Raw genomic sequence first — 72,089 nt, 5'->3', positions numbered from 1 at the left:
GGGAGCTTAGTATAATTATGTTAAGCTTGTGGTGCTCGATATATTTTCTTCAAATCTTAAGGGAGGTTAGTGTAATTTTATCCTAAAGGAACATAAGACTTTTTTAAATGTAGATGAAGTGAGGTTTGCAAAGTGCTCCAAGTTCATAGTGGTTTTAATATTCATAATGTAAACAAACAACATGTTGGTACAAATGAATACAAATAAATCATGAAGTTCCTATATAATATTTAATTTACAAGATTATTACAACTCATAGAAAGGAGCATGAGGAAGCCAACAGGAATTTAAGATGCTACATCAGTTAAAGTTCTTCAGAGAACTTTCCTTTCTTTCTCAATCAAGTCAACCCTATTAGGACCCTCCTAAGCAACCCCAAAGTTGCACCAACATCAATAGCAAGAAGTTGAGTGCCTTGCCAAACATCCTGCTTGTTGATAACAAGATCATCAACAGTTCAAGGCATCAATTTCAAAACAGCATCTTCTTTCAACCGAAAGAAAGACTATTTTTCATGAGCAATTGAATCACTTCCTCACTTTTGATTCCACACACCATAGTGCATTCAATAATGATAATTAACATTCAAAATCAACAAAATAATATATATAATTAAAAATAAATAAATAAAAAGTTAACTAAAATTTACCATGAATTGCATTATGCACTCAGTATGCATTTGTATTCAAGTGCAGTATCAAAGGTACACACCTAGCTACCCAAACACACAATTACATGCCTTGCCAGAATTGTGCTCGCGAAGATCAAAGTGTATATGTTAAACTCTCTTCTAAACACAGTTCCATTATACATTGCAAACTCATATTATGCCAAACATGTATATGCTCATCATGTCTAACAAATTCACAAGGCGGTATGGAAAATTCTCAACTATGTTGTGTAGTGTTACAAGTGTATGTCATGGTGAAACAATCCAAAATAAAAATCCACATGTGATTCCAAGCAATTCCAAGCAAGTACCCAACCCCTCTAAATCAAATGACATTGCTCTCAATGGTTAACAAACAGACTAAAGCAATAAAGATAAGGAAGCTGATAGAAGTCACCAGATAGCAGAGGTTGTAGAAGTACAAGCGAAAAGCAAACAACGCCCCACAACTTGCACAGTACCACACCAATTGGACAACAATATATACTATACAAACCCACAAAAGCAAAATAGAGAAAAATAAATAAAAAAGCACGCAAAGAATCAACAAAATGACATAACTTGAAGTCATTTCTTGATGTGAGTAAATGTCAAAGTCCAAAGACGACCCTTTTGACAAAGTCGTAAGACTTGGACAGACTAACAAGATGCAAATGCAGTTGGTTAAACTCGAAGGTTGCCTATGAATCCCTTTGCAAAGAATCAAACAAACGTAGTTCAGGAACAAGATGCAAATGATATGCTCCAAATACAAATGAAAACTGGACTTACATGCTTCACGAAGCCATCTTTTTCTTTTTTTTTTGAAAATTCATGCTCTACAATGCAATGCAACAGGTAATACACAATGAGGCAAGCCTTGTGCAAATGATATGAAGCATAACAAGGGATACAATCCAAACACACTCACATAAGAAAATGAAATGTAACCAATGAATACTTTTAACCTACAACCCAAAACAGTAGAGGTATCAACCAAAGATGGTTTGAACCGACAGCCCAAGACAGGGATGACATCGTCATCTCGAAGAGGGGCCAGCATTAACAGATGGAAAAAGTTATAATCAAATGTTGATGTGAATAGATTGTAGTCAAGTAATGCAACAGTGCAATAATTGTAACCATGCAAATGATATGCTAATGTAAGTGAAAGTTGAATTTTTTCTTTTCTTTTTGAAAGTGCATGATTTATGCAATACAATTTGTATGATGCAAAACAAAGGGGTACAATCCAAACACAATCACATGAAAAGATAAAAGAAAGTTTTAATCAGACAGCAGGACCTAGATCGTACCTCGATATGAAATATAGGATTGATTTCAACCGGATAAAAGAGAAATGGGTCTTAACCAATACACAAGACCTAAACCGTACCTCAATATGAAATAGGGCGATAGTTTCAACCGAGTAAAGGACGAAAAGGGTCTTAACCAATATACAAGACCTAGACTGTACCTCAATACGAAATAGGGCGATGGTTTCAACTGGGTAAAGGAAAAAGGGGTCTTAACCAATATACAAGACCTAGACCCTACCTCAATACGAAATAGGGTGATGTGATGGTTTCAACCGGGTAAAAGAGAAATGGGTCTTAACCAATATACAAGACCTATACCGTACCTCAATACGAAATAGGGCGATGGCTTCAACCGGGTAAAGAAGAAATGTTGTAACCAAAAAGTTTAAAGTGATGTGAATGGATTATAACCATACTTGATAGATGTAATAGACGGTGCAAGGGTGATGGTCAATGCAAAAACATGAAGGGATAATGTGAGACATACAATATGCAATGTGATGAATACACAACAATAATATGATGGATGCACAGCAGATGAATACACAAAAGATTTTTTTTTTCCTTCTTCTTCTTCTTTTAATTTTTTTTTTATATTTTTGTTTTGAAATTTTTTTTGACAAATTTATATATATATATACCATATATACATATACAGATACAAATAATATACAAAATACATACTACATACATATACATACACATACAAAATATATACATACAAACTATATACATATACATACAGATACATGCATACATACATATACATGGACACAGACATACGGATACACAGACATACAAATACAGATCCTCAAACATATACATATGAAATATATACAAACATACAGATACATATACGGTATACATATATACAACCCTCCCCTGTTCTCTTTCTTTCTCTCTCTCTCTCTCTCTATCTGCCCCATTCGTCTTCGTCGAGCACCGTGTCTGCTATTTAAATAATCATGGCACACTTGACCAACAGCAGCTGGACTGGCCTTGTTTGTCAAAGATTACCTCGACATTCCCTCTTCTCTTGGCCTCTTCTTCTTCTCCATTTTCTTTTTAAACCGAGGCCTGCGAGAAAGCAAAGCAAAAAGATGCAAACTCTCTCTACTATTACTTTGCAAATCTTCCCTTTAGAGGCATTACTCTCCTCTGATATGGCATCTGCTTGCTGTCTTTTTACTCTCTTCCTTGACCTTAACAACTCCCCAATGGAGAATGTCGACATTAGCTCCTCTGAGCCTCGACAGAGTGCCTCTGCCCTTGTACCTGTTCTCAACTTTCCTGCAATGTCAGTTGAGCAAACAATGGCAGCACAGTCTGACATCGATATCAACCACTTCACATTGAAATCCTATGTGGAGACCATGACCGTGGTCTCCAATTTGTCCCACCGGCTACAGAACAGGGCAAGTGAGGTACAACGATTAAACAACCAACTCTCCTTGCTCCAGTGTATGTACAAGGCTGCTCGAGAAGAGATTAGCGCATTGAAAAGTAGAACAAAGAGCTGAAATGACAGGCCACCTCCGTGGCCTGATTTAGAGTTCCTTCATACTCCTTATTTAATGGCCAGCGGGGAGTAATTTATTTCGAAAACTCTACCAATGTCGAGGTAGAGTCTTCAAAGGCTTCCTGAGACTGACGATATAGTGAGGCAACTGATGGTAGAGTCGAGTGACGAAGCTGCCTACAAATGAGATTGATTTTTAATCTTCACCGCCAGACTGCTGCCGGAATCTGAGAAAAAGTCCCTCTCCCTATTTTTTTGTATTTTCAAATTTTTTTTGTTTTTCTTCTTTTTTGTTTTTCCTTTTTATTTTTTCCAAGAAAGGAGCACCAATGCTTCATAATTTCTTTTTGTTTTCTTTTTTTTTTTTTTGAAATTTTCTCATTTTTTTGCTTTTTTGTAATGATGATCAGGGACTTCACCCTAAATTTTTAATAAAATGAGTTTCGTTGTTTGCACATTATGGTGTGAATGGCACAACATTGAACCTGAAAAAAATTTTGTTTTGAATTTGAATATGAGAATGATTGACTCTTAATGAATTATGAACTAGATGTTGAGCTCTCAACTGACCAGGAATCAAGAAACGACTCAATAAAAGAAAAACAAAGCAAAACCAATCTAAACACACCTATTTATACTTACCAGAATGAACGACACTCAAAACACGACTTGAAAGGACACACCATTGAGTCTACGCAACTTCTGTAGTTTTCCATTCGGGATTCAAAAATTGGTCAGCCGGCTAATTGACTGGCCGGCTGGCTGATTTGTTATCTAATCAACTAAAAAAATTGACCAGCTAGCTAATTCATTAACCGATTAGCTAAATGAATTGATGAACTAGCAGGAAAATTGGCTAGCTAGCCAAACAAGTGGCCTATCGGCTGGCTGAAACAATCAAGAAGTACACCTGGTGTCAAGTCAAAACTTGGATGGCCGACTGAATGGTTAGTCGTGCCATGACCCAAACCTGTCCCTATAGGTTTAGCGTCGTAATCAGCCAATAATATGAGATTACCAAAGGCCTTCTCGTACAAATCAAAATAATCGTGGCTAGAGAAATCTTATAACACAAAGACAACAAATAGTCCATTGAGCTGTGTATCTATATGCACAAATTCATATGTATATAAACGTTAATTTACACACTGTACAATACATGCATAATACCATATACAAAAACATCATTCATGTACATATATACATATAACAAAAGCCCAACAATATGATCACAAACTATACAATAGTCTTCTCAACCTAGCGACCAACTTGGAGGCACCAAAAACTTAGTAAGGCTTCAATGGGTGGCTCAGTTAAAGGAACCCTTCTAGGCTTGATCTCCAGGACGTTCACGTATACATATATATATATACAAACAGTGAGCTATAGCTTAGTGAATAAAATTAAAGTAAAGAGGTTAGTCAATGAATTCCATACATTTCTTAAACATAACACAAATCATATCAGAATCATTCTCATATCAAAACATAATAGTGGTACATCCAACAGAACAGAACATATCGTCTTCCGACTAGAGTAATTGGTTCCGAATATCAATTAAATACATCACTACGTTATTACGTGGCTAACGACATCTCGTAATCACATATATATCATAGACTCGCATTAATATGCTGTCCCTCATGACTGGGGACCATTCTTTGGATGCCACAGTAGATTCAAAACCAGATATTCATTCACATTCACAAATACCATTTCAGAAAAACATAACTTATGAAATAACATTTCAAATATAATTCATATAAACATATCTTTACAGCAATGTTACTCACAGTGGGCTTCCAGAACCGGTTGCTCGGTCTATGAACCTTGACCTACAAACACAAACATTCATAGCACAACAATTCAACACATATTCAATTCATTCGGTCAGTTCTTACACCTATTCGGTTCGGTTCGGCTCATCGTCACTTGTTCATTCATTCAGTTCAATTCATTTTCTCATTTATTTCAAGCTCATGATATGCGAATGCATGTGAAAAACATGTGAAAACCATGCAAATAGAGGCCCAAAAGTCTGAAAAATGGAAAGAAAACAATTCCGAGCCTGCCCTGAAAACCGCACGTACGGGGGCACTGGTTGCACATGCAATTTTCACAGAATGCTTAGTCTTCCATGCTCTGTTTTCCGCACTTGCGGGAACCCCTTCCGCAAGTGCGGTTTTGGTCCAAAACTTGTCCGAAAATTTGCTTCAGTGCTTAAGTTGAGTTTTACAACCAAAAGGTTCAATTTTATGTAAATCATAGCCCAACTCTCATAAAAAATATGTTAAACTAGACATTTTGAACTTCAAACAAATCATCACTTCAAAACGAAACTCAAATTGTCATGCAAAAGATCAAACTCTTGAGTTTAAAGTGTAAAGTTATAAACCATGCAAATGTTAAGTTCTAATCTTATAATCCATAGGGTTTTCCCCTCACATTTGAAGAACCACGCAAGATTTCAAGTGTATAACAAGATTTCCATGAGTCAACTCCATGCTTGTGATGTTATAAGATCACTTCTTACCATTTTCTCATTTTGTTCTTCCATGTATACTACATCATAACACTACCAATCAAGCTTGATTTTATCCTAATCCAACTCAAATTCTAAAGGACTATGAGTATGGCATCTCAATTTCATGGAGTAGGGGAGACATCTTACCTTTGCTAGTTGATTTGTTGAAGATTAAACCCTAATCTCCCTTGCTCTTCTTCTTTCTCTTCTTTTTTTCTTTCCTCCTCTAAGTCACTAGAACTCTTTCAATCTCTCTCTCACCCCAGATGTTTTTTTGTTGAAGCTAAGGTTCAACTAGAGCTTATATAAATATATATATATATATTAATTAAATCCAATTAATTCATTCTAAATCAAATTTTTACAAAACTTCTTAGTAAGTCCTAAAAATCATGCTGATCACAACTATGTGCTCAGTTTTGGTTTCTGGCGCCTATAAGACCTTCAATTTTCAATTTAAAGTTAAAATTTCAATAGGTTTTTCTACAGTCAACAAATATACATTCAAATCCTTCTAATTCACACCATTAGACATGCAATTTCACAACAAACACATAATCAAGTAGCACATAACAATGCAATTAGATGGCTAATTAATCAGATGCATGTCCGGGTCAGTACAAGCCGACTGGCTGAAATATGAACATGAGACTTAAGAGTGCGGGAAGAAGATAGAATTCCTAACTCAACTATGCCCCTAGTTCATTGCTTTGACTTTTTTTTGATTTTTTGCTAAAACTTTTGACAAACATGAGAGTAAATTAACATGCTTGTTCCACTTTTTATTTTGAAATCATGTAAGTTAAATTGTGAGCACTAAAAATTTTTCTTTTTGGGTCCACATAAATGGTCTGGATTTGAAAAAAAAAAGTGGAATAATTTTTTAGAAAATTAGTCAACTTCATTAAAATCATCAAAATTTGTTTTCGCAAATGGTCACTACCTAACCAACATGGAATCAACCTTTGAGATGCACAACCTCAAGTCAAATAACCCAAGCAGGATACAGTGCTTTACCATTGAATCTGTCCTTCAACTGAATCTGTCATGATAAAAGAATATGACAACTGAATCAAATGGGGATGAGCCAATCAAACATGGATAGAACAGCTTAGTCAAGTAAAGATACACCAATCAAACATGGACGGGATGAGTGAATTGAAAATGGTTGGGGCCGACCTTCAAGATGAAGTTGCCTACGTATCCCAAAGATAGGAATCAGGCATTGCATAGTTCTGGGTGTAGACACCCCATTTTTGACCGCCCTTAAGACTTGGGCACTACTGATGGTTTACTTGGTGGAGAAATGTACGCAGGGCAAAAGTTCAGTTTCTTCGACAATGAGAGAGACAAATCTCAACTTCATACCACTTTTGGACCAAAACAATCTTGATCAAAAGATTTTAGACCTTGAAACCCTCTCTTTCGAAATGTTTTGAAAATAAAGTTTCTACGATGTTCCGACACTCGCATTCTGTTAAATGTCGCGCTTTTCGGTAAACCGAGCAAGGACAAAGTGGAAATGAATGAAAGATAGATGAAATCTTTAAAAAATATGTCAAAACACTTTGTTTAGGGGTTTGGAGTTGAAGAAAAGAGGAAAGGAGAGAAGAAAACTAATTTGGGAGAAGTTCGGCATGAATCTGGGTAGGATCAAAACTGCGCGGCTTCACCAAAATACGTATAACATTTCGCACAGTTGGAATTTTGATGCAAGGCTTCCACCATTGGAACGTTTACGTCCGGGGCTTGAATTTTGACACAAGAATGACCTGAAAAGGAGTCCATATGAAGGAGTTATGGCCATTTAAAGTTGGACCTGGAAAGCAGAATTTTCCTGCCGACTAGAAAAACTAGCTGGTTGACCAGAAAAAGTGGCTGGCCGACCACTTTCTCATGAAAAGTGGTCGGTTGACCAGAAAAAGTGATAGGCTGACCACTTTAACTAGTCGGCGGCCTTCCTGCATATTCTACAGGTGTTGTGGATGCCAGCTGTGCCAGCTGGAGTGCACAGATTGCATCCTCCATACACATGTATGGAGGGATTGAATCTAGCTTCAAACTTCTTCAACAAGCTTGGTGCTTGTTTTTCTATAAGAGGAAAGGCTCTCTCTCTTGTCTTAGGTTCTGAAGTTGGCTTAGGGCATATACATACATCTCCCTCTCTATATTCTTCTCTCCCTCTATATTTTGTGCCTTAAAGAGTGTTATTCCTTCACTTTTGCACTACAACCTCTTAGCCAAACACTCTTACCTTGTTGCTAAGTTGTTGGAGGGTCTTGTGGGAGCTCAAAAGTTGGTTTTGGCTCAGGAAATCTGCTGGTTTTGCAGTGTTTCAAGGATAATCCTCTTTTTTCCTTTTTTAAGCTCTATTTTGATTACACTCTTAGCCATATTTGCATGCTTCATATGGATTAACTTTCAACTGAAAAAATCTTTATTTTTGAGTGCTTAACATGTTTGTTTAAGGCGTCTTGGGTGCTGAGGGTCTCCTACCCTCTTGCATGCCTTGTTTAGCCTTGTTTTGAGCCATGCCTTAAGGCCTTTGAGCTAGTCTTTGTTTGGCCTTTTAGCCATTGAAATCTAGTGGATTTTCAATGATAGGCATATGGTTTTGAGGCCTAAAACCAGAGGGGGGTGACCCCCTCTCTTTTGGTTTTGTTTGCTTGCATTTTTGGCCTATCAAAGGAGCATGTATCCCTTTACTTTTGAGGCTTAGTTCAGGAACTTTTTTGTGACTTTTAGGACCTGCCTTAAGTCTATCCATGGCTGGTTTGGTCACCTTGTGCATGCATCTAGTATGTGTAGTGTAATCCCATTTGTGGCCCATCAAAGTAGCATGTCTTGCTAGCTTGTATTGACTCCATTTTAGTGGGTTTTTGACCATCATTTAGCATGTCATAACTCTTTCTAAAGCTGTTTTGGTTGTCTCTTGAGTGGCTCATGTACTTGTAGAATAAATCTTGCTTACTAGCTTTCTATGCATGATGTTTTGGCTCATCATTCTAGCATATTTTGTCTATGCTCTAGCATGATTTTATTCATATTTTAGGCTGTTCTAGGACTGTTTTGGGCTTCCATGGTCATATCACGCATGTTTTGTATAGTTATAGTGCAAATGCTTTGGCTAGTCTTGAGTTTTGAGGTCCCTAACATGCTATATTTATGATGTTTGCATACCTTGGCATCATTTGGCATGAAATTTTAGAGCTTATATCTTTGCCATACTCTCATGTTTATCACTCTTTAATTGTATTTGAGAGTTGAGCCTTGCTTGCGAGCCATCATTTGGGCATGCTTTTTCTTGCTTAGCATGCTATCATTTCAGTCCATTTCAGCCACTGTTTTGACCTGCATTAGGTCTATTTTGAGTGCTTTAGGTCATGTGAGCATTGCTTGGTATGGTTGTAGTGTGAAGCCCTTGACTAGCTTTGTATTTCAAGTCTCTTGGCATGCTTTATTTGAGCTATTTGCATGATATGGCTTCACTTTGCATGTAATTTCAGAGCACATAGACTTGCCATGCTCCCACTTTTGTCACCCCTTGAGTGCCCCTAAGGATTGTGTTCTTGTTGCCTAGCTTGTGGACCAATATGTGTGCATGTGTGTCTTGCCTTTTGATGCCTTAGTCTTGGTGTTATGGCCACTGATTTGGGCATGACTGAGGTCAGTCCATTTTGGTTTAAGTCCATCGAGCATTGTGTATTCCATATGGTTCATTGCGTTGTGTATGCCATGTCCATTCGCATTGTGTATGCTAGTTGTTGTTCACATTGTTGCATGCTTATGTTGTCTTGCATTGAGTATGCATACATTAGCATAATTTGCATGTCATTAACTTTGTTAAGTTAATCATGTCACATTGCATTGAGTGGGCCATGTGGTTCTTAGCATTGTGCATTGTGCATGCCATTGGCGTTGAGTATGCTAAGTTACATTGCATTGCATGTTTGCATGCTTGTCCCTTGCATGTTGTTTGCATGCTTGTTTTGTTGCATTACATGTTTGCATGCTGGAGCCGCATTGTATATGTCATGTTTTGTTGCATTGTGTTTGGAATAGGAGTTAGTCCAAACACGGGAAACGGGGGACGTTTCATACTCGAAGTGATGAAACGTGCCTCAATTCTCGGTCGCCGACACTCTTGACTATACATGATGGAGTTTTAGGCTTTATGTGTTTGTGTGTGCATTCATTTCATATTGAGTTGTACAATTTGGCTCCTTGGCCATCATGCATCGAGATGCGTGATTGGTGGCCCAAGGGTCGAGAACTATACTCCCTTGAGCTGGTGTAATGATAGGGAGGGTGATTGTGCATAGATGTGTTGCAAATACTTTGCCATGCCCCTTTCCTGCCCTCTGTTGCAGAAAATTAGAAACCAGCAGCAAAAACTGGTCGGCCGAACAGATAAAGTGGCAGGCCGATCACTTTTTCTGGTTTTCACCATAAAAGGTGGTCGGCAGGTGGTTGCCAAGGCCAATATCTGGTCGGCAGTCTTCCCACAGGTTCCCTTGGTGGAGTTTCAGCCTTCTGGAGCTTTGTGCAGTGTTTTGAGATCAATTGCAAACAGAGGCAAGTCGAGGCGTCGCGAGGGATTTCTGAACAAGACAACTCGTGCATGCATGCATCCCTTGTCATCCAAAGCAAAGCTGAGGCAGCCTACATCATATAGTTTAATTGCTAACTTAGTTAATTTGTTAATTAGTTAGAGTTGTGTAATAATTAGCTGTAGCTTGGTATTCATCCTGTTGTGTAATAACTAATTTAATTAGAGTAGCTTAGATTAGCTAGTTGGTTCTGTTTTATTCATTCGGACCCTTCGTCGAGAGGGCACAACTGTTGTAAATAAGTGTGTGTGTGTGTGTGATGCATGTCTTCCAACCCCCATTTCTTTCTCCCTTTTATTTACCAGCTTACGATGGTTAGTTTTAGGGCATGTTTCAATTAGCATCCTTATGCTCGCATGTTTGCATCCATTCATTTGTCTTGCATGCACCGGGCTCGGCGCATCATGCTAACTGCATTGTATTTCAATTCCTGTTTGAATACATGTATCAAATTACATTTCACATGACATTTTAGACTAGCCGAGCCTATCTTAGTTGCATTTTGTATGTGTTGCATTAGGCATTCTTGACATAGCTAGGATCATGCATTGATTTCTAACATAGTTTCTGTTTTGGCTTGGAGTACTCGATGAGTGTTTATGCTTTAGCATCCTTGCATGTGTGTGAGTGACTACCATGATAGCATGTTTACCATGAGGCTAACTGCTTATGTGATACAATTGCCTGAATGCCTGTGGGTGAAGGTTGGATCACTTGAATTGGAACAATTCATTGATTGTGAGTTTTTTAAGCCCACTTGAGAGTGGCAAATCACCATATTTTCTAAGCCCACTTGAGGGTGGCAAAATCCGCATTTTAGCCTACTTGCGAGTAGCAAACCGCTTTAAAAAACAAACATGAGATGCTTTGTTCCAACTTAGGCGATCCAGTCTATACTTGTATGTTGTGCGCATTACATAGTAATTCTAAGTTAAATAACCGGAATAAGAGCACATGTGCTTTCAAAAACAATATATCATGTTTAGTAGTGTCTGATCTTTGATCGGACGAGCAGGGGTGCTCATTGCATGACCTTCCCCTCTCGTACCCAAGTTCCCGAGCTGAGACAACTTTGGTGATGACGGACACGTGGCCTTAGGCATGAGTCAGGGTTTCCTAAATTCTCCCAAAATAAAATATTTAGGTGGCGACTCTGTATCTGGAAAAGTAGTCCATGTTTGGCACTTCTTTGCAAAAATCAGTTTTCCAAAACGATTTGCCGGATTTGGACTCTTTGGTGATTTATCGGTCTTGCATTGCACTTTGCGGGATTAGATTCAGAATCGTGACGTTTGAGTTCGAACTGTAGTGAGCCCAAATGAACAAAACGGGATTTTCCCGGGACGTTCGGGCGCGTCTACACTGGGGTAAGGCTTACTCGGGGTATTAGCACGCTACTTTTGTGCCCTAACTTTTGCCAAAATCGCCCTTTTTGGATTTCGGCCTTACGAGCTTTTCTTTAATTTTTTCATTTTTCACTATTTTTTTTCATTTTTCTCTTTCTCTCTCTCTCTTTCTCTTTTGTTTTTGTTTTTGTTTTTCTACTCTAACTTTTTCCTACGTCGCCCTTCCGAGTTTTCAGCCCAGCGAGCCTCTTAAAGGATAGTACCTTGTAGGTTGTCTATGTTGATTGGTTTTGAGATCTGTAGGCCATCTAAATCCATGAGAATGGCCGTTACCCTTGACCAAATAAATTTGATGAGGGACCTCTCCAATTGGATAGGAACTCGATTGTCCTTCAACAATAAATCTTCTTTTCTCAAATTCTAGGATTAGACTTTCTTGATGGTGTCCATTAGCTTGAGAAACGACCCAGTTTGAATCTTCGATCACAATCGACATTTTTGTCCCTAGTTCCAGGGCTACTTCCAATCTGGCTATACAAGCTATCTTTGATCACATTTGACCTTATTGCCCCTAGTTCAAGGGTTGTTTCCAATCCAACTATGCAAGCCTCACACTCTGGTTGATTATTGAACATTTTGAATCAAGGTTTGAAAGCTAAGGGGTCGAGTCTCAAGGTTAAGAGTGATCCTATGTTGTACAATCTCATGATCAATTCCAAGCATGTCTTCGTAGGACCACACAAAAATATTTTTTGAAATCTTTTAATAAAGCGACTAATCACTCGTGCTTTTCTGAAGACAATGTAGAACCAATCTAGACCGAGCCAGGATCCTTTTCCATACCCACATTAACTAAAACAATTTTATCCATTAAGGGCTTAGCACACCTCTCTTCCTCCTAGTCGATCAAATTTTTCAAAGCCCGGGGAATTCCTTCCTCTTCATTTTTTTATCAAATTTTTGGAAAAAGTTTGAAATTTTTGGTCAATGTAATGATTTAAAGGCACAAAGAAGTAGGTGAAAATTACCGCATCTAAACTTTTTGGCTTAATGGTTGAAACAGACTCGAAAGCAAAAGAAAAGACAAACATAGAAAGGACAATGATGTCTAGGTTATTGCCCCAGAAATCACCAAACTTAGACTTGCTAAAATGACTCGAGCCTAATCCTAACTCTACAAACTTGGTGGAATCAAACTTAAAGTCAATACTCAATTCAAAACTCAAAATAAAACCATTCTCAAATTTCTAGTTAAAGTGTGGGCCATCCACAACATTCAAAATAAAGCTCGTGCAATCAATAGATGGTCATTCCCCAATCACAGAAATGATCACAATATCTCCCGAATTTACTTGTTTCGCACTAGTTTCAAAATTTATCACAGATTCAGCCAGTGTTAGACCCAGAACTTCTTTAGTGCTTCTTCGTTGCATGATCAATCCATGGCTCAAGAAAACCATAAGGAAGGAAGTGCATGCCCATGAGAATATCTGCCAATATCTCGTTTTGGCTCCAGATCATATACCACCACAAAGTTTTGGGGTTTTGGTTGGGATCGAGGTGTACCTATCATGAATAGGTCAATGTTCTTTGGAATAAGTACCTCGGGCTTAGGCAAATAGGAAGGTATGATGTATTCACTGGAGTTGAAGGTGGGTAGTAGTGTATGGATAAGGTTCAGATAGGAAGGCGGTGGGATTTAGTCATAGAGCGACAATGGGTTTGTGGTGACATTGGGCTTTCGATGTGGAGCTATTGTTTTGTTGTGAATGAGATCTTGAATCTCATGACGAAGGCGATAGCAATGATCAGTGTCATGTCCGGACGGTTGAGGGAAGACACAGTGTTTGATAGGGTTATGTTTTGCTGGGAGTGGATTGGGAAGTGGTTGAGGGTCAAGAGGTTTGAGATACCCTCTTTTTATCAAGATCCTCATGGCTTTGGTAAGGGACATATAGCGAGAGGTACATGCTCTATTTTGGCAGTGGTGACAATGTTGATCTCTGAGGGTATGGCATCGACAACTATGCTACTACTGGGAATAGTGTTGGAACTGTGAGTGAATATCTTTCTCATGGGCTCATTTCCTTCCATAATGATCTCTTGTCTGATAACATCCTTAATTTCAACCCCAGTCTCATGGAGGTCCTTGAAGTTGAAGAGTGGGAGAACTATTATTTTTTGCAATAATCTTCCATGTAGATTTTTGACTACCATACGGACTTGATCTTTTTCCAAGGGTCAACTTGTCATCATGGCTGCCTTTGCCTTCCACCTGGTGATAATGGCATGAAGCTCTCGTTAAGCTATTGTTAGGCTCTTGTCGGGTTACCTCCAGTTCCCGGATGGTTACCTTAATCTGGGTATTGTAAGAATATTGGGTGATGAAAGCCTCGGCTAACTTCTCTCAACTATGTTTTACTGAGTCTTCTAATTTAGCAAACCATATGGCAGCTACACCAGATAAAATTCTCCCAAAAAAGAAAAGTTTTTGAGGTCAAGTCAGGTCCATGGGTTTTAGAACATTCGAGAAGAGGTGAATGTAGACCATAGGGTCACCAGCTCTATCAAACCTGTCAATGGTGCTGTTTGGTGTAGCTGTTAAAACAGATTATAGATTATAGCTTAACAGATTATAGATTATGACTTTAATCAAAAGCTGTTAATCTGTTTGGTATAGCTGTTGGATTATAGATTTAAGTTGCTGAGTAGTGTTTGTTAAATAAGCTGTGAAGTAGCTTTTTCAATTAATTTTTATTTTTTATTATTCACTATTTGTCTACATTTTTTATAAAAAATAATAATAATATTTAATAGTCCATTTGGGTCTTTTTCTATTTTTAAAAAAAAAAAAAATCTAAGAGTATAACCGTGAATTAACATGTCCACAGCAGAAGCTGATAATCAGAAGTAAGGGGTGAGCAGCTTCTTAGAATCAGCTTTTTTGACTTAAAATAAGTTGTTAGAATCAGAAGCTGTTTGAAATAAGTTTAACCAAAAGTCCAAAATAACTTTTTAAAAGCCAGAAGCCATAAGTTGGCTTAAAAAGCTCCACCAAACACCCCCAATGTGTGGCATGTTAAACTGTTCCGGCAATTTGAAAACAATGTCTGTATACCCATCCTCGATATCTGGAATGGAGTTGATCCCTTGCAATTTTCTGAACACTTTTTCCAATTTGGATATTCTTAGTATGGTCGGGTCAATTTCATCAATATCCTTAGAGAAAAGTCCTCCCATTAGCTATATAGGAACCCTAAGATCTTCCTGCAAATTAGGTTCATGTGGTCCCCTAATTGGTGGAGATGGGTCCAAAATCGAATGAACCACTAGAGGTAGATGAGATGTGGACACCATAGATGGGTGTTGCAATTCGGCGAGAGCCTCCCTATTGGTGGCAACCTTGTTGGTAATAGTATCCATGTTTCGTTGAAGGGCCAAAAGTATGTTTTCTATCTCTACTGGAGGTTGGTCCATTATTGTTGAAGGTTAGTCCGTTACTACTGGAGGTGGGTTCGTCACTATTAGAGGTTGGTCCATCGCCACTATTGGAAGTGGGTCCGTCACTATTGGAAGTGGATCTACCACAGATCCTAGAAAATTCAGCTGGCGAGGTTTTGATAATGTGGTCTTAACCTTACTCTTTGTAATTGGTGGTAGAAAAGCTAACATTGGCTGTCCTTGAATCAAATCTACAGTTATACTAAGTCTACCAGTGCGAGTCGACAAAACTTAGGGGATATTAGACCGTTCTGAAGCTATAGTGCTACGACTACTTAGCAAAAAGAAAATGGAACTCCCAATCAGAAATTTGGCTGCATTTCGACTTAACTGATCATTATGCACACTAAACTCAACCCCTCAAAATGAAATACTTGACTCACAAATCAAATTTGCGAACCCCAGATCCCATACATTGTACATAGTTGGAAAGAGAGCAAACACCCCTATGAAGGGTAGGGTTGCCCTATCCTAGCTTTGGAATGGTCTAGGGTTTCACTATTTACACAAACGGCATCACACATCCTAGCATAGGGGAGCATCCTGTCCTAAGTTGGAAGTTGCTAGAGTTTACTATATGCACTAGGTCAATCTTAGTAAAAAAAGTTACCTCAGCAAGACATCGATATACCTACTCAATCCGACAAATCAAGTGGTACGTGGTGATCCCGATTCCAAGGCTTGTGTTCCCATCATTAAAGCCCATGTCTGTCTATCTGCCCGAAGCCGAATAGCCATCCAAGATAACAGGTGACGAGCATGGGACTTAGGCATACCAATACATGAAATGCAATGAACATATAATTGAAACTAAAAATCATATCATGGAGTTTGGGTCAAGGTTTCTTAATATCCCCAGCAGAGTCGATAGAAACTATAGCACTACCCGGGGGACACCCATGCGCGTTAAACAGTTTAGACCCTTACTCTCTTTGATCTAGTCTCACGAGTGTAATGTGAAACATAGATAAGAGTCCAGATTAAGCAAATTTTATAGAAAATCCATTTTATTACAAAAACCTTTGGGAGAAATAGACTGCGTTATCAGATCTCAAAGTCGCTACCTAATATTTTGAAAAAATTAAGAAACCCGTAACTCGTGCCAAGGCCATTGTTCATCGTAACCAGGGATACTTGGCTTGGAACCTTAGGTATGAAAGGGGAAAGGTCATTAATTGAGCACCCTGCTCACCCGATCAAAAGATCGGCCTCTACTAAGCCATGATATGATTTTTATTGACTTTATATGTTCATATTTCAATTGTTTAATAAATCCTAAAATTTACTATGTAAAGCAAACAAATAAGACTGTGCCGTCCATTTTGGGATAATTTGATTTCATTATCTTAAAAATGTTTTGAATAGTGCAATCATAAAAATCAAGCTTATTCCAAATTAAATAACACAACATTTACCCATCGATATGCATAGAGCTATATCAAATAGACACATAGCCATATGGTAGGATGCTAAACATAGTAAGAAAAATATACACAGGCGGGAAGCTAAAGCACAAAAAATTACATATTTACTGACATTTAGTAAATAGGTATAAAACAGAGTTAGTAAAAACATGCATGATTCTATATACAAGATCCTAACGCAATTCACTCATGAAATGCAACTACAGATCGAACTTCTAATATGTATGACTTGTGAAACATCTCAAAGCATAAGGTAGCGCACAAAATCATATAATAATCGATTAAACTCACAAATGAAAATTTAGCCGGATCTTAAGACATGAAGCATGGATGTAAAGGATGGATATGATGACAAGCATGATATACTACATATTTACAGAATATGGAAAGCAAATGAAAGAACGAGATGGAAAGAAGCGGGGATGATGAATTATTACATCACTTTCAATATTACAAACCTGAATAGGAGGAAGAGGAAAAATATTACAACAAAATTAAATCCTCACACTCTCTAATTAAAAGAAAAACAACAAAAACAGAAGCTGCAGGGGGCCTCGCAGATCGTCGGAGACTGTTCTGCTCGACACTAGGAGGCTGCTGGGTTCTATCCATGAAAAAGTAGTTGGCTAGCCAAAAGATAAGCTAGCCGGCCGGCCGGCCAAAAAGTTGTCTAAAAACTTGGTTTTGCTTCAAACACCAAAAAAATAAATGGAAAATATGCAAGTGGCTCAACTAACCACTTCCAGTTAGCTTACAATAGGTTTATACCACAAAATCAAATCAAGAAAAGCAATAGAAGAAAAAAAATGCAACAAAGTAAAAGAAAATAAAAATTGTGCAAAATTTACATTCCAATGAAGGATTTGATATCTAAACTTCCTTTGGATTACCCTAAAGTTTAGGAAGTATGTTCTTAATTTTAAATTTGAAAATTTGAAATTCTAGCTAGAATGGTGTTTTGGGTGGTTTAACAGTGTATGTGGGGAGAGTTGTTCCAACTCTATGTTTTTCTCAATTTCAACAACACTCACTCTTTTTTTATCAAAGCCCTTAAAATTTGGTTCTAATGGAATTTATGGGCTTGGTTTGATATGCGGAAGATGGTATATCAATGTATGGAAGTGTTTTGGCTCAAAGCTTAAGCTTTTCCTCTTTTTCTCTCTAACTTTCTTTTCTCTTAATTCATTTCTCTCTAATTCCATCCCATCATGATCCTCTCTATCTCTATAAGAAATCAGGGATGGCTGCTAAGTCAAGGAGAAGATGGGAGACAAGGATAATAGGGTGACATAGGTGGTTGAATTGGATGCAACCTTATGGAAGAGGACAAACACGCTTTTTGACAATGGAAGCCATATGATGATAATAGAGGGGGGGTGGGTGTGTACCTCATGCACTGAATGCATTAATAATATCTGAATTGGCATGTCCTATATGTAGTCAACAAGAATTCTGCCGAAACTGTCCTACTTCTGAGAAAATTAGCCAGCTGTCCAGTTTCTTCGCTGGCCGGCCAACCAAAAAGATGTTTGGCCGATCGGCCAAAAAGTTCACCGTGCTGACTGTTTTGCATGAAACATGAGTTTTTGATAGAATTATCATCCTTTCCTCTTATTTTCACACTGTTCTTCGCTCAATTTCCTGTGAAAATGTTTCATTTTGAAGTTTGAAAGTGAGCCTTGGAACACCACAGAAATATTTGGAATGAAGCGCAAAAAAAAAAAAAAAAAAAAAAAGATTTCAAAAGAGAGTTTTGAATGGGATTTAAACTCTTGGCTAAAACAAGTTTAGGGTTGGAAATGAAGCACAAATTCCATATTTCTTACTGAGAATTCTGTAAGAAACACATTCTTTTTTTCATCATTGGGTAATCAAAATAAAGCGCCCAAGTCTTAGGGTCGGTCAAAATGAGGTGTCTACAAGTACAAGAGGTTATCTGGTTGAGGAGATTCCTATAGCGCCTTGGGATCACAGCTCTTGCTGATGAAGCTGTTATGATTTATGTTGATAGTATGGCATCTTTGGCATATTCTAAGGATCCCAAGTATCATGGTTGAACCAAACACATCGACATTCGATTTTACTTTATTCAAAATATGCTTGCACAAAGGGAGATAGTTTTATAGCATATCTGTACTAGTAAGATGGTGGTTAATCCACTTACAAAAGCTACTATTAGAGATGTTCTCCAAACTCATGTTAAGAGTTGAGGACTTCGTAGGATTTGATGTATTTTTTGGATACCTCATTGACTTTGTTGGATATTTGTGTGAGTATCTTATGCATAATTATTTATTCATGTGGTTTTATCGCATAATTGATATTATTAGCACACATTGTATATGATGTCACCAAGCTTAGATCAGCCCTCTCACATTGGCAATCACCCTCGCGCTTGTAGAGCGAATGAGTTGAGATATTAATTATCTTGGCCCTTGGAGAGCAAGTGAGGTAAATGTTTTGTAACTTGAGAAATGAACAAAACTAATTTATTATAAGATGTCACCTTAGCATTGGCTAAGATGAGACTTTAAAAAGTCGAACCAAAGTTATCCATAGCTTCATGAAGGTTGAATATAGCCAAATATGAGATCTTAGATAGGTGATTGATGAACGAATATGCTAAGAAACTCAGGTTAGACGATAGTGACTAGACTAAGATTTGTACAACGTTAGAGAGTGACAAACCCAATTTAGTGGGAGCTCTGCCGTAGCATGCATATCATATTGTATGTGCTACCGTCGACCACTTAAGGGAGAGTGGTTAGATGGATTCCTGCTCTAGCACTGTGGGAGCCCTGTTAGGCCAATAATAGGCCTACTCTATACCGTTGAAGCTGGATCTATGTCTTGAAGTGATGACTTGATGTCATTACTTTAGCATGTCATCTAAGGGCCATGATGAAGACGATCCAGAGAACGTTGTCTAGAAAAGCCGTCTAGTTTGAGTAAATTGACATGAGTTCCTACGGAAGATTGTTGGGAATCACACCCTTGTATTGCAGCTCATTACCCGGGCTATTATGTCAGATTTGATATTACGATATAATCATAAGTAGAGATACAGTGTTGAGATCAAACATGTTTATGAGTTATGACTCGCTAGGGGTTTTAAAATATTCGATTTGATGTGAATCTAGGTTGTAGATGAGATATTTGGAGTGATGCACTATGTTAGTTTATGGTGGCTAAATATAGCACTCTAGCCTTTATGCCTTATTGGCAGGTCGCATGCTCTATTGTTTCCTATAAGGAGTGGATTGAATGAGAGATTGAGAAATGACGGTTGTGAATGTAACCAATGATGTGGACGAGTAGGAGATGTTGGAAATTGGGTCGGATTTGACCCAACCCATAACCCTTGGATAGTCCACATGGATTGTAGATAATTCACTTGATTTATAATATAAGATAATTAAGAGAATTATCTAAAGAGATGTTTGGGTTGTTGTGGGAGACTACAACTCCACCTTTATTAGCAGAGATTCTCTATATATCTGATATAGAGAAAATAATAATACGTATTCTGATGTGGGAGTTTACCTGAAAAATCTTTGCAAAATATTTCTCTCTGTTCTTCTCTCTTAGGTCACTATTGTAGAACAAAAAAGTATACGTATGTATGTAAATACTTCAGATATGAAAAGATATTATTATCTATATATATAACATGAGCATTCATGATTACATATATATGCAAGTTATTATTGATTAGAATCATTGGAGATTCCTACTAAACCTTTGTGATTATCTCTGTTGTTAAATAATTTTTTTAGGTGTAGAGTCAGATGTGTCGTCTAAGAGCCAAGGAGTTACTTTATTCTGGATTTGAAACTGCTGAATTGTAAGAAAAAGTGCCAATGTTTCTAAAAAGAATAAACTCTATTGTAACTATTTTTATCCTGTAATTCCCAATGTAAGTCTAATGGCATGTGTTGTAATTTGTTGTGTGTACATTCTATTACTGCATTTATGCGAGAGATAATTTTAATTATCGCATTTATCTTATTTTGATTCTGCAACAGTAGCTTGGAAATGAACTTAATAAAGGGATTTGGTGATGCATTCTGTTAATAAAATTTGGGGCGTTCAAATGACATCACAATCAACACCATTCAAGCAGAAAATCACAACAAAATCACATAATTAACTAGATAATTTCACTCTCATGATGTGGAAAACTGAGAATGTTCTCACACCACAATCAATCAAACCAAGGGAAGGAAAAAAAATAAAAATAAAAATAAAATAAATACACTAACATGATTAAATAGGTAATTTCACTCTCATGAGCTCTAAATTTGAGAATGTTCCAACAATGATACCACAATCAACATTCAAACCAAAAAAACAAACAACGGAACATGATTAAATAAGTAACACTACAAGAAAACTGGGTATATGAGACGGAACTATTTGCGACGGCACACTTGCCGTCTCAAAAAGCCACTTTTTGTGACGGCAGAAAATGCCGTCTCAAAAAAGCAGAGTATTTGCGACGGCACCATTTGCCGTCTCAAAAAAACAGAGCATTTGCGACGGCACTATTTGCCGTCTCAAAAAATGAGAGTATTAGCGACGGTATTTTCTGCCGTCGCAAATACTCTCATTTTTTGAGACGGCAAGTAGTGCCGTCGCAAATGCTCTGTTTTTTTGAGACGGCAAATGGTGCCGTCGCAAATACTCTGCTTTTTTGAGACGGCATTTTCTGCTGTCACAAAAAGTGGCTTTCGTGTTTTTTTTTAGTGAATATTTTTAAAATTTTAAATATTTTTTTTAGATGTACCTTACTTAGATGTATCTAAAAAATAAAAAATTTATGAAAAAATATTTTTAAAAATTAATAAATACATAAAAATACAAAAAAAAAATGTATTGAATTATGATATTTTTTTTTTGTATTTTTGGTATTTAGTGAATTTTTAAAAGATTTTGGTGATTGTGGTTTTGAGATAGCTTCATATATATACAGTCACAAAATGATTTGAATAAATTCAACGGTATTTTTCTGTCGCAAAAAAAATTAAAAAAAACAATGTCGTCTTCTTTTCATTCATTTTTTCATTTTCCTGTCTCTCTGTCTCTATCTCTCTCTCTTCTCTTTATCTCTTTTCATTCATTTCTCTCTATCTCTATCTCTATCTCTTTCTATGTCTGTCTGTTTCTCTCTCTCTCATTTTCTCTCTGTGTCTCTCGCCTATCTCTCTTCTCTCTATCTCTCTCATCTGTTTTCTCTCTCTGTCTCTCTTGCTCATCTCTCTTATCTCCATCTCTCTCATTTCTTTTTTTTTCTCTCTCTTTCTCTCTCTCTTGTCTGTCTATCTCTCTCGCTCATTTCTCTTCTCCTTCTATCTCTCTCTTTTTCTGTGTCTCTCTCTCGCTCATCTCTTTTCGCTCTATTTCTCTCTTTTTTTTGTCTATCTCTCACTCATCTCTTGTTTGTCTCTCTTTTTCTATCTTTCCATCTCTCTCTTTCTTTCTCTCTCTATTTCTTTTTCTGTCTATCTCTCTCTTCCTGTCTCTCTCTCACTCATCACTCTTTTCTCTCTCTGTGTCTACTTGTCTATTTGTCTATTTCTCCCTCACTATGTTCGACTTGCTCACTCTCTTACTCCTATCTTCTCTATTTATCGAGCTCCTTCTCGATTTATCGATCCACTATAAGAAAATACACTTTTGGCAACCACTTTGTCTATCTCTCTCTCGCTCATCACTCTATCTCTGTGTCTCTCTCTCTCTATCTCTCTTCTTTATCTGTCTCTTACAAAATTAAAATATTTTTAAAATATTTAAATATTTAAAATATTTAAAAAATTGATTTGAATTAAGTTTTGAACAGTGTTTTGAATTATCTGTCTTCTTTATTTATTGAGCTCCCTATCGATTTATCGATCCACTACAAGAAAATGCACTTTTAGCGACCACTTTGTCTCTTTCTCGCTCATCACTCTGTCTCTCTATCTCTTTTCTCTATTCGTCTCTCACTCATCTTTCTCTCTCACTACCCATCTTCTCTACCACATTTACCACTACTGCAAATGCCATTCAACTACCACCACTATTCTCTTTCTCTCTTTCACTCATCACTCTTATTTCTCTGTCTGTTTGTCTATCTATCTGTTTGTCTGTTTGTCTATCTATCTGTTTGTCTATCTATCTGTTTGTCTGTTTCGCCACCACTCCACTACCACCACTACCACTACTACTACCATTACCTCTCTTTCACCCCTGTCACTCCATTTACACTACCACTACCACAACTTCACTACTAATCTGTTTCGCCATCACCATCATCGCCGCCACCACCATCATCTCTTATCCACTACTTTCACTACTGCTGCCGCTCCTTTTCCTCTACTACAAAAAATTAGTTTATGCTTTTCCAAGTTGCTTCATTTCCGTTATAGAAAGATTGTGCCATTTCTTGACTATTTGTTTCTAAACATAATTCTCTATCTCTTTTTCTGTCTATCTCTCTCTCTCCTTGTTTCTCTCTCACTCATTACTCTTTTCTCTCTCTCTATCTGTCTATTTGTCTATTTATCTATTTATCCCTCACTATGTTCGCCTTCCTCTCCTCTACCACAAAATATTACCTCTCTTTTCTCTCTCACTTATCACTCTTCTCTATCTGTCAGTCTTTGTCTCTGTCTCATTCTCTTTCTCTCTTTGTCTCTCGCTCATCTCTCTTCTCTCTATCTCTCTTATCTCTCTATCTCTCTTCTCTCTCGCTTATTTATCTTCTCTCTATTTCTCTCTCTGTTTCTCTCGCTCATCTTTCTTCTCTCTCCGTCTCTCTTTTTCTATGTCTTTCTCTCGATCATCTCTTTTCGCTCTATTTCTCTCTCTCTTTGTCTATCTCTCGCTCATATCTTGTTTCTCTCTATTTTTCTGTCTCTCTCTCTATCTCTTTCTCTTTCTCTCGCCACAAAAAATTAACTTTATTTTAATGGAAAATATTATCCCTACTTCTACCAAATAAAAAAATAATAATAACTTTATATTCATTAAAATAAATATGAAACAAATAAATTTTTAACCTTACTAAATGAAAAAATAAAAATAAAAATAAAAATTCATTAACTATAAAAAAATTATTTTAATAAAAAATAATTTTTTTTAGCAATGACATCCTCCGTTGCGAAAAAAAAATCCTTTTATTATTTAAATATTCATTTGTAATGAAAATTAGAAAAAAAAATTCAAAAAAATAAAATTTCATAAAAAAATCAAAAAAAAAAAAAAATTCATTTTTTTCCCCCTCTTTCAAATCTAACCGTCCATCTCTCACTCACCATCTCACTCACCTATAACAAACAAAACAAAAGAAAAAAAAACCCTAATCTATAATCGGCTCCCTCACTCTCTCTCTCTCTCTCTCTCTCTCTCACAGTCTCACCATCACTCACTCACCATCTCACAGTCTCTTTCTCACTCTCTCGTTTCTGGCAGCCGATCATTCAACATGGAAACTTTCTGCACCGATCACTCTCTTTCTCATCTCATCGCTCCGATCATCATCGCACAGCCGATCAATCTACTTCACAGGTAAACTCTCTCAATCTCTGTCTCTCTCGCCCGATCGTTGATTTTTTTTGTTTTATATATATATATATATATATCTCTCTGATCTGATCTGATCTGTCTCCCTCACTCTCTCATCTCATCAGTCTCACACTCACTCTCTGGTTTTGCATCTCTGCACCGATCGACTCACACACAGGTAAGCGTCTCTCTCTCTCTCTCTCTCTCTCTCTCTCCCTGATCTCTCATCTCTGATTTTTTGTGGACCAACAGATCTGATTTTTGTTGTGGACCAACAGATCTGATTCGAAATATGATCTTAGTTGTGATCTGATTTTTATGACCTTAGTTCGAAATATTTATGATCTGATTTTTGTTGTCAGGGGAATGAAATATTGGGTGAAGACCTAAAGTAATAATATTATATTGGATGAAATATTGGGTGAACACCTCATCGTCAGGGGAATGAAACAAAGGTCCAGGTTTTATTATGGTCTGAGTCTGGTTTGCTTTTCTTTTTTTATTAGCAGGGTTCTCTGTTTTTTAGGAATTACTATTTTGGGATTTTAGTTTTGGTGTTGTGTGATTTGTGATTTAGTTTCGGCAATTGCTTGTGTTGTGATGCATATTCTGCTTTTTACAGTGCTCTAGAAATTATATTGCATTTTTCTTAATGTTAATGGAATTATGGAACCCAAACTTCAAATATTTCCAAAATGGGTTGATTTGTTTTACATTTCTTTTCATGGGTCTGGTTTTTAGTTGTTTGCTTTAAATGTCTTGGATGATGTGTGGTTTGGATTGGAATTCCTTGTTAAGAGGTTCAAGTTCCAAATATCAGATTACAAAATCTTGATTACATCAAGATCTGTATTTCCAAGATTTTCTTCAACATATACATTGAACTTTTTGTTGAAAGATGAACAAGCCATGGCTCTTTTCTGTCATTTAGCATTTCCACAAGGTGAGAGCTCCTCCTACATACCAGATGATCTTGTTAACAAGGGCAGAAACAAATATTCACTTCTGACCTATTGATTTAATAGAAAATCATATTGTGAGGTGTGTATTTTCATATTAAATAAAATTAAAAATATAGATACACAAAGATCACATAACATCTTGTAATTGTATATATAGTATAAGATATGGTTGTGATATAATATAAGTATAGATGGTTGTGAAAACTTATTTACAAATATTAATTTGCATGATGATGAGTTTCAATATCACCCCTTTACAACTACAGATGTTAAATTCATCGTGTTAAAACACTCTCAAGTAGAGCATCTCTTTGCTGACTTGTTTGGTAGCATTGAACTACAGATAGTGAGAGGCTGTGTAGGGTTCCCGTTAGGATTAGGAAGCATATATATGGGGCACCCAAGATTCCTAGTAGGGTGCATTTTGGGTTTGAGTTATTTGCAAGAATGGTCTCTTGCCTAGTTTGGATTTTAGTGTGACATTGAACCGTAGGCATCGATAAAACATGAAGCAATGGGGCTGGAGAAAGGTAGCCCTCAATAGATGGATTTTTATGTACTCCATTATCTCATCATCATAACAGATCTGATATTATCTCAACAAAAAAGAGGGTACTCCATTATCTCAACAAAAAAGAGGGTCATATTAAACAAAATTTTAAAATTATAGTGTTTTCTAGGTGCCCTGAACTTCAATGATCACACCCACAGGAAGTCAATTCACTTGGGGGAAAAGAGATGCCCCCCAGGGCATCCCAACTGGCTCAAAACCAAATATCAAACTATGGACCAATGACTTGAAGACTTCTAGCATGTTTTGTGTGTGGGATTTTCTATTATAGATCATAGTTGAATTGTGTTCTCCTTGGTCACTCTTTTGTGCAAAAGCAGGGGCAAAACATGTTTATGCGGTATGCCTTTATTTCTTTCTTTTGTATACAATTTTACTCTCTTGCTCTCCTTTTCAATTTCTTTTTAGTTTTGTTTTTATGAAGAAATTTCATGACCATTTAAGATATTTACTCTTATTGGTTCTCAGAAAGTCATTTAAGGCTAGTTGATCTGTAATTTTGCCTTTGCATTAGTCTGGTTGTGGGTGTTGGGCTGGTTGTGGCATAGCTGCAAAATTTTATGCCATTCATTATTATCTGGTAGATTTAAATGGCTTTCTGAGATGTTTGTACTCTATTTGTCTTGGCAAAACAAAAACATAATTCAAGATGTTTTGATTTGTGTTCTATTTGTCATCTACTTTGTTGTCTTCATTTATTAAGACAACAGATGGAGAAGTAGGAAATAAATCAATTTGGAGCATTTTGTCATAGAAAGAGCTCATGGTTGTGTACAGTGTGCACCATATGACCTCTAATATAGCTTTAATTGTTTTGTTTTACTTCCTGAATTCATTTTCTGAAATGATAACAAGCTATATTTGGTAGTTTCATTCTACTACTTGTAAAAGTTTGGGAATTACTACAGTTGATTAGTTTCTTATTACTACATAAATGTTTGAAATTTGTTTTTTTAATTATGCTGATTTGGTCAATTTCTTACGTGTATCTATTCACCACCCCACTTGAAGCTGTATTGAAATTTGTTGTATACATATTTATTTGGCTTCAATTATTGGAAGTCACCTCGGAAGCATATACACGGATAAGGGCACGGACACTGACACTGACACTGGGCATGGTGATTTTAAAAAATTTATGATTCAGACTTGGTTGGGGATACGGAAAAATATTTATATAGTTTTATTTGCTATGTATGTAAATATAAATTTAAGACACGAGATATACGAGTTAGGGGTGTGCACGGGTCGGCTCAGCTCGGGTTCACTCCCAAACCATCCACCGAACCGACACAATCAGTTTTCAAATTCATTCGTCCATTTCCGACCGACCTTTTCTTCGAAATCGACCAACCAAAACTATTTAGTTTCTCGGTTGGTTTGGTCGATTTCGACGAGTAACAAGAAAAATGGGGAAAAAAGATTAGAAGTTTAAAAAACAAATCTCAAACTCATAATCATACAATACATGTTGAGTTTAACAAAATCAAATCACAAATTTGGTTAAACATATAGTTTTGGTTTGTCTGTATATTATATTTTTCTTTAATTATTATTTCAAATTATGACTATTAAGTTCAGTTTCACCTATACATATTTACTCAGCTTGGAGATTTTGTTTTGGTGCAGCAAAGAAAGGGATAATGGTTTTTGCTCTGCATGAGGAGCCTGATCTCACAGAGCTAGTTGGGGATTTCAAAGTTCATATTCAGATCACCAAGGAGACTGCTAGTTGGGGATTTCAAAGTTCATATTCAGATCACCAAGGAGACTTTCAATGGTATACCAGCTAGACTCTTTCCAATCCATAACCGACAACACCACCACCAAAATTAGCTCCACCTTCAGTTTGTTCTTCATTTTTTTAAACCAATAAGCTTTCCACTTCGCTCATGATGGGACCTGAACTTTGTTCCTAATTTATAAGCATTGGAGAGCTTTGTTCCTAAATATCCAATGTGTTGATTGGTGAATTTTAGATTTTATTTTATTATTTTATTTTTTTTTAGGATTTGGGTGAATTTTATAATTTAAATATGCTTTTATGAACATGTACAGTTTAATTGTTCTTTGTAAAATATTGAATTTGATGGTTTGATAATTTTTTATTTTTGTTTTCTGTTATGATGTTTTTGTGAATGGAATGTAAATAATCAGCTCTTAGAGAGAGAGACGGCACCACCGTCGAAAAAAATAGAAAATTTAAATATTTTTATTAATTTTGTTACAGGTTTTATTTTTTGCGACAAAATTATACTGTCGTAAAAAATAAAAATTTTATTATTTTTTAATATTTTTTGCGACGGCATTATCTGTCGCAAAAAATAGTAAATTTCATATTTTTTATACTTTTTGCGACGGCACCACACCGTCGCAAAAAAGTGTTTTTTTTTTAAAAAAAGACTATTGGCGACGGTATGTTTTGCCGTCTCAAATAACATTTTTAGCGACGGTAAAATAAGGCCGTCGCAAAAAAGTCAAGAAATTTCAAATGTTATTAGCGACTGCACGGTGCCGTCGCAAAAAGGTAAAAAATGCCGTCGCAAAACATTAGCGACGGCACTTACCGTCGCAAAAACTCTTTTGCAACCCCTGCAGTTGCGACCCCCCTCTTGCCGTCGCAAAAAGTCATTTTGCCGTCGCAAAAAGTATTAGCGACGGCATTAGGAGTATTAGCGACGGTATTTTACCGTCGCAAAAAATCACTTTTTTTTGTAGTGTAATTTCACTCTCATGAACTCCAAATCACCCCACAATCAATATTCAAACCAAAAAAGAAAAAAAATATTGATTAAATAAGCAATTTCTATGAAGTCCAAATATGAGAAGATTCGCAACAATGATACTAAAATCAACATTCAAACTCGAAAAAAATAAAAAATAAAATAACATTATTGAATAGGTAATTTCACCCTCATCTACTCCAAATCTAAGAATATTTTTTCTCATTATAACAAATCTTCTTAGATTTGGTTGCCTCTTGAGTGATAAGATCTTTTGTTGCCTCTACGCCCACTAAAACAAACCCTTTGGAATTTATTTTGAAGTAGTGTAACACAGAGTCTTCTTTAAATAACTTTCAAATTTCTTAAAGTTTGATTACAGTTGAAAATTTCTCTATGCTTCGATTAACTATTTTTAATAATATTCAACATCCCTTTCAACTATATATTTCAATTTTGAACTATTATTAGAAACTGTCAGATGTTCAAACTCCCAATTTCATTCCATAATTTAATTAACATAAATATAGTTTCAATAAAAAATGAAACAAGTAGAGAAAAATGCTCATTAAAAGAATTTCCTTCTTCTAAAACAATATACAATTAATTCTGGTATGATCCCTTGTTTGAACATTAAACTTCGATTATTCCACAAAACACTGTAATCAACCTAAAATAACGGTATGTTGTATTAAAAAAATAAATAAATAATGGTTATGTTACGTGTCAAATAAATTAATCACATTCAAACAAAAATCAGTACAAGTGATTAAAGTACAAAGCATAATGCATTATTATCTTATTAAGAGTTTAATATGATTAACGTTAGAGTAAGGAAAATTAACATGAGCCCTCCTCGATCTGTTTTAAAATATAAATCATAATAATAAGCCCGCCAAGCTGGTGACGTCTCTCTCTTATTGGTCACCATGGAGCTTTTTCAATACAATTCATTAAATTTTTATTTTTCACATTCACATCTACACGTATTTTATTTATTTATTTATTTTTAATTATAAGATTTACGATGTAGGTAATGCATAGAAACACCTAAATCCTGATGTTCCTTGAAGTTGAAAGTACTCGCAACAATTTGGATGACAACAATGCCTTGAAAAATGTTAGAAGCCCCACAATTGCTATCAAATGTTAGAGAGATTCCTACGTGAGATATTTAGTAAAATTTTTAATGGAATTTTTTGTATTCCTAACATTACTCATAATGTCGTTATCAATTGTGATTATAATTTTGATGAGTCAACTAAGGTGATATGACCAAGTTCACTCTTTGACAAGCAAAGAAACTCAGAATTTTTGTGGTAAAAATTGGGTCTTTCAAATGAATCAAAACTTAGTTGTAATAAATAAATAAATAAATAAAATCAAAAGTTGAGTTTAAGACAAAAGAGTAACACTAAACAATTCAAACAACAACAACAACAACAACAACAACAACAACAATAACAATAATAATAATAATAATAATAATAATAATAATAATAATAATAAGGGTTTATTACATTTTAAACCCCTAAAACTATTTTTAAATTGTTTACTTAATCCCTGAACTATTGATTGTGTCTTTTAAGTCTCTAAAGTATATGAATCAAAATCTATTTAATCCCTAAACTATCGATTGAATCTATTATATTCCTAAAGTATTTAATTCAAAATTATTTAGTTCCTAAAAGGATTACAAAAATAAAATATAAGCACATAAATATTATAAATTAACAAAAGACCTAATCTAATTAAAATTTTATTTAAAAAAAAATTAAATTTCTTTTTGTCTTTGAAAAGTGAGATTCAGTTCTTAGGGTGAATTTCCTTTATTAGAGTAATCTATGGTATTTTCTTACTTACTTTTTACAATAACTACGTGCTTGTCTTTATTTAGTATTATACTACATTTTGTTTTATTTAGTATTATACTACATTTTGTTTGCAATTTTTAATTTATTGCTTTTAAGTTTTTCGCTAAGTTCTTTTTATGACTTAATTAATATATTATTTTGTTTCATTATTATTTGTAGCAAAGTATTATTACATATTACAGGCACTCTCATGCATAATGTATAAGCATTTCAAGTTTCTTATCAAGTGCCCTAAGGGCACTCTTTAATAAAACTCTATATTTTATTCTTGTAATTTTTTCAATGACTAAATAGGTTTAAATTAAATAATTTAAAAACGTAATAGATTCAATCAATAATTTATGGGTTAAATAGGTTTTGATTTGTATATTTTAAGGACTAAATATGCTTAATCAGTAGCTTAGGGACTAAATAGATAATTGGACAATAGTTGACGGTAAAAAGTGTAATAAACCCCAATAATAAATAAATAAATAAAATTTTATATTATAAACTGGTGTGGCTTATCATTAAATACCTCCATCTTGCAAAAAGAGTAATAATATACAACTAAAATAAATAAATAGATATTTTATTTTATAAACAATTCTACATTCTCTAATTTATCACTCCCAAATAACTCCTAATGATCTGACATTGATGTTAGACCGCAGATTATGGAATGATTGACAAATCAAAATTTGGCAATTGTCAAACACATCATTAGGGATGGTCTCAAAGAATGATAAATTAGATGTCTCAAGCATTTTTCTATCATTAAATACCTTTAATCATGAAATTTCAAGTTAGGTTTTGTTTTACTTTTGTAAGTTAAAAGCACATTTGGTACGATGAAATAGGTTCAAATGAAATGTCCATTCTAATTTTGTATTTTCGTTGCCTTGTTTGGTATGCTTATAGAATCTGCAAATGTCAATTCCTTCATCCAACCAAAGAAATAGTCATTCTATTCCATGATGGAATTACCATAAAACATTATCATTTAATTATCACCACTATTCCCTTCTTCTACCACCATTTCTACCACCTTACCATCATCGCTGCCACCACCATTAGTACCATCACTAATGCCAATGCCACCACCCTATTACCACTACTACCACCACCACTATAACTACTCCATAACCACCATACCACCACCACTGTATTACCGATATGGCCACTACCACCATTATTTCCACGCCCGCAACCACAAGCACAAAATCACCACCATCACCATCGTTAGAGCCACTACCCTACTACCACCACTCTCACCACTACCACTGTCTCTGTTGCCACAACCACTACATTACCACCACTGCTATCACATTCACAAAAGCCACACCGCCGCCGCTGCCACCACCATCGTGAAAACCATCACTCTACTGTCATTACTTGCCGCCACCACCATTACAATCACCATCATCACAACCTCAACCACCACAACACCACCTTACCACTACTACCATCCTAGTACCACTGGTATGACCACCACTAATGTCGCAACGGCCACCACCACTACCATGACTCATACCATCACTTCATGATTAATACAAATTTTTAACTTAGTCGCTACTGGTTTGTTGAAAAAAATAAATAAATAATAAAAATTTATTACATGTCATTGGTTTAATAGTTGTAACTAAACATAAGAATGAAAACTATCATTCGATTCTTATGTCATTGCATGTTGGCAACCAAACAATGGAATGAAAATGGACACTTTATTCCATTCAATCTTGTATTCTATTCTCACTCTCATTCCATTGCTACTCCATTTCATTCAATTGTACCAAAGGGTTTTAAGGTCTAAAATAGCTTTGGTCAAAAATGGGGATAAGGTTGGGATTTGTAAGCTCTTCTTACTGAAGAAATCGAATGTTTGTACATCATAACTTTCATCATCGAGTGATCAATCAGTGGCGTCCAAGTCTTAAGAGCCGTAAAAAATGGGGTGTCTACACCTATGTCCATTTCCAATACGTTGATCACATTTTTCGGGTCTTTAGTCCAAAGTTAAAAAGATACCGTCAACAATTTATTTGATACTCTCACATGTGTATATATATATATATAACATCCCATACTAAAAATGAAAGCAACAAACACCCAACAATTTCTTACTCAACATATAAGACAACCCAGTCTTCCTGAACCATAACCATCATAACACATGATCCTCCTTGATACACTAGGACAATAATGATAAATAGAACTTTACTCTACCTACCTTAAGCACGGTAAGCCAAGAATATATCTTTCCATAACACAAGCCAATTTACCAGTCACTGACTGGAAGGTAATGGGACCTTTACCAATTTGCCAGACACCCGCTGGAAGATAATTGTATCTCTGCCAATTTCTCCAGGCGCTAGCTAGAAGGTAATGGTACCTCTCATTCTCAGCGCATGCATAATTCACAATACACCACAAGCATAAATAACCGGAGTGTACCACGTACACATAATCTTTTTGACATCACAATGTCATTCTCCACCAATGACCAAGGAACACAACCTTTAAACATATGTATTAAATACATGTGAAATAGTAATTCGATTCTCACGGGACCTTAAGTCCCACAACAATTATAATAGAAATATTTAAAGGTTTCAAAATCAAATCTCAAGTTCATTCTCAATTTACGAAAGATTATATTTCATTTTATTTCCAAAACCTATTTCCTTAAAATCCACATCCATGATTTTAAAGCCATAACCCGATTTCCACTCAACATAATCAATCCCAATTAGTCCCATCATCATGGTTAACTCTTCAATTTAACAATTAACACACTTACACAAGACATAACAAATAAAACACAACTCTTGTTCAACTTTACCCCTTTCTCAATCCATTAAGCTAAAAGTATTAATTAGGGTTTTTTCCCTTCTTCAGTATCAACATGTAAAATTATCCTCCAATTAACCAAAACAACAACCAATTAACAATTTGAAACTCCACATTATCAAACCCTAGATCGTTCTTACATGCTTTTTCGAAAATTCATAATAAACATGTTTTTCATGCAATAAAATCTACCACATAACTATCTATAGACGAAGTATTGAAAAGGAACAAAGAAATCCCTACCTCTCGAAGCAAAGAGAAAATAATCCAAAAAAAACACCAGCGATGAAACAACGATCCGCTTAGATTAAAAGAAAGCCCTCGCCGAGCTCTACGTTTTTCTCCAATGGACTATGGTGAGAAAACCAATGGATTGAGAGTATTTAGAGCTAGAAGGTAAGAACGTAGAAAGAGAGAGAGAGAGAGAGAGAGAGAGAGAGAGAAAATGGATTTAGGGTTTTGAAATGTTTAGAGAGAGAATGAGATGAAAAAACGACTCAAAATGGCCCTTTCTCAGAATGATATACGCATCGACCGCTCGAGCGACCAAAACACCGCTTAAGCGAACAATCGCAAAAACTGGCACTACACGAGCGACTAAAACCACCGCTTGAGCATACAATGACCCTCTCTAGAAGTTCAGACCTGTAAAAGACTACTTAAGTGCAAGAAGTATTGCTCGAGCGAAAATATCACACATCTAGTAGTTTTGCAAACTATAAAAGACTGGTCGAGCGCAAGAAAGACTACTTGAGTGAATAGACAAAAATCTAGGCAACAACTCATTGAAAAACTGACTTCCCAACTTGTTCCAAATACAACCAAAACTCCCAACAACCAAATTCAACAAGACACAAGATACAAATGAAATGAACAATAAGTAAGTACATGGACACTTAGATCCAGAAGCAGGTAAATGGGTCAAGTCTAAACCAGAATTATTATAATCGGCACTTTCTCCCGCAAAACTTGTTACTGCTCTGGTAGCAGTTGTGGTGGTGAGGCCGTTTGGGCTTGCAATTGGTTCAGAGTTTGATCTTGGGCGTTAATAGTTACAGATAAGATGTCTATAGACCTCTAGAGTACATGAATCAGATCAGTTAATTCTTGGGCTTTGGCCATCAAGATCTCTGGTTCTAGGCTCAGAAACCTGATGTGCTTTGGGCTTAGAGGAACTAACAAATGCGGGTTGGTTCTGTATCCACTAACTCTGGATTGGGCTAAGTTGTTCGGATAGGCCTGTGCTTGTGCTTGTGCTTGTGCTTGCAGATCTTCTTCTCTGGTGGCTTGAGTGAGACTAACACGGGCTTTCTGTCAACTATATCTTGAGTAAGAGACAAACAACTAAGTCTGGCCCACTTATCTTGGGAAACTTCTTTACTAGGAGCAATGGTTGCAAAACAATCCTGTGAATAGGCAGATGTACCCTAGTCAAATTCTGTTCAAACGTACCATAGTATCTCAAAATCATCATCGTTATCAATTAGGTGATGGTTTCCCAACCAAGGAGTTTGAGAAATTTTCAGAATTTTTACCAACGCGATCAACCCAACAATTGCATTCCCATCATTTATTACTTAACCACCAAAAAATATCCCATTTTTATTCAAAAGAACATGATCAAATTACAACTTTCATTTTTATTTTTTTTGCTTTTTCTAAATTATTTTCAAGGTAAATTTTTTTATTTTTTTTTCTCTTAAAATTTTTTGAGGAGTTCAAATTTTATTCCAAGTACTCAATCAAATAATCAATTCTTAGCTAAGTATCTCATAGAAGAATCAGAATTTTATTGAAAATGGCAAACTTGGTCACCACTTCCTTATCCACCATCTTTCAAATAAGATTAAGGTTCATCCAAAGTTAGCAGTCCAAAGACTTTTATTCAATTGAGAACACTTTCTGTAACTTCTGAACTCTACTCAAATTTTAGTTCAAAATTTTTCTAAAGAATTTTTGATTTCATTCGAAGCATCTAATCAAACAATCATCTTCTAGTCCAATATCTCCTAAGGAAATTCAAAATTCTATTTCAAAGTGAAAGATTTGGCCATCACCTCTTGTCTAACACTTTTGCATAAAATCAAAATTCCTTCCAAAGTCAATAACCTAAAGATTTTAATTTAATCAAATACCTTCCATGATTTCCAAAATTCTACTGAGATTTTCTTTTCTTTTTAAAAACAAAATAAAAAATAAAAATTGTTTCCCCCCAAAGGAGCTTTGGATGTTATTCCAAATATTCAATCAAGGGATTATCTTCTAGTCCAATGCTTTTTAGGGGAATTGGAATTTCATTCAAAATGGAAGACTTGATCACCACTTCCTTATCTACCATTTTTCCATAAAATTGAAATTCCCCTAAAGTCAGTAACTTAAAGATATCCATTCAATCAAACACCTTCCATAATCTCCAAGGCTCTACTTAAGATGAAAAGTTTTTTTTTTTTTTTTCCAGAAGTTATTGATTGATCAATTTTATCCTTTTTTTTTTTTAGGGATTTTTTTCTTTTAAATTTTGAAAAGGCAATCATTCTCAATTGATTGCGTAGGTAGGAATTCAATTTCAAACCCAAATCCTTTAAGTTAAGAAACCACCCCCTAATTCATCATTAATTGCTAGAATCAAGACCGAATCAAGACCAAATCAATCACTGCTTAACTTGAACACCAGATTTCAGAATCAGATCATTACCTAGAATTCCTCAGATTTCCCTAGAATCAAATAACTGCCTAATCAGACTGTCAGATTTTGGAATCAAATCATTGCCTTTCCAGCTTCTGATTTTGAAATACAATCACATCATTTCCATTCAAGACAAGATACCTCATAAGCACATAATTTGCATTCATGTCTATTTGGGGGTACGGTTGCCCTATCCTAACTTGGAAATAGGATCTAAGATTTACTAAATCATAAAAAAAGGCAACATTACAATCCTATCCTAGCTTGGAAGGTGCTAAAGCTCTCTATATGCAAATGTAGGTTTACTCAAGAGGGTGCATCAGCTATGATTATTAATATATCTCTCATGCCACCTTGGATTTCAAGGGGATGATCAAATGGTAATAATAGCAAAATCTGACGCTTGCTTGTTGACATAACATAGCCCACGGGATATCATGCAAGGAAGCTAGGTTTTCCAAGCCCACAATAATGCAATGCAATTAAAAATTAACCACTAATCTCATAAAATAAAAATTTTCAAGTCAAGCTAACTTAAATCCCCAACAGAGTCACCAACTATGGGCGTTGTGCCTTTTTCGAGTCTAAGGCCCGTTTCTCACACAAGCATTGAACTAACTTGTTTTAACAACAAAAAGCCGCCACTTAACTTTTAAAGGGGAATTATGAAACTTTTGACAATGAAAATTAAGTTATGGACCAGTCCGTCATAACTAGAAGATTTCTAAGTTTTGAAGCTTAAGTACAAAAAGGGAAGGTCATTAAATGAAAGCACTCCCTTTTGCCCAATCCAAAAATTGGCCTCTACTTACTTTATATTTTATGATTTTAGTGGTTAATTATTTACAAACTTCATTTTAAGCCTAAAACCTTTAACTAACCTAGAACTAGGTGAATTCAACAAACAAGTGTCATTCATTTTAGTTTCTATAATAAAGCCATAACTTCCTTTAAAATAAAGATTTTTCATCAAAAATGGATTTAAATAAAGCATGGCCATAAAATCAAACTAAAATAAACAACACTTAACAAAACATTCAAAACATACAATTTTGCAAAGAAAGCATTTAACTTGCATAATTGAAAAGAAGATGCAAGAAGCACACACATGCCAAGAAAGACAAGGAGACTTACCCATGCGCCCGCTACCAGCATCTTTCATACAAAAACATGAATAAATATGATCTAGACATGAAACTTAAAAAAAAAAAAAAAAATGAACCTAGGCCTGGTGGAGGCTACTAATGACTCTTATGCAGAAAAAAGCAAATAACATATAAAGAGTAAAAATGCAAACTAACTACATGATGATTCAAACCGAGCCTAACACATGGATTCTACATGATTTAAATTAACCTAGACATGTTGTTCTAATGAAAAATGAATGAAAGCATGCGAGAAGAAGCAAGAAAATGAAATAATAATAATAATAATAATAAAATATATGAGCTATGTTATGATCATACTATGTGAGAAGAAACAAGAAAAGAAATAAAAAATAAAAAATAAAAATAAAATATATGAACTACATGATGATCATGCTATCCTAACAACCCTAGATGATTACATACTTGAAAAAAAGAAAGAAAAAAAGGTAAAAAATAACCAAAAGATAGAAGATTAACTTCTGTTTCACAGAAAAGTGAGGAAAAAAAAAAAAGAGAAAACCTTGTTTTCTTGCTTACAAGCCTCCCTGAAGCAAGGATTATTGATTATAGGTCAAGTTTACAAGTCCTTAGGATGTTTTTAAGTGTTTAAGGTTGGCGAGAGGTGGGATTTTCGGAGTTAAAGGGGAGGGGGAGGGTTTCTTTCTCTCAAGCTTTCAAATTCTTTAAAAAAGGCTTCAATTTGTCTCCCCCTTGAAGAGCGAAAAGGGGTGCTTTTATAGGCACTCCTAGCTTGGGAAGGAAGCGAGAGAAGGCTGGTAGGGTTGAGCATCGCTTTCTCCTTAGTGCCTTTCTTCAATTTCGCATTGTCATTCTTGCAAAGTTTCCATTTCTGGCTATCGGGGGAACGTGCGGCCACATAATCCAGCTGCGGCCACACCATGCACATGCAGGCACACGTGCGGCTAGGGGTCTAGGTGTCAACTTTGCAGGTTAGGTGCAGGTTTGCATGATTAGGTGCGGTTTTCCATGGCTTTTGTTTACTTATAGCCTAAGCAAGCTCAAATTGCACTTAGATCAATTTGTTTTATACAATCGATCAGTAATTCTGGAAAACATCATCAATCCAATTGCAATTGTGCTTCCCTTGTCTCTCAGGGTTGAAAAATCAATTTTTAACTAAAAACAGGTTTAGGGGTATTTTGGTCATTTTTGTAAGAAGTCAATTTTTTTGCCGAAATAGAGTATGATAGAAACTTTAAGAAGTTTTCAACATTCTGAGGATGGAGGTATTAACATTTCATCATTGGGAGGCCTACAAGCTCCTGAAGTCTTAATAGTCAGTAAAAAATAGAGTGTCTACAAGTATGCGAATTTTTTTTTTTTTTTTTTTTGAAGGAATTACCCGGATTACCACCAAATTGGGATATAGATTTCAGTATCGAACTGCAAGCTAGGACTGCTCTGATATCAATCGATGTCCATCATATGGCACTTGCAGAACTTCAGGAGTTGAAGAAGCAATTACAAGAATTGCTTGAAAAATGATTTATCATGCCAACTCACTCACCGTAGGGAGCACCCGTTCTGTTTGCTAAAAAGAAGAATGGGACGTTAAGGTTATACATCGACTACCGCCAACTCAATTGAGCCATGATCAAGAATTGTTATCCACTCCTAAGGTTTGATGATCTTTTTGAATAGCTTAGAGCCTCAAAGTGCTATTCCAAGATCGATGTTAGATCAGGCTACCATTAACTACGAGTCAAAGATGAGGACATACCGAAGACTATGTTTTGAACTAGGTATGGTTACTATGAGTTTGTGGTGATGCCCTTAGGACTAACCAATGCACTGACAGTATTTATGAGCCTTATGAACAAGATCTTCATGCTGTATCTATATCAGCTTGTGATGGTGTTCATTGATGATATTTTAGTTTACTCAAGGTTCAAAGAGGAGCATGAACAACACTTGAGGATTGTTCTCCAGATTCTTAGCGACAATCAGCTATATGCCAAGGCAAACAAATGTGAGTTTTCATTAAAGGAAGTAAAAATTTTGGGACACGTAATATCTAAGAATGGAATTGCAGTAGATCCAACCAAGATAGAGGTAGTATTGGATTCGAAGCAACCAATGACCGTTGTGGACGTGCCTCGAGGGCTTCATGCTATAGTTCGGACTCAAATGTCACGGTTCTGAATCTGATCTCGCAAAATGTAATGCAAGATCGATAAATCACCAAAGAGGCCAAATCCGGCAAATCGTTTTGGAAAACTGATTTTTAAGAAAGAAGTGCCAAACATGGACTGCTTTGCCAGATACAGAGTCGCCACCTAAATATTTTATTTTGGGGGAATTTAGGAAACTCTGACTCGTTGCCTAAGGCCACGTGTCCGTCATCACCAAAGTTTCCTCGGCTCGGGAACTTGGGTACGATTGGAGAAGGTCATCTATGAGCACCCCCGCTCGCCCGATCAAAGATCGGCATGTACTAAGCATGACATCTTGTTTTTGAAAACACATGTATTCTTATTCCGGTTAATTAGCTAGAATTACTATGTGATGCGCACAGTAAACAAGTATAGACTAGATCGCCTAATTTGGAACAAAGCATCGCATATCCGTTTTGTTTGGAAAATGGTTTGAAGTTTGCTACTCGCAAGTAGGCTAAAATGCGGATTTCAATGAATTGTTCCAATTCAAGCAATCCAACCTTCACCCACAGGCATTCAGACAGTTTATATCACATAAGCAATTAGCCTCATGGTAAGCATGCTAACATGGCAATCAATAACACACATGCAGTATGTTAAAGCGTAAAAGCTTACCTAGTACTCCGAGCCAAAACAATAGCTAGTTAGTAATCAAATGCATGATCTTAGCTCATGTTAAGATGACTAATGCAACGCATGCAAAATGCAACTAGAAATAGACTCGGCTATCCTAAGATGGCATGTGAATGCTACACTGATACATGTATTCAAATTGGAATTGAAATACGATGCAGTTAGTATGATGCGCCGAGCCCGGTGCATGCAATACAGATGAATGATGCAAACATGCATAGCATAAGGATGCTAATCAAAATGTGCTCTAAAACTAACCATCGTAAGTAGGTAAGTAAAAAGGAGAAAGAAATGGGGGTTGGAAGACATGTACACACGCACGCACACTTATTACAAAATTGGCCCTCTCGACGGAGGGTCCGAATAAATAATACATGCCGGCTAATTAACTAACTAACAAGCTAATTAATTATTACATAACCGAATTGAATAACTAGCTACAACTAATTATTACAAAACTTTAGCTAATTAACAAATTAATTAATTAACTACAAATGAAAAGCAACAAATAAAGCCGCTCCAGCTCTGTTCACAGAAGCAGAAGGGTATGCATGCTCGCATTCGGTTTCTCGCCTCGAAACGCTCTCCGATTGCTCTTTAGAGACCCTTTCTGCAGGGTGTCCTCAAGGAATTCCTATTGAACCTTACCAAAAACATGCTGGGGAGTGCATCAGTGGCCTACCAGCCATGGGGAGCCACTGCCGACCAAAAATGAAGGGGTGCCGGCCAACAATAAGGCACTGCCGGCCACTGGTGTACTGGGACACCAAGCTGCAGTAGAGCATAAAACAGAGAAAATGGAGGGTCTCCCAAGGGTATGTACGCACTATACCACCCCATATCATCACACAACATAAAAGGAGAGACATAGTCGGATCCACGACCATCAATCACGCATCCCGATGTATGATTTCCAAAGATCCAACTTGTGCAAATCAATATGAAATGAATGCACAAATAAACACATAAAGTCTAAAATTCTATCATGAATCATCAAAAGCGTCGGCAACCGAGAATTGAGACACGTCTCATCACTTGAAGTATGAAACGTCCCTCGTTTCTCGTGCTTGGATTAACACTTTAATCCAAACGACAATGCAAAACAAGCATGGTATAGACAATGCTAACTCGAACATGCAATCATGCAATACGACTTAAGCATGCAAAATGCAGTGTAATAAACATGAAACAACATATAATGGAACTAGCATGCGACAACATGCAAAGGTAGAGCAAGCATACAACAATATGCAAGACGAGCCTGCAACAGGCATATAAGCATGATGTGAGGTAACAACCTTGAACAACATGATAAAATGCAACATGAATATACAAACATGCAAGGCATGTGAAGGCGGACAAGTATGGAACAACATACAAAGTGGGACAAGCATGTGACAGCATGGTAAGATGGGCTTACACTAAAGATGGATAGGCCTCATCCATGCCTAAAATCAGTGGCCAATAGTGATGAATTGATAGCATGAGAAGCATGAAAAGGCAAGGCAAACATGCATGCCAATGGGCCCAAGAATTAAGGCATAAAGGTGCAACTCTTAAGCACACTTGAGGAGTGAAAAGCATGCAAGTATGACAATACTACATGCTCTGAAATGATGTTAGGAATGATGCCAAATCACACACATAACACAAGCATGGCATGCATGAAGCTCAAAAGCTAAGAACTAGCAAAGGGACTTAAGCCATGGCCATGCAAGGCAAGCCCCAAAGGGCTAAGGGAACCTAAAACAGTCCCAAGGTAGGTCCAAACAAGACCAAAAACAAGCTTAAAGCTAGCCAACACAAGCTAGAACACAAGGCCAAAAACATGGAGCATGCAAGGCTACAAAAGAGGCAATGCACTACACCTATTAAAACCAAACATGGCATGACTTGGACAACATAAAACAGAGTTACATCATGGTATAACAAGACCAAAAATGCACTGATATGATGACCCAAAGGCCTAGGCTTAATGGCGTGCACAATGATCCATTCATGAGGCATAAAGAGCCAAGGCTTCAAGGCATTAAAAGCATGTCAAATGGAAGTGTATGGTCACATTTCATGGACTGAAATAACATTTAGAATGATGGCAAAGCATGCAAACATCACATGTATGGCATGGCAGGGGCCTCAAAACCCAAGGCTAGCCTAAGCATTTGTACTATAGCTATACAAAGCATGAGTGATATGGCCATGACAGTCCAAAATAGTGTTAAAACACCTCAAAATAAGAACAAAATCATGCTGGAGCAAAGCCAAAATATGCTAGGATGATGAGTCAAAGCATCATGCACATAAAGCTAGTAAGTAAGATTTGTTTTACAAGTATATGGAGCATGGAAAATGCGACCAAACTAGCAAAAGATAGAGTCATGACATGCCAAATGATGACCAAATACATGCTGAAATGGACTGAACATAAGCTAGGATGACATGCTAAAGCAAGAAGCATATAAAGCTAGTTTATGAGATTTACACTACAAGTGTATTGCATATCCATGGAGTGAAAAAACCAACCCAAAACAGATCTAAGGCATGGTAAAACATCACCAAAAACCTACTGAAATGGACTCAACACAAGCTAGGCAAACATGCTACTTTGATGAGCTACAAATGGGATTACACTACACATACAAGATGCATGCAAAAGGTGACCAAACTAGCCATGGACAGAGCCAAGGAAGGTCCTAAAATTCACAAAAAAGGGCTTGAACCAAGCCTCAAAAGTACAGAGAGGCATGCTCCTTTGGAAGGCCAAAAATGCAAGCAAACAAAACCCAAAAGAGATGGGGCCACCCCCTCTGATTTGAGACCTCCAAACCACATGCCTACCACTGAAAATCCACTGGATTTCAGTGGTTAGAAGGCCAAACCAAGGCTAGCTCGGGGGCCTTAAGGCATGGCTCAAAACAAGGCCAAACAAGGCCAACAAGAGGGTTGAAGACCCTCAACAGCCAAAAGACCTTAAACAAACTTCAAAAGCACTTAAATACAAGACTTTTTTCAGTTGAAATCAAGGCCTCAAAACAATATGCAAGGATGGCCAAAATTAGGTACAAAAAAGTGCTAAAAAGGGGAAGAAACTCACCCTTGAAGATCAACTTCGAAACCAGCAACTTCAGGGGGTAAAACCTCACTTTCAGAGCTTAAGAAGTCCTCCCAAGAACCTCAACCCAAAGATGGTGGTGTATCTCTAAGTATTGTAGTGTAAAAGTGAAAGGAAAATGGACTTCAAGGCACAAATCAACAACAATATAGAGAGAGAGAGAGAGATATTTCTTCTAAAAAATGCTGAACCTCTGCTAAGGAGAGAGGCTCTCTCCTTATATAGAAGAAAAGCAATGCAAAGCTTCTTCAAGAAGCTTGGCAAGAGCTTCATCCCTCCATACACGTGTATGGAGGGCAGATAAAAGGATTCTAGCTGGCAAAAAAGATCTGGAGTGAAACCTGCTGAGACAGTGGTGCTGTCGGCCATCAGGGATGGCCGACAGTGGCTCATTGATGGCCGGCAGGCTCAATCAATGGCCGACAGTAACAAAGTGAAGACCGGCAGGGCCAAAAGGTGGCCAGCAGTGCACCAAGAAACACATTCTAAAAGGACCAAGTCATGGTCCAAGAATGGGGCAGAAAGGATACAGGGTTTGGAAAGCTCGAACCTGTGACGTTCCGCTGCAAAAGTCGAATACTCAACGAGCAATCGAACTTGTGGCTGGATGTACCTGCAAGCACAACCGGGTCTTGAGGACGGTCAAAAATGGGGTGTCTACAGTTGTCCCTCTTTGACAGAACTCGAAAGTCACAAAGTGACGGGAGTGAGTGTCAAAGCCCAGAGACGACCCATTTTTAACAAGGTCGAAGACTCAGGTAGACATTCAATATAAGCATGCAGAGATGCGTGCGTAGGCTGGGGCATAATGCAAATGATATGCAAGATGCAAGAGCATAACTTATGATTATGCAAAGAAAAACTGTAATGAAGCAGTTATGCAAAATAAATGCAACATTTTAAGCGAATGAATAACAGTCCTACATATTTCAACTGAAAGAATGTAAAAAAATTATGCAATTCTCACCACGTCTATCGTGGAGTGCATACAATACTGTCCGGTTCGTCTGGTCGTGCCGACTCCAAATGAACCGTACATACAATATCATGCCTGTAAGAGAAAGAAACTCAACAGGTACAATATTCTTAGAAACATGCATAGCAATGCAAGTGAAAAGTGCGTGACAACGCAAGTGAAGGGGTGCAAGACAATGCAATCCTGAGGGTGCGAGACAACGCGGGTGGAACACGCGTGACAGCACAAGTTAAAGATAGTATGCGTAACAGCGCAAGATAGAGACATATGCGTAACAGCGCAAGTAAAACAAGGAGAGCATGCGTAACAGCGCAAGTAAACATGCGTAATAGTGCAAGTTTAAGGAATAAAACATGCGTAACAGCGCAAGTTAAAGAAATAAGCATGCATAACAGCGCACATAACCTGCGTAACAGTGCAAGTTAAGATAACAAGTGCGTAACAGCGCACATAACCTGCGTAACAGCGCAAGTTAAGAAAGTAGGCATGCGTAACAGCGCAGGTAAAACATGCGTAACAGTGCAAGTAAAACAAGTAAGACATGCGTAACAGCGCAATAAGATAATAAGTGCGTAACAGCACACATAACCTGTGTAACAGCGCAAGTTAAGAAAAATAAGTGCGTAACAGCGCAAGTAATGAGAAATGCGTAACAGCGCAAGTAATGAGAAATGCGTAACAGCACAAGTTAGATGTGCATGACAGCACAAGTTAAAGAAATGCGAAACAACGCAAGTTAGAGGAGGTGCGTAACAGCGCAAGTTAGAGAAGGTGAGAAACAACGCAATGCAATGTACTGGCAAGTGGAAGAAAGGTGCGCAAGACAGCGCGAATGATATGCAATGCACTAACAAGTGCAGGTGAGCTACGCAAGATAACGCGAACAATGCAATGCACTAACAAGTGCAGGTGAGGTGCGCAAGATAGCGCGAACAATGCAATGCACTAACAAGTGCAGATGAGGTGCGCAAGATAGCGCGATGCGCAAAATAGCGCGAATGAAATGCAATGCACAAAACAGTGCGAATGAGGGTGTGCAAGATAGCGCGAATAATGCAATGCACTAACCAGTGCAGATGAGGTGCGCAATATAGCGCGATGCGCAAAATAGCGTGAATGAAATGAAATGCACAAAACAGTGCGAATAAGGGTACGTAAGATAGCGCGAATAATGCAATGCAATGCACTAACAAGTGCAGATGAGGTGCGCAAAATAGCGCGATGCGCAAAATAGCGTGAATGAAATGCAATGCACAAAACCGTGCGAATGAGGGTGCGCAAGATAGCGCGACTAATGCAATGCACTAACAAGTGCATATGAGGTGCGCAAAATAGCGCGATGCGCAAAATAGCACGAATGAAATGCAATGCACAAAACAGTGCAAATGAGGGTGCGCAAGATAGCGCGAATAAAATGCATGCAAAATGCAAGTAAGGTAAAGGGGGACAATAGATTCCAAGCATCCTGGAATTAAGAGAGAAAGAAAAACAACTAATCAGGCACACATACAACGCAACCTGAGATAAATTCCAAACACGCTGAAATCATGTGAGGAAGAAACAAAACTCTAACCACGCTGAATTCGTGAGAAAAGGTCTAAAAACAAACAATCAGGTGCGTATACAGTGCAACCTGAGATAAATTCCAAACACGCTGAAATCGTGTGAGGAGGAAACAAAACTCTAACCACGCTGAATTTGTGAGAAGAGGTAAACAATTCCAAACACGCTGCAATCGTGTGAGGAAGGAAACAAAAAGAGAAACATAGGGACATATCCCGGCTATTTCGGAATGGTACAAGCATTGAAACGTATTCCAAATGCCCAAAACCAGAGAAGGAGAAACAAAGGGAGACAACCCCGTGTTTTAAAAAGAAGAAAAGACATAGGGACGTATCCCCGTGTCTCGAAAAAAGAAGGAAACATAAGGACGTATCCCCGTGTTTCGGAAATTGCGCAAGCATTGGAACGTATTCCAAATGCTCGTAACCAGAGAAGGAGAAACAAAGGGAGACAACCCCGTGTTTCACAAAGAAGAAGAGACATAGGGACGTATCCCCGTGTCTCGGAAAAAGAAGGAAACATAAGGACGCATTCCCGTGTTTTGGAAATGGCGTGAGCATTGGAACGTATTCCAAATGCTCGTAACCAAAGAAGGAGAAACAAAGGGAGACAAACCCGTGTTTCACAAAGAAGAAGAGACATAGGGACATATCCCCGTGTCTCGGAAAAAGAAGGAAACATAAGGACGTATCCCTGTGTTTCGGAAATGGCACGAGCATTGGAGAGTATTCCAAATGCTCATAACCAGAGAAGGAGAAACAAAGGGAGACAACCTCGTGTTTAAAAAAAGAAGAAGAGACATAGGGACGTATCCCCGTGTCTCGAAAAAATAAGAACCTTCTCAGCGTATCACATGCAAGAGAAGAAAGGTAAACCTCTCAGCGTATCACACGCGAGAGAGGAAAGAGAGCATCTCTCAGCGTATCACACGCAGGAGAGGAAAGGACTGTGCAGGAAAGCGCAGTCATCCAAACGCGTATCAAACGTGAGAGGAGAAAGATAGGTCCAAACGCATGCCGAATGCGAGAGGAGAAAGGTATCAGTCAAACTGAATCGAAACTTGTCTAAAATGAATGGTACATACAATACCGTGCATAAATGATAAAGAAACAAGATAGGTAGAATGCAATACAATGCATGATGTTTAAGGAATGCAATAAATAAAGCGGTGCTTTAGAAAGCACCTCACGAGGTAAGTGGTGGTGAACCGCTCTACTCCGATGGAGATCCCCCCCTGTGTTCTTCGAACACTAACCTTCAACTCATAGTACAAAAAGGTTCTGGAATACTGACAAGGAGCGACATCTGCTGGGGAAACCACGGATGCCGCTTTTCTTCCTGATCATACTCACAACTTTCCCTCATTGCAAAGCCAAAGTAACTTTGGCGGGAAATGGTGCTCAGGGAGAGCACATATGCTTGCCATTCTGGCTTTGAAATAGTCGACACAGTATCTTGTTCATTCTGAATTCACAGCTCATACAGCACACTGCTCATTCTGAAGACAGCTCATTCTGCAGATACTAGATGTAGTGACGGAACTTGCAGAAGTTGAAACAAAAGCAGATGCTCTAAATTCTCTCTCTTTTCTTTTGCTTTGCAGGCTGGAACCTATACAGCTTCAGATAGGTCTTGGTTCCACTGTTCTGACATGACCTGGGTTGAACCGTACGGTTTTATGAAAGGGCAAATCTTATTTTGCACAAATGTGGAGAATGTCACAGCACTCTAAGCACAAAACAAATCCGAGTATTGAGCCTACAACTGATCACAGCGAAAAAGACTCAACAACTGAAAATAGAAAGGTAAACAACCTAAACACATCGAGACACACTCGGACCGACTCAAAGCAAGAATCGAGACAAACAAAACAAAAGACATGACACACAGACGTGTTACAAAGGCGAGAGACCTCTCGGTGTGCAAGTAGCCAGTTTTTCCGGGTATGTTTCCCATCCTTCCTTATTTGTGATTCTCACTCAATCTCTATTTTTCTAAAAAAGTCATTTTCTCACTTTTTCTCTCAACGCACGTCTCTCTATTCTTCAATCTCTCATTTTTTTATCCCTCCCGTGGGTGGTCGATGGATAAACAGGAAGTTGCGGGTTCATGCCCCTAGCATTCTGCTAGATTCTCTTTCTCCTGCTCACAACAGTGAACTTTCCCACAGAGGGGTTGCGCTACAACTGGGTGTGTAGCAAATCTGCAGCTGATATCGGTTGACGATGTTCTGCTGGGGAGTTTGGATATGATCAGATGTGTCCAGATGAGGGAGTGGAATATCCTAATCCATTCCAATTCGTGCTTCGCACTTAGCTTGATACCTCGCTGCTCGAAGGGTGAGAGAGCTTCCAGCCTGTTTACTGACAGCTTCAGCTGTGCCCTTTCTGGCAGGTAGAGCACCCTTTCTGGCAAGTATGTTGACGATGGGGTAAAGACAGGAAGCCTAACTCAACTGTGCCCCTAGTTCATCATTTTGACCATTTTTTATTTTGGTTTTCTACTAAAACAATTTTGACCAACATGAGAGTTAGATTAACATACTTGTTTGATTTTCTAATTTGAAATCATGCAAGTCAGGCTATGAGCACTGAAAATTTTCCTTTTTGGGTCCAAGAAATGGTCCAATTTTGGAAAAATGGAATAATTTTTGAGAGAATTAGTCAACTCATTAAAAATTCTCAAAAACTGTTTTTGCAAACGGCCACCGCTCAACGAGCATGGAACCTAATCTCGAGATGCACAATCTCAGATCCATAATAATGGAAAATTGCCTCATGTTCCAAAGGGCGCTACACAGCAACGGAAAGTTGCCCCTAGTTTGGATGGCAGCGCAGCGCATTGTAATCAGTCTTCAAAGTGACGACCACAACCAAACTCTCGGATACAGAGAAGGCATAGAAAATTGTGGGAGCCGAATAATTTTGGATCAACAGGAGCAGATCAATCCGGTCCAGAACATAACTTCTATTCGGCATTGACCCTATCCAATTTTGGGGCCGAATAAAAGAGTCGGCATTCCTGCCAGTGAAACAAGGGCCGTGTAGAAGTACATGGCAAGGACTAGGAGTGGGCCAGGCCCCAAGAGAATACTATAAATACAAGATCTTCAGTCCTAAAGAGGTATGTGAGAATTATTATGCTTAAACTTAGAATACAAGCTTCCTCGAGTGTAGATACTAACTTGCCCGTCGGAGTGCTAATTTTGGCACCTTCGACCGGAGTGTTTATTCTTTTTCAGGTGACCAGAAGAGGATCACGAGCGTTCCCTAGGATCCTGAAGAGTATTTCCAAACCACATCCCCACAATTGGCGCCGTCTGTGGGAATACTCAAGCACATCCATGGAGAGCGTGACAGAAGATCCTCCGACAGTCAGTGGTGACCCTATACCTCACGATGAAACTAGTCCAACAAACTTGTTTGGACCGGAGACTATCGCCGCATGACGAGCCTTGAATTTCGCCTCACCATCGACTTCGGAGCACGAGACAATGCAGGCGATCATGGAACAAGCAAAGCAAAATGAACAGAGGCTGGAGAACATGATCGCTGAGAACGAACATCTTCGTGAATATTTGGCCTTGGATATGGCAAAGTCCAAACAAGCTGCGCGCCTTAATCCGGAACGATCTCCGAAGGCAAGTGGTGGACAACCTCGAGCACGACAAGACACTGATAGCGACTCCGACTCACTATTCCCAGAGCCCAGGAAGAAAGGACGACATGAAACCACCAGTTCTTCTGAAGAAAGTCCCCGTACAATGTAGAAGCGAAGAAGGAAAAGTTCGGACGAAGACCAACACGACCCCTTCGTACGACGGATTACAAAGGCTGCGCTACCAAAGAAATTTAAAGCACCGTCGTTCACCCTGTACGACGGCAAATCAGACCCCACCGACCACATCCGCCACTACAAGCAGACCATGACATTGCATAAAGACGACAAGGCCCTCATGTGCTGAATATTTCCCAGCAGTTTGGGACCGTTGGCGGTCCGGTGGTATTATAAACTGGACTCGGCTTCAATCAAAACCTTCCACCAACTACAGAAATCTTTCAGGGCCAAATTCATTACCAACGAAGTCCAGCCAAAGCAAGCCGACTCCCTCTGGGCAATGCAAATCCTGCCAGGAGAAACACTAAGAGCTTATTCAGCACGATATTAGGAATGCTTTAACCTTGTCGATGAAGCTTGCAACGACTCCATGGCCATCACTGCCTTCAAAATGGGACTACACCCAGATAGTGCCCTCTGCAGTTCCTTGACTAGAAGACCCCCCAAAACAGTCCTGGGGTTGATGAAGAAAGTAGAGGAATACTGCAAAGTGGAAGACGACGCCTTGCGGGTTAAAGCCGGACACGTGGTCAACAAAACGGCCCCTCCCAAAATCGCTCAGCCAATAAGTTCCACACCACCTTAAAGCCTTGAACCACGACAACGGGCTAAACGAGACAAGAGATGGGATTCTCGCCGATCCAGCAATCGATGCCCACACCAAGCCAATGAGCAACTGCAGGTCGATAGCAGGTGCACAAAGCGCGCCGACAAGAAATATACGGAGCTGTCAGAGCCAATCAGCTCAATTATGCCCAAGATCCAACATCTTCCATTCTTCAAATGGCCATCCAAGATGGTGGGACCTCCTGACACGAGAAGGCAGGACAGACGTTGTGAATATCACAAAGATCACGGTCATGATACGGACAACTGCTATGCCTTGAAAAACCACCTTGAGGAATTGGCCGAAGATGGTCGGCTCCAGCAACACGTTCGGAAAAGCACAATCAAAACTGTCGCCCTTCGGCAAGAGTCACCTCCCCTCGGCGTTATACATATGATATATAATCTTCCACGTACCGTGCATGCAATCCATTCATCCCCCCAGGAGCAACGCGCACAAACGAAACAGCCCCACCAAGCGCCAAGCATTATCTTCGATGATTCCGATCTTATCGGCATAACACTCCCCCATATTGATCCATTGGTCATTGAACTACACGTGAACCGGTTTACCGTTGAATGCGTTCTCGTTGACCAAGGGAGCACTTCGGAGGTCATGTATTATGAGACCTTCATTAAACTCGGCTTCAACGAACCAAACCTGTCTCCGGCTCCTCATCCATTGTTCGGCTTCAACGCAAATCTGGAGTATCCGTTGGGGAAAATCACGTTACCCGTTCGGGCGGGCTCCCAAACGGTGGAAGTGGAATTCCTAGTCGTCAAGCTCCCTTCGCCGTATAACCTCATTATAGGGCGGACTTGGTTGCATACTATTCAGGCCGTACCAAGCACCTATCATCAGTTGCTACGCTTCCCGACCGAACACGGCGTTGAGCAAATCTGGGGTTCCCGGCAATCCGCACAAACATGCTATCTCTTTTCTGGAAAGACACCAACAGAGATGCAGGTCAACTCCATTGAAGCGTCAAATTGAGTCTCGATGAAGTCGGACGGCTTCGTAATAAGAAGCCACGGAAGCTATAGGCGATATCGTTAGCAGCCTCTCAAGACGTCTGATCAACGCATCCAGCTGCGCCGTTACACACTGATAAAGTTGCCCCTGAAGGTATTTTTGGACGATAGAAGGCTGGTTGATGGAGAATTAGGCACGCGGCCTTGCTCCTAATGCACTTACGCGAGATGTATCATAAAACCCGACTTGTGGGAATGATATTGGTTCTGAGCGGCTCACCATGTACACTTTCCACTTCTGTAATGCAAAGATGCCTGTTTACTGACTCTGCAATCCAGTTCAAAAGCCTCCAGATTCAGAGCGCCCTTCGTGGATATCACGATTGGCCAAATTAAGTCTCCGGATTCGGTGCCCCATTGGTGCATGACATCTTTGGGCCGATAAAGCCTCCGGATTCGAAGCACCCTTCGTGGATGTCACGATTGGCCAAATTAAGTGTCCAGATTCGGAGCCCCATCGGTGCATGACGACTTTGGGCCGATAAAGCCTCCGGATTCGGAGCGCCCTTCGTGGATGTCACGATTGGCCAAATTAAGTCTCCGGATTCGGAGCCCCATCGGCGCATGACGTCCTTGGGCCGATAAAGTCTCCGGATTCGGAACGCCCTTCGTAGATGTCACGATTGGCCAAATTAAGTCTTCGGATTCGGAGCCCCATCGGCGCATGGCGTCTTTGGGCCGAAAAAGCCTCCTGATTTGGAGCGACCTTCTAAAATGAAAACATTTACACATCTAAGCAGGGATATGTAGAATGAAACCAGTACAATCGCATGAACAAGAAAAAACGTGCCAGCATTCAAAGTAAGATGCTCAAATTAAACATACAAAAGTTCAGAACGAGATAAACTTTTAGAATAAAACATTTTATTCAAATTAAATTGTAATTACAAAAAACGCCATCTGCATTCGAAGCATTACAACATCTATTCTCATACGACATCACGTTGTACAAGCAGCAGCGCCAAATCAATGCCCGCTGATCAGAGGCCACCCGCAACTTGAAATGCTTTGATCTGACCGCGTTTGAGTCCACGATTCACCCCAACGAGATAATCGCCCTTGAGGCGGAAACCTATGACACCATAGACAATGTCAAGGCCAAGATCCAAGACAAGAAAGGAATTCGCCACAAAAACAGTAATTCTCAACGACCGCGGAGCTACGTCTCAATTTCGAATACGGAGAAGGGAAAATCTTTCTGTTGATACAACGGAAATGCCAAATCCAACCCTCTCGATTGGAGACTCGCAGCTTGCCGAAGCGCCTTGATCCAACCGTGCCTAAATCCACGATTTTCACATCGGCAAACTTCTTCAGCGAGTTTCTCCTTGGTCTTCTGAACTCCGACCTTTCGGCCGTCATGGAAGCCTTTTTCATAGGCCGTACCCCTCGTAGTCTCGATCGCGAACATGCTACCCGTATTACGATCAGCGATCGCATCGCTAATTAGCCTCTGAGTAACCCTCTCTTCAACAACCGGATTGGGGTGGTTGGTTGATTGGGGCCCGCCAAACTTGATTTTCCTTAGCTCGCGTTCGGCTTTCTCGGCGCGGGCTTTTAACTTCCGAATGCGTTCATCTCTCTGTTCTATGTCGCGGCAAGCGGCGCGGAGATGCATGCCAATCTCATAAGCCGTGTACAGTCCCCTCACCGCCCCGTGAACGCCTTCACGAAACACTTCGAAATCCTGTCGACCTACCATCGACTGCTGAACTTCAGGCGAAAAAATCTATCGAGCAAACTCGACGGCCACATTCGGTTCTCGAATGATCGAGTCCGCCTCTATCATTGGTCTATTACCCACGAAGACTGTAAAACTCAATGGGCGAGGAGTCGCGTCAGGTTGCCTGCCGGAACCAAGCTGAGGAGACTTACGCTGTGGCTGTTTGTCCCTTCTGGGCGACCTACTCCGACGACGAGGAGATTGGCGCCTCTCCCGATCCCTCGAAGTCCTACTGCCCGTGCATGAAGGTTCACCGCTTCGACTCTTAGCTCCTTCCAGCTCAGCTAGAGTCTTCGCTTCGCCTCTGTTATTGAAGAAAAGTTTATTTGACATTTGCGCTTGTTCAATCTTCCTCAAACAACTAGACTGAAATGCTGAATGAGCATATAAATAGGACCCTCGTTCACAAAGTACACGCCCATTTATTCCCTACGGGGGCAGCAACTCCGAGGCAATCCCCTCAATGTTGAAGCGCCAACTACCCAGCGCCGAACAAATCATATGCCCCAATCGCATCTATTCAGCGTTCTACGATCGGGAACCCGTTGGGGTAAGGGCAGATTCATCAATCTAGTCGGCTTAAGTGCCCCAGCCGTTCCTCGAATCGATATCGCAACACAAGGTTTTTATGGACGTGTTATTCAGCGTTCTACGATCGCGAACCCGCTGGTGCAAGGGCAGATTCATCAATCTAGTCGGCTTAAGTGCCCCAACCGTTCCCCGAATTGATGCCTCAACACAAGGTTCTTATGGATGTGTTATTCGGCATTCTACGATCGCGAACCCGCTAGGGCAAGGGCAGATTCATCAATCTAGTCGGCTTAAGTGCCCCAGTTGTTCTCCGAATCGATGCCGCAACACAAGGTTCTTATGGACGTGTTATTCGGCGTTCTACGATCGCGAACCCGCTGGGGTAAGGGCAGATTCATCAATTTAGTCGGCTTAAGTGCCCCAGCTGTTCCCCGAATCGATGCCTCAACACAAGGTTCTTATGGACGTGTTATTCGGTGTTCTATGATCGCAGACCCGCTGGGGCAAGGGCAGATTCATCAATCTAGTCGGCTTAAGTGCCCCAGCCGTTCCCCGAATCGATTTCGTAACACAAGGTTCTTATGGACGTGTTATTCGGCGTTATATGATCGCAAACCAGCTGGGGCAGGGGCAGATTCATCAATCTAGTCGGCTTAAGTGCCCCAGCCGTTCCCCGAATCGATGCCTCAACACAAGGTTCTTATGGACGTGTTATTCGGCGTTATATGATCGCAAACCAGCTGGGGCAAGGGCAGATTCATCAATCTAGTCGGCTTAAGTGCCCCAGCCGTTCCCCGAATCGATGCCTCAACACAAGGTTCTTATGGACGTGTTATTCGGCGTTCTACGATCGTGAACTCGCTGGGACAAGGGCAGATTCATTGTTTTAATCAGATCGCTAAGCTCAGTCGGTTTGTAAGTCTGCTGTCTCACGTAGTCTTGGAATTTTGTCCTAACCACTAATTCTCCTAATTGTCTACTCATACAACAAACAATATGAGAAATATCTTGAAGGCATATGAAATTTTCATTCATAAATTAGGCACTAACAGCGGACATTTTACATATGAAAATCCAACACAGATGAAAATCTACTAAACAAAAACAGTCATTGAAATCGAGAAAAATCTAACAAAACTAGAATGTCTCCCAAATCAAGTCTCAGGGTCAGACTCAAGCGGCTCAACGTCCACTTGCTCATAGGGAATTGGCGTGGCCAATGTAACTCCAGCGGCAGCAAGGGCTGTGAACCAGCTGTGTTTGAATCCCCCGATTCTCTAATTTAGGGACTTCTTCTACATTGTCCTTAAAGGCGGGGCTCTTCCTAGCCTCGAACACCGCCAAGGACTCAGAGTCGGCTTTCTCCTTAGCCTGCTTCAACTCTCCAAACTCAGCCTCCAGCTTGGCAAGCGCCTCCTTGGCTAACTTAAGCGACTCCTTGCTCGCATTTGCCCTCTCCTCGACGTCAGCCCTGAGTTGATCAGCAGTTTTGGCCCTTTCATTCTCAACCTCGGCTCGCGTGTTTTCCATCGTGGCTCTCATTGCCTCGAACTCTGCCCTGCTCCTTTGACCCTCGACTTCAGATTGTAAATGGCCAATCCTTTCAACGACGTCATGCTAGCGGCGGCCCAATTCTGTGATCCTTCCAACCTTCTGCAAAACAAAGGATCGTCATGTGCCAAGAAACATCAAATGCAAACCAAACCAAAGATTCAGTCACGTACCAGAAAAGCCGACTGGGCAGCTAATGCTATTGTCACCAAATCTGGCTCGGCACGAAACGTCGCCTTGTCAGCCGGCAAAGAGACCGAGGCAGCCAGGCTTAGTGCCACAGTTGCATCTTTCAGAGCCGACGCTTCGGAGGAGATCGGCATATTTTTTTATCTTTGGCTCAATAACAAAAGGAGCAACCACAGCTGACTCCTCCAAGCGTGGCCATTTTTCCAAGGGGCCCCCTTCGGAGCCGTCCGCACCCTCAGCACCTCGTTTTTCGCCCTGATCCTCTGAAATCGGCCGAACTTCCGTAATCGGGCGCTCGACCTCCTTTTCCGTCTCAGCCACGACAACGTGAGCCGTTTCTTGTACGACAACGGGAGCAATAGATTCAGTCGAGACAAGTCCGAAACGGATGGCTACAGCCTTTTGTCGGGCGGCCATGCGTTCGGCATTCCTTTTTCATGCTGTCTGCGTAAGATTATCCCCGGCCATATCCTTAGAGAAATCGCCGGGAAGATCTCCCAAGTTCGTAAAGATATCTTCGACGTCCCCTCGGCCTGATGTAAATGGAGAATCAGAAGAGTTCAACCCGGCTTCCTCAAAGGCCGAATTGAGGATTTCGTCAACTTTCGCGACTAACTCCTCCGGTCCTCGGCGATAGGTTCGGCAACTTGTCCTTCCACGTGCTCAGAATCAGACGATTCGAGGCCAATCTGCCTCAAGTTTTTGAAGCTGGGGAAGATGAGGGTCGTCAGTTGGTTATCGCCTCGCGCGATGGGAATATTATCCGCCGCCGAGAACGTCGTGTTGGTTGGCTCGTACCGCAGGAGAATGTGGGCTGCCCTCCCTTGTTTGTGAAGGTCTGGACGACCGACGAACTGTAGCGCGGTTTTAATTTCTACGAGCACAACTTCGTCGTCTGAAGTCAACACTCTCTTCAAGTCGCTGCCTGCGTAGACAAAACGATTAGGTGAGCTAAAGTGCCGAATACATACATATGTAAGTAATAGAAACAGTGATTTGGTCGGCCACCTGGTTCTCCATTTTGCCTCGGCACAGGATCTAGGCGATCTTCCCTTTCGCCGAATTCCCAATTACCGCGAACAACGACCATCACGTCATCGACACGCTTGCTAGAGCTAGCAAGCATGGTCACTAAGTGGTGGTCAGTGTCCTTGGCTCTAAAGAAGTAGCGTCCCAGACGGCCAGTATACTTGGCTAGGACATAACAATGCCGAAGGGGCGGGAAAGCGTTATAATGACCAAGAAGCATGTACGCGTTCTGACATGCATCGGGAAGAGGAATAAACGCCAGATTTCTAACCTCCAGACTAGAAGCCAAACACGCTGACTAACTGGTGCTAGTGGGGTGTTTGGGGGACAATTGTGGGAGCCGAATAATTTTGGATCAACAGGAGCGGACCAATCCGGTCCAGAACATAACTTCTATTCGGCATTGACCCTATCCAATTTTGGGGCCGAATAAAAGAGCCGGCATTCCTGCCAGTGAAACAAGGGCCGTGTAGAAGTACATGGCAAGAACTAGGTGTGGGCTAGGCCCCAAGAGAATACTATAAATACAAGATCTTCAGTCCTAAAGAGGTATGTGAGAATTATTGTGCTTAAACTTAGAATACAAGCTTCCTCGAGTGTGGATACTAACTTTCCCGTCGGAGTGCTAATTCCGGCACCCTCGACCGGAGTGTTTATTCTTTTTCAAGTGACCAGAAGAGGATCATGAGCGTTCCCCAGGATCCTGAAGAGTATTTCCAATCCACATCCCCACAATAATCAAAACCATTATATTGACACGGTCAATTTGGAAGTGTTTGTGGCTGGACTTCAGAATGAAGTTGTCTACGTATCCCAAACATGGGAATCAAGCCTTACGTAGTTCCGGTTTAAGATACACTCAGGTATTAACCTCTCGTTTTGCGCTCTAACTTTTGCCAAGGCCGCCCTTTCTAGGTTTTCAACCTTGCGAGCTATGTTCATCTTTTCTTTTCAATTCTTTTCTTCTTTTTTCATCTTTTCTTTTCATTCTTTGAATTTTTTCCTTTTTTGTTCTTTTTCTTTTGTTCTTTCCTTTGCTCTAACTTTTGCCTGGGTCGCCCTTCCGGGTTTTCGGCCCAGCGAGCCTCTCAAGGGTAAAAGTTGTAACTCGGTCCATGTTGATCGGTTTGAGATCTTGAAGCCACCTATATCCAAGAGAATGGCTGTTGTTCGCTGATGATGTAGGAGTCCATCTAATGGGGGCTGAATTGCCCCTAGTGTTGTGGATAGGAACTTGGTTGTCCTTCAGCAATACTTTCTTCTTTCCTCCCTTCTGGGATTTGGCATTCTTGCCGATCTTCATTGAGCTGCGGAATGATCCATCTTCGGCTCTTCGAGCGCAACGGACATTTTTTGCCCCTGGTTTGAGGGGGGGCTTCTGATCTAGCCTCGCAAGCTTCCTTTGACAACATCTGACCTTCTTGATTTGACTTTCTTGCTTTTGTTCGAGGGTTGCTTCAAATCTGGCCACACAGGCTTCCCTTGATATTGACCATTGAACATTCTGAACTAAGGTTCAAGGTTTGAAAGTAAAGGGATTGAGTCTCGAGGCTAAGAGCGATCCTAAGCTACACAATCTCAAGAGAGATTTCACACAAGTCTTTGCAGGACGGCGCAAAACATTTTTGAAATCTTTTAAGAAAGCGACTAGTCGCTTGCGCTAAAGACAATGCAGAACCAATCTGGATCAAGCCAGGATCCTTCTCAGTACTCACACTAACAAGCATGATTTCATTCATTAAGGGCTTAGCATGCCTCTCTTTCTCTCAATTGATCAAATTTTACAAATCCCGAGGAATTCCTCACTCTTCGTTTTCAACACATTGTTTCAAAAAGTTTTGAAAAACTTAGGTCAATGCAATAATTTAAAGGCACAGAAAAGCAGGTGAAAAGCACTGCCGTCTCATTCAAAACTTCTAGCACAATTGGCATAAGGCAGAAGCAAACACAAGAGTGTGAAAAATTACTGTTGTTCCATTCAAAATCTGTTGGCACAACTGGCTCCGATGCAGAAACAAACTCAAAAGAAAGCGAAAAGACAAAAACAAAACAAGCAAGTGATGTCTGAGGTAACACCCTTGAAATCACCCGACTCTAACAAAAAAGGACTGACTCGATACAACAAGATAGACCCGCTGACTCAGTATGAAAAAACTGACTCTATACAACGAGACAGACTTTAAACAACATAACAAAACTGATTCAATACCCGAGTCAGAAAGTACAAAAATAAGCATTCACAAATGCTCAAAACAGTGCGTGCCATACGCCACATCTGGAGTAAACTGGGCGCCGCCCGCAGGTGGACCAACCCCTGATCACATACTTGTATTATCTTCGAAGTCCACCAACTCAGTGATGACAGACTTTGCTGAGCTTGGTGGGAGGATGACCACGTTGTCAAACAGATCCTGCACTTCATGGCGAAGACGGAAGCAATTGTCGGTGGTGTGACCGGTCTGTTGATGGTACGCACAGTACTGGGTAGCGTCATGACCAGCTGGAAGACGACTAAGGAGAGGCCGAGGCTCGAGGGGTTTGAGATGCCCCTTTTTAGCAAGGATTTGAAGCGCCTTAGACAAAGGCATATAGAGGGCATGGAATACCCTGTGACCTCGAGGTAGATACTTCGAGGCTTACGGACTTTTGTTGGACGCACTAGCAAAGGGATCGGCAGGTGCTGCCTTGGCTTTCTGATCTTTTCCAAGTGCAAGGTTAGGATTGGAAGGAACAGTTCTGGTACAACGGTTCCTATCCCGATTTTTCCCCTGGCTTGAACTGCCCTCGGTCTGAGTAGGAAAAGTGTCATCCACAGTCTTAGCCACAACTGCGAGTACTTGCTGCTTATTCAACCCTCCATCTTTTAGAACCTCAACAGCCTGCTGGAGTTGTTCATAGGGATCAATGTCCACCTTCACCTTGTTCTTTCCACTAGCCTCAGCTTGGTGGAAGGTTTGGGTTGCTACTTCAGTGCGAAGCCCCGTTGTCGTCGACATGTCATTGTCGGAGCTTGAGATAGCTTCAGGTTGGTTGAGCTCAATTACAATTCGCCCCAGTAGCGGGGGCTCCTGCGGCATGAAGTTCCCGGCATACGATGTGGTTAGTGGCGGAGCCGAAATTTCATAGGCGAGATCAGCCACAAATCTTTGAAGGTGGCCAATCATTCCCATCAGCTCAAAGGTGGTGGGCTCACGGGTTTGAAATAACTGGGGTTCCTAGATGGATGTGCGGCAGGCGACCTGGGCGGGTGTGGTACTTCAACGTCGGTCTCACCCTGCAAGATGATTCCTTGGTTTAGTGCGGCTACCATAACCATAATTTCCTCTAAATTCTGGGTTGTCATAAGTCTACTGAACTGGACAAAGATGATGTAACTGGTGACTGACGGATCTGATGAATCGGTGAGTCTTTTCCTGCTTTGCCTCAGCAGAGGAGAACACTGGCTATTCTGGACTAAATCTCTGAACCCTAAAAGAGAAAACAGGCAGCATCTCAGCCCAATTTCACCATAATAGACATAAGCATAGCTGAATAACTGTATTCGACCACTGATCACTGTTCCCCAAATTACTGCTCCAAAACTGAATCTGATACCCGCGGATATAACTGATTCTCAAAATACTGATACTGATACCCACAAGCGTGATACCCAGACTTGCAAACTGATAAATGCATTCCTGTAGAGGTACACTCTAAAAGCACATAGCAAGCAAATGAGAGCCAAAACACCCCTATGTTGGAGTAGGGTTTCCCTGTCCTATTTTGTCAGGAGCTAGGGTTTTCACTACGCACACAGCGGTTTAAAACAACCTATAATCGGGTAAGCAACCTGTCCTAGTTTGGAATAGTCACCATGGATTCCGAATATGCACTAGGTCAATTGGTCAAAAAGGGTGCCCCGGTAAAAAATCAGGGTTTGTGTTCCCGTCGTGGCAGAGCCCGCAACCGGTCAGCCTTATGGCACGCTTCTCAAGGCAAGCCTCTGGCAAACCGTTCAGGAATAGCATACGGCAAACACGGTGTCTTAGGCGCACCAATGCAAATGTAATGCAAAGAGACACATAAATGTAATCAAAACAAGATATCATGAGTTCTAGTCAAGTTCTCAAAATTCCCCAGCAGAGTCGCCAGAAACTGTAGACGCGCCTCGAGGGCTTCATGCTACAGTTCGGACTCAAATGTCACGATTCTGAATCTGATCTCGCAAAGTGCAATGCAAGACCGATAAATCACCAAAGAGTCCAAATCCGGTAAATCGTTTTGGAAAACTGATTTTTAAGAAAGAAATGCCAAACATGGACTGCTTTGCCAGATACAGAGTCGCCACCTAAATATTTTATTTTGGGAGAATTTAGGAAACCCTGACTCGTTGCCTAAGGCCACGTGTCCGTCATCACCAAAGTTGCCTCGGCTCGGGAACTTCGGTACGATTAAGGAAGGTCATCTATGAGCACCCCCGCTCGCCCGATCAAAGATCGGCATGTACTAAGCATGATATCTTGTTTTTGAAAATACATGTGTTCTTATTCCGGTTAATTAGCTAGAATTACTATGTGATGCGCACAATAAACAAGTATAGACTAGATCGCCTAATTTGGAACAAAGTATCGTATATCCGTTTTGTTTGAAAAATGGTTTGAAGTTTGCTACTCGCAAGTAGGGTAAAATGCGGATTTCAATGAATTGTTCCAATTCAAGCAATCTAATCTTCACTCACAGGCATTTAGGCAGTTTATATCACATAAGGAATTAGCCTCATGGCAAGCATGCTATCATAGCAATCAATAACACATGCGGTATGTTAAAGCGTAAAAACTTATCTAGTACTCCGAGCCAAAACAATAGCTAGTTAGTAGTCAAATGCATGATGCTAGCTCATGTTAAGATGGCTAATGCAACGCACGCAAAATGCAACTAGAAATAGGCTCGGCTATCCTAAGATGGCATGTGAATGCTACACTTGATACATGTATTCAAATTGAAATTGAAATACGATGCAGTTAGTATGATGCACTGAGCCCGGTGCATGCAATACGGATGAATGATGCAAACATGCATAGCATAAGGATGCTAATCAAAATGTGCCCTAAAACTAACCATCGTAAACAGGTAAGTAAAAGGGAGAAAGAAATGGGGGTTGGAAGACATGCACACACGCACGCACGCACACTTATTACAAAATTGGCCCTCTCGACGGAGGGTCCGAATAAATAATACATGCCGGCTAATTAACTAACTAACAAACTAATTAATTACTACATAACCGAATTGAATAACTAGCTACAACTAATTATTACAAAACTTTACCTAATTAACATATTAATTAATTAACTACAAATGAAAAGCAACAAATAAAGCCGCTCTAGCTCTGTTCATTGAAGCAGAAGGGTATGCATGCTCGCATTCGGTTTTTCGCCTCGAAACGCTCTCCGGTTGCTCTTTAGAGGCTCTTTCTGCAGGGTGTCCTCAAGGAATTCCTACTGAACCTTACCAAAAACATACTGGGGAGTGCATCAGTGGCCTGCCGGCCATGGGGAGCCACTGCCGACCAAAAATGAAGGGGTGCTGGCCAACAACAAGGCACTGCTGACCATCTGCAAGGCATTGCAAGGCACTGCCGGCCACTAGTGTGCTAGGACACCAAGCTGTAGTAGAGCACAAAACAGAGAAAATGGAGGGTCTCCCAAGGGTATGTACGCACTATACCACCCCATATCATCTCAAAACATCAAGGGAGAGGCATAGTCGGATCCACGACCATCAATCACGCATCCCGATGCATGATGGCCAAAGATCTAACTTGTGAAAATCAATATGAAATGAATGCACAAATAAACACATGAAGCCTAAAACTCTATCATGAATCATCAAAAGCGTCGATGACCGAGAATTGAGAGACGTCTCATCACTTGAAGTATGCAACGTCTCTCGTTTCTCGTGTTCAGATTAACACTTTAATCCAAACGACAATGCAAAACAAGCATGGCATAGACAATGCTAACTCGAACATGCAATCATGCAATATGACTTAAGCATGCAAAATGCAGTGTAATAAACATGCAACAACATGTAATGGAACTAGCATGCGACAACATGCAAAGGTAGAGCAAGCATACAACAATATGCAAGACGAGCATGCAACAGGCATATAAGCATGATGTGAGGTAACAACCTTGAACAACATGATAAAATGCAACATGAACATACAAACATGCAAGGCATGTGAAGGCGGACAAGTATGCAACAACATACGAAGTGGGACAAGCATGTGACAACATAGTAAGATGGGCTTACACTAAAGATGGATAGGCCTCATCCATGCCTAAAATTAGTGGCCAATAGTGATGAATTGATAGCATGAGAAGCATGAAAAGGCAAGGCAAACATGCGTGCCAATGGGCCCAAGAATTAAGGCATAAAGATGCAACTCTTAAGCACACTTGAGGAGTGAAAAGCATGCAAGTATGACAATACTACGTGCTCTGAAATGATGTTAGGAATGATGCCAAATCACACACATAACACAAGCATGGCATGTATGAAGCTCAAAAGCTAAGAACTAGCAAAGGGACTTAAGCCATGGCCATGCAAGGCAAGCCCCAAAGGGCTAAGGGAACCTAAAACAGTCCCAAGGCAGGTCCAAACAAGACCAAAAACAAGCTTGAAGCTAGCCAACACAAGGCAAAAAACATGGAGCATGCAAGGCTACAAAAGAGGCAATGCACTACACCTGTTAAAACCAAACATGGCATGACTTCGACAGCATAAAACAGAGTTACATCATGGTATAACAAGACCAAAAATGCACTGATATGATGACCCAAAGGCCTAGGCTTAATGGCACGCACAATGATCCATTCATGAGGCATAAAGAGCCAAGGCTCCAAGGCATTAAAAGCATGTCAAATGCAAGTGTATGGCCATATTTCATGGACTGAAATAACATTTAGAATGATGGCAAAGCATGCAAACATCACATGTATGGCATGGCAGGGGCCTCAAAACCTAAGGCTAGCCTAAGCATTTGTACTATAGCTATACAAAGCATGAGTGATATGGCCATGGAAGCCCAAAACAGTGTTAAAATAACTCAAAATAAGAACAAAATCATGCTGGAACAAAGCCAAAATATGCTAGGATGATGAGTCAAAGCATCATGCACATAAAGCTAGTAAGCAAGATTTGTTCTACAAGTATATGGAGCATGGAAAATGCGAGCAAACTTGCAAAAGATAGAGTCATGACATGCCAAATGATGACCAAATACATGCTGAAATGGACTGAACATAAGCTAGGATGACATGCTAAAGCAAGAAGCATATAAAGCTAGTTTATGAGATTTACACTACAAGTGTATTGCACATGGATGGAGTGACAAAACCAACCCAAAATAGATCTAAGGCATGGTAAAACATCACCAAAAACCTACTGAAATGGACTCAACACAAGCTAGGCAAACATGCTACTTTGATGAGCTACAAATGGGATTACACTACACATACAAGATGCATGCAAAAGGTGACCAAACCAGCCATGGATAGAGTCAAGGCAGGTCCTAAAAGTCACAAAAAAGGGCATGAACCAAGCCTCAAAAGTACAGAGAGGCATGCTCCTTTGGAAGGCCAAAAATGCAAGCAAACAAAAACCAAAAGAGAGGGGGCCACCCCTCTGATTTGAGGCCTCAAAACCACATGCCTACCACTAAAAATCCACTGGATTTCAGTGTTTAGAAGGCCAAATTAATGATAGCTCGGAGGCCTTAAGGCATGGCTCAAAACAAGGCCAAACAAGGCCAACAAGAGGGTTGAAAATCCTCAACAGCCAAAAGACCTTAAACAAACTTCAAAAGCACTTAAATACAAAACTTTTTTCAGTTGAAATCAAGCCCTAAAACAATATGCAAGGATGACCAAAATGAGGTACAAAAAAGTGCTAAAAATGGGGAAGAAACTCACCCTTAAAGATCAACTTCGAAATCAGCAACTTCAGGGGGTAAAACCTCACTTTCAAAGCTCAAGAAGTCCTCCCAAGAACCTTAACCCAAAGATGGTGGTGTATCTCTAAGTGTTGTAGTGTAAAAGTGCAAGGAAAATGGACTTCGTGGCACAAATCAACAACAATATATAGAGAGAAATAGATATTTCTTCTCAAAAATGCTGAACCTCTGCTAAGGAGAGAGGCTCTCTCCTTATATAGAAGAAAAGAAATGCAAAGCTTCTTCAAGAAGTTTGGCAAGAACTTCATCCCTCCATACACGTGTATGGAGAGCAGATAAAAGAAATCCAGCTGGCTCAAAAGATCTGGAGTGAAACCTGCTGAGACAGGGGTGCTGTCGGCCATCAGGGATGGCCGGCAGTGGCTCATTGATGGCCGATAGGCTCAATCAATGGCCGGCAGCAACAAAGTGAAGGTCGGCAAGGCCAAAAGGTGGCCGGCAGTGCACCAAGAAACACATTTTGAAAGGACCAAGTCATGGTCCAAGAATGAGGTAGAAATGATACAGGGCTTGGAAAGCTCGAACCTGTGATGTTCCGCCGCAAAAGTCGAATACCCAACGAGCAATCGAACTTGTGGCTGGATGTACCTGCAAGCACAACCGAGTCTTGAGGACGGTCAAAAATGGGGTGTCTACAACCGTATTTAAAATACGTAACTTCTTAGGATTGGCTGGTTACTATCAAAGGTTCATTCAATATTTCTCTAAACTAGCCAGGCCAATGACTCGTTTGACACAAAAGGGAGTAAAGTACAAATGGGACGAAGCCTATGAGAAGTCCTTTCAAGAGCTGAAGAAGAGATTAACTAATGCGCTAATACTAATCATTCCAAAACAGGATGTGAGGTACACCGTGTATTATGATGTATCCAAAAAAGGATTAGGTTATGTACTCATGCAAAACGAAAAGGTGGTGGCCTACGGTTCTAGACAATTGAAGCTGTATGAACAAAACTATCCAACGCACGACTTGGAATTAGCCATCGTGGTCTTTGCTGTAAAACAATGGCGTTATTATTTGTATAGAGAATAGTTTGAGATTTTCACAAATTACAAGAGTTTAAAAAAAATTGTTTATGTAGAAATACCTAAATTTGAGACAAAGACGGTGGATAGAATATCTCAAAGACTACCAATTCACTCTCTCAGATCATCCTGGTAAAACCAATGTGATAGTAGATGTATTAAGTAGCAAGAGTAAGGGAATGGTTGCAAGTTTGGCCATAAACGAGTGGAATATGATTAAAATGCTCAACGAATTTGAAGTTCAAATAAAAGTTCAAGAACGAAAGGCATCCCTTGGTGCACAGAATGTTATGCCTAAGCTAATAAATGAGGTCTTGGAAGCCCAGAAGCATGATCAAGAAGTAGCTTTCTTCAAGGCACGTCTGGAATCAGAAGAACCAGTGCCAGATTGGGCAATTCATTTAGATGGAAGTCTAAGGTACCAAGGCAGATTGTTCGTACCAAATAATGAGCCACTTAGGAAGAAAATGCTCAAGGAATTTCGTCACTCAGCATTTGCAATACATCTATGAAAGACTAAAATGTATCAAGATTTGAACCGAGAGTATTGGTGGAGTGGAATGAAGAAATACATAGCTCAGTTTGTGGCAAGATGCCTTACATGCCAAAGCTGAACATCTGAAATTATGAGGAATGTTACAACCCTTGCCAATTGCTAAATGGAAATGGGAGCATGTGATGATTGATTTTGTGACCGGATTACCCAAAACCCCAAAAGGCCATGATGCCATCTGGGTTGTAGTGGACCGTTTGACGAAAACTATGCACTGCCCTACAAGATAATTGACACTTTGGAGTCTTGTGCAACCTCTACATATGAGAAATCATTTGACTACACAGAATTCCTGTAACTATTGTGTCAAATTGTGACTTGCGTTTTACCTCTTGATTATGGGGAAGTCTGCAAAAAGCCTTCGGTATCGAGTGGTGTTTTAGCACCGCTTTTTACCCACAGACAGATAGACAATCAAAACGCACCATCCAAACAATCAAAGACATGTTGAGAGCCTACATAATTGATTTCCAAGGAAGTTAGGAACAACACACGCCTTTGATTGAATTCTCCTACAACAATAGCTTCCAAGACAACATAGGAATGGCCCCTTTTGAAACATTGTATGGTCAACCCATGTAGATCACTTGTTTGTTGGACTAAAGTAGGTGAAGCGGGTCTAGTGGATCTAGAAATCATTCTAGAAACCACTTAGAAAGTCAAAATCATTCAACAATGATTGAAGGAAGCCCAAGATCATTAGAAGGGTTATGCAGATAAGAGAAAAAAACTTCTGACTTTCAAAGTTGGTAACCACGTGCTCTTAAAAGTATAACCTCGTCAAGGAATCATACACTTTGGTAAAAATGGAAAGCTCTTGTCTCAATATATCGGACCCTTCAAGATATTACAACAGGTTAGAGAAGCTGTATACCAACTAGCTCTACCCACGCAGTTGGCCGAAATACACAATGTCTTTGACGAGTCTATGCTACAGAAGTACTTTGCAAATCTGGCACATGTCATCAAATGGAAGGAGATTAGTCTTGATGAAAATATTACATTTGAGGAAGGGCCTGTAGCAATTCAAGACAAATGAGAGAAGAACCTAAGAGGCAAGCCAATTCCATTAATAACGGTGCTTTGCTGTCAACGAGGAATTGAATAATCTACTTGGGAATGCAAAGACATGATGAAGGTAAACTACTTGCAGTTGTTTGAAGCCATTGTATAGCTTAATTTTGATGACGAAATTGTTTAAAGATGATAGGTTGTGTGACCCCTGATTTTTTTAATTTTACCTTACTTTTTGGGTTATTATAATGAAAGCCCTTTGTTCCTCGTTTATTCGCAATTTTAACCCTAAAATTGAAAACACATCCCGAATGAAACCGTTCAAACCCTAATCGATCTTGGTATCTTATTAATCATTTCTAACACTCTAATATTGATTATTTAACTCCCTAATTATGAATTAATCTCTGATAACCCTAACTTCCGATTTTCATCTTTTTGTTCGATTGTTCGCTTTTTAATTCAAGCGAAGTAGCACCAACCAAATATTCTACACTTAAAATAAGTATTCTAATTCATATTTTAAGCTCAAGTCCTCATGCTTTATTAGAGTTTCACATTAACCCCAATTCAAGTACTTATATATATATATATATATGCATAGCTATACCTTTTCTTATTAAATCTTTTTGTACAAAAAATATCTACATTGTATATCTTAATTTGTACACAAAAATAATTTGAAAAATCACACAAATATCCCCTCACATGGCCGGCCACCCTAGCTTGTGTATATATAGTGTACTTTTTGAAATATCAAGCTTGAATCTATAAAGATTTTTTTACCAAAGTACCAAGATTCAAGGAGTTTTCCTTGTACTAGGCTTTCAATCTAGTTCTATATGGAATAATCTATATCTAAATCATATTCTAACACTTAATAAGACCTCCTAGTCATCCTACATCTCATTACATTCAAACTAAATCTAAAACGTTTTCATTCCATTGGAACCAAGGGTAATTTAGACAATTCACCACAATTTTCCTATAAATACGCCACCTCTCTCAACACTTTTTGTACATCAAACACATACACACACTATATATTTTTGGCAAAACGGAGAGAAAGAGGAGAGAAAGTGTGAGCTTTGAGAGAATGAGAAAGAAACTGAGCAATCTTGCACAAACAACCCTTCTAGGCAAACAAGTAAGCCACAACACAATCTATTATTGTCTTTTCTCTTCCAAATACATGATATTAGATGCTTACAATATTATTTTCAGATGTGTATGTATGGTGTTCTTGTGTTTGAATAAAAGAAGTAGAGCTTTGATTTCTTATTTGCTTGTATTCTCTCCTTGTTGAAACAAAGGCACCTAATTCTACCTATATCTTACTTTATTTTCAAAGGCACACTTCCAAACTAAAAATATAAGTTATTAGTGTGTTATTTAGCATGTTTTCATCATAAAAAGCAGTGTAAAATTACCTATGGTTGTCTCATTTTCTTGCAATTCTTTCCATTTCAAGTTTTGTGCACAAATGACTGGTATTTTCAACCCACTTTCAGAAATTCTAGAAAAATGAAGAAAAATTCTCTTGAGCTCAATTTTACATCAAAACCTTCCTTTGAGTGTTATATTTCAATAAAAATTGGTTTTATTGAAAATTCATGAGTGGCTTGAGAGAAAAATTGATTTCATAACAATCGACGAATCTGGACAAAACTAGAGTATTTTATTAATAACTAAACATCTAGAAAAGGTATCCCACTTTCATAAATTGATTTTGAAAATAGACAAAATTCTCTACAAACCCTAATGAGGCCAAGTTTGGAAAAATCTAAAAATGCCATTTTGATAGTCATCTTTAAAGTGAATCAAATCTAGAAATTTGCAAATTTGAATAGTTTCGTACTCCTAGTTGCTTGGTTGTGTCTCTTGTTGTTTGTTTAAGCTTTAATATGTCATCTATGCATGTTCTTGGTTGTATCTCCATACATATATGTCTTGGAATGCCTATACTTGTGTTAAAATGGTCATTTCACAACTTGTTCTAACCTTGACTTAAAACACTTAAATCAACGGAAAACTTAATAAGGGTGGTTATTGGGTTTCAATCACTTGAATAATCTTATGAGATAATGATGGGAAATTTCAAGTAATGGTTAAATGAGATGTATTTTCTAATTGAAGGTTAAGTCTTAGACAAGTGGCAATTTCAAAACCCTTTAATAAATCGGTTGTATTCGGACTCTATGTGGTATTGGTGTGATAAAGTTGGAGGTGGTTATGGGTGTTAACCCTTATTTTACCATCTCTTTTGAGATCCTCAGTTGGCGCTACATGGTATGTAACCGTTGTAGGCATCTAGGATAAGGTCTGCAAAGCAGCAAAAGATAAGGCATACCAAATAATCCGAGTTAAATTCTTGCGATTGGGAGGATAAAATCTCTTGGGGGGATTTCTAGATTACAAACACCTAACTTGTATTCACCCAAAAAAAAACACCTAACTTGTAACCCTTTGCTTGCTTATTTGATTATCATACTTCATTGCTTATTGTAAATGTGATTGTGTATTGGTTTGGAAAAAAATAGTGGGGTGTGTATGAGTTTACTAGGCATTCCAAGTTCATGATGTTTCATGCCAGGTGTCAAAGAAACCTACATGGACGACAACGAATGGGAAATCTTTGAAGACTTTTGGTTATTTTAAAGAAGTTAGAAGATTATTTTTGTTTTACATCCATCTGTAATCGTATTTTGTATTGATGGAACTTTTTGTTTGTAAGTAAGTTATAAATTTGTAATTATTATTTTGCTTATATATAAATCTTTTGCGAACCTACCCTTATCATTCCATCAACTTATGTAGATATTGTGTTAATACCTTATTAAGATCTGTCAAAAAAATAGTTTTGCTGTCTAAGGAGATTGGACTTTGTAGTGAGGCTATATTGACTCCTCCAATCTTTCTTGTGATTTTACTTAATTATTGACCAAAGGACTTATCAGTGACGTTTTCTAGACTTCAACCTTTAGAATAGAATTTGAGACGTCACACATTTTACATTAACATTATAGCAGGTTGGATATAAGGCCAATGTTTGGCTTCCATAGTGTGTCCACACATTTACATTGGGTACATTGTTACGAACCCACCTTAGTTGATATTACATAATGACCATGTCATACTCGTCTATAAGGTTAGCATATATCTTTCTTTGGCATAATTTGTATGGAACCAATAATTGGTTGACAATCTGAGTGTTACATTGTTTCATGACTGGCTTGGCCTCGCCCGTATAGGTGCCACGTTTACATTGTAAACATCTAATCCAACTGGTCAATTGGCCTCGCCTCATTAAAATGTTGGGCTGATTCGTACAATTGTTGGGTTATTTTGTAACACTCACATCAATTAGATAACACCATCAAATTGTTGGCCTTAGCGGTCCAATTGGCCTCGGCCGTTAAAATGTTGGGCTAATTCGTATGGAACCCAAAATTGGACAACAATCCGAGTTTACATTGTTCTGTTGTCCAATTGGCCTCGTATGTATGGATGTCACGTTTACATTGAACGTTAAAATGTTTGGCTGTCGCATCCCACTACTAGGTCACTGTGTAGATGTCACATTCACATTGTAAATAACTACTCGTCGATACGAACGTTACAATGTTTGGCCATCGCATTCCAATGCTAGATGGTCCCAAGGTGTGGCTTCACATTGTGGCAATACGTTTACATTGGGTTCATTATTATGAACTAACCTTAGTCAACATCACGTCACGACCACGTCACACTCATATTCAGTGCGTGCACAAATTTATATTGGGTCCCTTGGTATGGAACCAAAATTTGGTCTACGATCTGAGTGCTACATTGATTCATCAACCAATTGGCCTTGTCCATTTTGATGTCACATTTGCATTGAAATTAAGTTGCCAATACGAGACCTGAAATGTTACGTTTGTATGTCACATACAAACAATAGATGATTTGGATGCTTGACATCTACAATGTGTCCAAACGGATGTGACATTGGATCTATTGTTATGAACCCACCTTAGTTGACGTTACATATCAACCATGTAACACCCATACACAATCTAAACACACATTTACGTTGGGCGCTCAAATTGGTCTGATCAAACATACAATGAATCTTATTAGATTGGTAGTAGATTTTGTTACCCTAAAATTAGCCTCACGAAGGTCTAATCCCCCGAAATAATGCCAATTTAAAAATTCAAATCTCCAACCATATAGATACAATATCAATCCATGGTAACATTGAGGTTCCAATATATGGTATTGCTATCAATCAATAAATTACATAGCAATATAGGAGTAAATATATCCACAATAAAAATATATAACGTACAGAAATATAAGATTTTATACAAAACTATGTGAAGTACAGTGTTCTAATAGAATTTATTATTAAATTCCCCTAACAAATACATGTAAAAGTTACCTATTTAATATTTATGTCTAATATATAAGAAAATATGCTAAAAAAAAGTTGGGTCAACTATGGCTGGCCCAATTGAATAAACATTTTGGTTAGTATACTGTAACTTGGGGCGAGTTGAGATTTTGAGCTTCTTTATTTTTGGTAGATTACGCTTTGCTCCTTTGAAATTTTGCCATTTTCTCACTGTGGCTTTTGAAGATTTTTTTTTTTTTTTCATTATATTTTAATTTTTTTCTAATTTACTTTAAAAATTAATTTATTTTCAAAATCAGATAGAAAATGACACATTAATAGTCACATGACCTAAAAATATTTTATTATATATAACTTACGTACCTTTAACATAAACTCAAATTTCAATACAATAATATTTTTTATGCTACATGGTTGCTTGCTAATGGAGCGTTTTCTGTTTAATGTTGAACAAAAATTAGCCTCAAGATTAAATTGAAAAAACTTAAAACAAGAAGGATTAAAAAAAAAAATTAAAAAAAAAAGGGATAAAGTGAAAAAATGACCACTGCAAAATGTAATTTACCATTAATTTTTCAAGGTGGCCTTGGGATGAGAAATTTTTGTCCAACTCGACCTTTCATGTATAAAATATAAATTTTAATTTTTATATTACTTAGGGCTTGTTTGGAAAAAAAGTTATTTTAATAATATTCTAACTTTTAAAGAAAAGATATACATGAAAATAGAGAGATATGACAATTTATAATAACTTTTTAATTTTTTTGACTAAAACATATAGTTATCAAACGAGATGTTAATTACCTAATAAACTGAAAAATATATAAAATTAGAATATATATATATATATATAATCAGTCTCATTTGAGTAGAATATGAAACTTTAGTTTGATTTGGTCATGTTTAAAAAAAATA

General features: G+C 38.9%; 1 long non-coding RNA gene across 1 annotated transcript; it reads left to right on the top strand.

Annotated features, from left to right (window-relative positions):
* Positions 1-24,268: 24,268 nt before the first annotated feature.
* LOC145801243 (uncharacterized) lies at positions 24,269-28,094 on the top strand. Its single transcript, XR_014342429.1, has 3 exons — positions 24,269-24,440; positions 24,563-24,615; positions 24,800-28,094. It is a non-coding gene; the product is annotated as an uncharacterized LOC145801243 (long non-coding RNA).
* The last annotated feature ends 43,995 nt before the right edge of the window (positions 28,095-72,089 follow it).

The sequence above is a fragment of the Camellia sinensis genome, chromosome 10 (genome assembly GCF_055761805.1).
Source record: "Camellia sinensis isolate YWXY chromosome 10, ASM5576180v1, whole genome shotgun sequence".
Classification (NCBI taxonomy): domain Eukaryota; kingdom Viridiplantae; phylum Streptophyta; class Magnoliopsida; order Ericales; family Theaceae; genus Camellia; species Camellia sinensis.
This window is presented reverse-complemented; position numbering and strand designations above follow the sequence as displayed.